Source organism: Lactuca saligna, chromosome 8 (genome assembly GCF_052625555.1).
Source record: "Lactuca saligna cultivar CGN05327 chromosome 8, ASM5262555v1, whole genome shotgun sequence".
In the NCBI taxonomy this organism is placed as follows: domain Eukaryota; kingdom Viridiplantae; phylum Streptophyta; class Magnoliopsida; order Asterales; family Asteraceae; genus Lactuca; species Lactuca saligna.
Genome location: NC_136424.1, coordinates 17,521,149 through 17,593,237, shown reverse-complemented (window position 1 = coordinate 17,593,237; position 72,089 = coordinate 17,521,149). Strand labels below are relative to the sequence as shown.

The window sequence follows — 72,089 nt, the reverse complement described above, 5'->3', positions numbered from 1 at the left end:
ACCCTTTGATCTTTTGAGTAATTGTCCAATTTAGCCCTTATTGAGAAAAGGTGGTAAATAAGTACGTGGGGCATATGCGAGTGTACGCTCAACGTACTCATGTGTGTGCTTTTGACGCGGAAGCCACCTAGTATGCTGGCGTACTAGTCCTAGAGTGAAAGCCCTAATTTAGGGTGAGCCCCTATATAAAGGATATGATGGCCACCATTCTCAGACAACAAACCCTCTTAAACCCTAAACCTTCATCAATAGATCTTGTGAGTGCATTTGAGAGCATTTGAGTGATTTTGTGTGTTCTTAGAGTGAAGAAGAAGCTTTGGAGAAGAAGGAGTGAGAGTCCAGGATCTTGGATCTGAGCATATCTGTGATGGGAGCTTCATATAGAGGTATAAAGCTTCAAGCTTTCTCACTCTATTGATTTGTGCATCATAGTACAATATTTAAGGGTTTTTGTCCCAAAAGTTGGAGACTTTATGAGATATTGAGCTCCAAAGACTATGATCAACCCCTCTGAGTGTATTTAGTGGTGTAGTGTCATAAAATCAAGATTTGGACGTTGGAATTGAGCCATGCATGAGATATGAGCTTTTTGAGATAAAAGAGTGAGTGTTTTGTGTGTTTGAGACCATATCAGCCATGCAAAGGCTTAAAGTCACTAACTTTATGGAGAAAGAGCTATAAGGGAGTCCAGATCTGTGATATGAGCCAAAGTCTTAACTCATTAAGACCAAACAAGTAGAGAGAGTGAAACTAGGATGTATGTTGGGTGTAATCCCAGTACGCACGACGTAGAGGTCGAGCATCCCCAATACCTGAATGGCAGCAGAGTACGCCCAGCGTAGAGAGCTGGTACACGCAACGTACTCTCTGCTGTTGACTTTTAGGGTTTTGTCAATATGTGGACTATTAGGGCCATCGAGGGGTAAAATGGTTGTTGAATCAAGAAGTGACCCTCTTGAACCTCACATCCGAAGTCCTCCTTAGCATTGCGGATTCTATGACCGTAATGAGAATTATTGATGTCATCCGCAACCTACTGCAACTGGAATGAAGACTTACTTTTTATCTTATTTCTTTTCATTGTAATGTCCAGTGTACCTTGCATGGACACTTCTTTTGATAGTCTTTGTTCAGTTCCTATATTGTTCTCGGACCTCTATAAACAATGTTCCGCTTCTTTGAATACAACACATCTCTCTTGAATCTCATATCTTATATCTTATCTCTTTACTCTCAAAGATCATACTGAACTCAAACTCTTATATTAGGATCATAATCTCTCCTTCGGAGCAAGTTATTCTTGACTTAATCACATTAAGTTGATCACACTCTCTAACTTGGTTTGCTTGCAATCCTCGTTATGAATCAGCTTAGTGTTTACTTGATATAATACTTGTCATATATGTTTCATTATATTTCCGCACCTAACTATCTAACTATCTAACTCTTTAACTTATTATTGCTGAGCTTTATGATCATTTGAGTTAAACTTCATTCCGCAATATTACTTGTACTAACGTTTGTTCAAGTGTGTTACTTAAGTTTTTATCTTAACAATTGGTATCAGAGCCAATGTGGTTGCTTTTTGAACAAGAACTCTGATTATAAAAAGCCTTCTATACCACTGAAGCTCATTTAAAAAAACAAATTTTTTTCAAAAACAAGGAAATTTGGCACAAGCATTATCACTCAATGTTTCCAACAGTGTTGGAGGTTCAGATAGAGCTCTAATATTGGTGGCAAATGAGTATCATCACTGATCCCAAAGGATGGAGAGATATATAAGAAGACTTGGACGAGATGTGTGGATATCTGTAGAAGAAGGACCTCAAGTCCCTATTCCTACTCCAGTTCAAGTCAATGGTGCCCAAGCCAGACTTGGAGGAGGTCAAGCTGCCTTGAATCTCCCATAAAGGATGATCTCAACAAAATGGAAAATGACGCAATTGCCTTTTATGAAATATCTTGCGGAGTTGCTCCTGACAACTTCGATATTATCATTAATTGCAAATCTGCAAAAGAGATTTAGGATGTTCTTAAGAACCTGTATGAAGGTTCTGAGCAGGCACAAGATAAGAAGCTCGCTACCACACTCAACGAATTCAATAATTTCAAAGCTCATGTGGGAGAAATCCTTGAGGATTCTTTCAAAAGATTCAACCTCATTGTTACCAAGTTTTCAAATGATGGCACTGTCTGCAGCAACCATGAAACCAATATCCAATTTCTCAATGGTTTAGGGAAACACTGGACTACCGCAAAGACGATAGTCTAAGGTGACTGGAAGATTCACCCACTCTCTATTTTCAAACTATATGGAGAACTCCAAGCACAACAATCTAACAAAAACACTAATCTATTCTAATACAATCTAACAAAAACACTAATCTATTCTGACATAATGGACTTGTTGTTAACAATTATTCTCAAACACTCTAACAGAATACATCTATATAAAATAAATTCTAATAGAATCAACAACAACTCATTCTTAAGTGCTTGAAGTTCATCCTCACTTGAACTAACATCAACGACAAAAACAAACGTCGGTTGAATCGTCAACACACATCTGCATTCGTTGCCAGTCAAGAACACAAGAAACAAACCCCCATGAATTCCCCTGTCAAATACCAAACACCCATCTTCCCTTTTTGAAATACCAACTAAGTAAAGTATTGTAGGATTTGAGTTGCAAAGAGGGTAAGTGTCCATCAAAGCAGCAAAAATGGAGTTTGAATCGATACCCATGTCAGATAATTGTGTAAAAATTGATTTAGCAGAGGCATACATTCTTGCTTTCACTAGTATATGAACAGTTATACAGTAAACATACGTGAGATTCTTGAGTTGTTGAAAAGCAGGTTGCTTGATTACCCAATTAAGAAATTTCAAAGCTAGGTTTCCATGAACTGGCCTGAGGAAAACCCGTTTATAGTTCATTTGAGAAGAAACCAGTAAGAAGAAGGTCGTAAGGAAACCAAACTTGATGATGAAGACAACGAGAGTTCCATCATGGAAGACCACCTGTGGGTGCGCTTGGAAGGAGATATGGCGGAAGTGAAGGGTCTATGGGTTATTACAATCCCAATTCACAGAGATACGTTACAAATGGGTAGGTCAAAATTAGATGCTAAACTTGAAATTGAAATCAAAATTGAAACAAAGATGGATGAAAAGAGGGAAACAGGGGCTTCCATACCGTAGAGGTGCGGGGTGCCGATCGGAGAACGAGAGATGGATACAAAGAGGGAAAAAAGCCCTAGGTCGAAAAATGGTAGTAGTTACTCCTTGAACCGATTGTTTTTTAGAAAAAGCGTGAATTGGATGGTGATTTTATAGGATTGTGCAAACTGATTCCTAATTCAATGGGATATTTTGTGGTGTGCGTCGACTGGAAGAAGAAAGAAGAAATCGAGGTCTTGATCGGTTATGTTGTGGGGTGTCAATCAGAAGATCACCATAGTTGTGGCTCCGATTCTTTGTTCCAAACTTGTTGAATCGATCAAGATGTAATTCCTTGAATATATGACACGATGCAAGAGAGACTAGGTCAAAAATAATGATTTTATTTCCTTAATTGCAGGATTTCAATTAAATGATTCCTTAATTAAAAAGTACAAAATGTCCAATATACCCTTAAATGATTTATTTAATTGTTTATTATTTCCTAAATTCCTATTGGTGCATTCATGCAAACAATAGTTGCTAGAAACATTTGAACCTAACTCTCTCTCTCTCTCTCTCTCTCTCTCTATATATATATATATATATATATATATATGACTCATATTTCATACTCTATATCTCTATCTTTCTCTTTCTCAACATCTTTATCTATGTATCTCTTTTATACATCTACCACTATACAAAAGGCTTCTTTGTATCCAAAAGAACTATAAATATACTTACTTTGTGGATATGCATGTCCAATATATGTCCTTCCCAAAACTAGGTCAAAATGGGGTCAAAACCCCATGCATGACATCAAAACAACTTTTGAGTCCATATCTAAAACATATAATACTCAAGGGACCTCAATGATCAATAAAGTTGCAAACTTTATTATTAAGAACATCTCAAAACTTTTTAACAAGAAGAAACTAGCTCAAAAACATAGATCCAAAGAAAGTAAGCACCAATGTTGAGACCTTATACTTCCCAAAAGTCCATAAAATGATTAGAAGTATAAAAACTAGGTTGGAAAACACTTTCTTGATGCACCAAATGACACTACCTTCATCAAGAACTAAAACACCAAAAATGGATGAACGAATAGTGGAGAAGCTCAAAGTATGAAGGGAGAGGCTAGGGTTGCTTCGAAGGAGCTCTACATGCGATGGAGGCTCATATAATGCCCTAAAATTTAGAACCTTAACTTTAAATACGTTGAAAACCCTAAAATTCATGGGATTAGGCTGCACAATGTGTTGGGTTTTATGCATAAGAAACATTCCTATGTGCTCATACAAACCCTAATGCTTGGATCTAGGTTTCACTATTGAACATGCTTTGATTCCAAGACTTACAAACCCTAATCTAGCATATTGACAACAAAATTAACATAGAGAATCAGATCTAGATGTTTACCTCTTCAAGAGTTGGCTTAGATCTTCTCTTTCTTCTTCTTTTGAGCCTAGAGTCACAAATGCAACTCCTCTAATGGTTCACAAACCCCACAAGCAAGAAGGAAATATGAGAGAGGGAGAGAGAGGCTAGAAATCGGCCTAGGGTACTCTTAGAATCAAGTGGTAGCCGAATTCAAAGCCCTAGGGGTCATATTTATACTTACAGGTTACTAGGGTTTCAATCTAAACCCTAATGGACAGCTTAGCCACCAAGCAGCCCATGGAACCTTCTGGAATAAGGCCCTTGGACAAAATTATGATGGTTACCCATCATAATTTCGTTCCCCCTTAACCCCATTAGGTTTCTTTAACCAAAAACTCAACTATCATACATTTGACAGTTTATACCCCTTTATTCAATTAATCTCTTTTGACCACTAAATTAATTCTTAATTAATTTATGACCAATACTAATTAAATAAATATGGTTTATCCTTTAATATATTACTCTTATAATATATTAATAAATCATAATACTCTCTCTTTCCCCTTAAATTACCTTGTCAAGTTGCTTTGGAGAAGGCAACCCAAAAGGACCATGCACAACCGGGTCAAGTACATACCAAATATAGTTACGGGCTTAGACACTATTCCAACAGTCTCCCACTTGGATAAGTCTAGTAACTATATCTCACATATGACTTCAGAATCCGATTAGCAGTCGTAGCTCTTATACTTCACTGTCAACTCTGATCAACTTGTCCTTTAGATAAGGGATCGTATAATCCTCTGTTCTGGATATCATGCTGACAATGCTTATTGTCCAACAAAAGTTCCTTGATTTCCGATTTGTTTGACATAGAATTTAGTTGAACACATCAACTTCATTCTGACTGGGCCCGGCACATAAGTCAAACCAAATCATCAAGTGGCCAATATATCACTTTTACTCTTATAGAATAAAAGGAACAGATCAACTTCGACTTATATGCATCTATTATTTACTAATGAATCACACACAATAATGTGTTTTATAACATCAAGTTACTGATGCGTTTACACATTATCAATGTATAATCAACCAGCAAACAACAACCATATCTTTAAGTTTTAAGACTATATGATGTTATCGCTTTGCGATCACCTAAGATAAAACACCACCAAGTGATACAGCAAACTCGGGTTTAATCCAATGCTCAACTCATATTCATAAGCACTCATGAACTTTGTAGCAAACCTTTGCTATGTCTAAGACCTTTTAGACAATCTACAACCAATTCATGACAATCTTCATTCATATCTACTTCCAAAATATGACCGACTGTGGACCTTTTGAATAATCATATCATTCAGGAAGTCAAAACATGCAAAATGGAAACAATAGATAAATAACCAACATAAGATAGTAGCTTTACTCATAAATAACACAATTTATTTATTCATCGAATGTCAAGTACAAACTATTTATTACATATTTCCTATATAATCCAAACTTATATCATCCTTCAGCCCAATGCTCCTAGAGTGCTGCAAGTGTTTGACCCTACTTAGTCCCTTCGTAAGGGGATCTGTTGGGTTCTCTTCTGATGATACCCTCTTCACAACGAGGAGTCCCTCTTCTACCCGATGTCTGATGAAATGGTATTTTCTGTCAATATGTCGAGATCTGCCATGATCTCTCGGTTCCTTGGTCAAGGCAACCGCTCCTTCATTATCACATAAAATTTCCATTGGCTCCTTTATGGATGGCACAACTCCAAGGTCTCCAATGAAGTTCTTCATCCATATAGCCTCCTTTGACGCTTCGCTTGCCGCAATATATTCTGATTCTCACGTTGAATCAACTACGGTCTCTTGCTTGGAACTTTTCCAAGTCACTGCTCCTCCATTTAGGGTAAAGACCCAGCCTAACTGCGATCGGAAGTTATCCTGATCCGTCTGAAAACTAGCATCACTGTACCCTTGTACCCTTAAGTCATCACTCCCACCGAGGACTAGAAACCATTCCTTGGTCCTCCGAAGGTACTTAAGAATATTCTTAACTGCAATCCAATGAGCTCTACCATGATTCCCTTGATATCTGCTGACCATGCTCAAAGCGAAGGCCACATCAGGGCGAGTGCAGGTCATAGCATACATGATAGAGCCTACTGCGGAAGCGTAAGGTACTCGGCTCATATCCGCTATCTCTGTCTCTGTACTCGGGCTCTGAGTCTTACTCAGCTTGGTATTGCTTTGGATTGGCAACTCCCCTTTCTTGGAATTTTCCATACTAAAACGCTTTAGTACCTTTTCCAAGTATGTATCCTGACTGAGTCCTATCAGTCTCCTTTCCCTGTTTCTTACTATTCTTATTCCCAGAATATAAGTAGCCTCTCCGAGGTCCTTCATAGCGAAACATTTCCCAAGCCAGGACTTTACCTCCTGCAAGGTTGGGACATCGTTTCCTATGAGTAGTATGTCGTCGACATACAATACGAGGAAGCTTACTATACTCCCACTGGCTTTGACATACACACAAGATTCATCTTCGCTTCGCAGAAAGCCAAACTCTTTAACCTTCTCGTCAAAACAAAGATTCCATCTGCGAGATGCTTGTTTCAATCCATAAATGGATTTCTCAAGCTTGCATACTCTATCTGGATGCTTCACATCGACAAAACCCTCTGGCTGATTCATGTAGACATCCTCAGCCAGCTTTCCATTAAGGAAAGCGGTTTTCACGTCCATCTGCTATATTTCATAATCATGAAACGCAGCTATGGCGAGCATCACCCTAATAGACTTTATCTTCGCAACTGGTGAGAAGGTCTCATCATAGTCAACTCTGGGAGTTTGAGTAAAGCCCTTCGCAACCAATCGCGCTTTATAAGTATGCACTTTCCCATCCATGTTCGTCTTCTTCTTGAAGATCCACTTGCACCCGACTGTCTTACGACCCGGTACATTATCAACCAAATTCCAAACTTGGTTGTCATACATGGACTGAATCTCACTGTCCATAGCCTCTTTCCATTTTGCAGACTCCGGGCCTGCCATGGCTTCTTTATAGCTGCTAGGTTCATCCAAATTTACTAGTGTACTATCACTAATAAATGTATCCCCTTCAGTAGTAATATGAAAACCATAAAACTGGGGTGGAACACTAGCCCTAGTGGAACGTCGAAGAGGTAAGGACTTGTCAACAGGTTCAACAGGAGTTTCCTCCTCAATTTGAGTGTCAGTGTCAGAGGTTCCTTCATTGCTTTGATCTTGAATTTCTTCAAGTTCAATTTGCCTCCCACTGTCTTCTTGGCCTATCAATTCCCTTTCTCGGAAAACTCCTCTTCTAGCAACGAAGACAACATTGTCACTCGGTCTATAGAAAAAGTAGCCAAAAGACTTCTGTGGATAGCCGATGAAATAACACTTCTCACTACGAGGTTCTAGTTTGTCGTGAGTCTCTCGTCTTATGAAAGCCTCGCAACCCCAAACCTTGATATGTGCCAACGAGGGAGCCTTCCCTATCCACATCTCGTGAGGAGTCTTGGAAACCTTCTTGGTGGGAACTAAATTAAGTATGTGGGCGGCAGTCTCTAAGGCATACCCCCAGAAAGATATTGGTAACGAAGTCCGACTTATCATAGAACGAACCATGTCCAACAAGGTTCGATTACGTCTCTCAGCCACACCATTCAATTGTGGCGTCCTCGGAGGCGTTAATTGCGAAACGATTCCGCATTCTTTTAGATAGTCATGAAACTCAAGACTTAGGTACTCTCCTCCTCGGTCTGACCGAAGCATCTTGATTTTCCTGCCCAGCTGATTCTCCACTTCATTCTTAAACTCTTTGAACTGTTCAAAGGTTTCCGACTTTTTCTTGATCAAGTAGATATATCCATATCTGCTATAATCATCTGTAAAAGTTACGTAGAAGCGGAAAGCATCCCTTGTGGTGGATCTGAAGGGCCCACATACATCGGTGTGTATGAGATCCAATAAACCCTCACCCCTTTCACAAGTGCCAGTAAAGGGTGACTTGGTCATCTTCCCAAGTAAACAAGACTCACACGTGTCATTGTCCCTAAGGTTGAATGATTCCAACACTCCATCCTTTTGGAGTTGGGCTATACGTTTCTTGTTGACATGGCCAAGGCGACAATGCCACAAGCATGCTTTGTCTAGACTAGTAGACGAATCAATATTCAAAACATTATTTCCAAAATTATCAACAATCATCACAGATTCATAAAATCCCATTACAAGGTAATGCATTGAAATAAAAGACACCATTCAAATAAACGTTAATAGAACCATTACTATTATCAAAAGAATATTTGAAACCTTGTCTAAATAACCCGTGAAAAAGAAATAATGTTTCCTGCCATATCTGGCGAATAACAACAATTTTCTAAATCTATTCCTAACCCATTACTCAACACTAAAGAATAATCACCGACTTTGGTCACAGGCGACGATCTTCTGTTTCCCATAATCAGGTTCATCTTCCTATGTTCCATCTCCCTACTTCTTTTTAGGCCCTGCATATCAGAATAAATGTGGTAACCACACCCTGTATCAAGAACCCATGAAGTAGCAAACGATGAGTTATTAGATTTAATAGAATACATACCTGCAAATGTGGGCTTGATCTTTCCATCTCTTATGTCCTGCAGATATTGTGGGCAGCTTCGCTTCCAGTGGCCCTTTTGGTGGCAATAGAAGCACTCTGCTTCTTTTGGATCGGAAGAGGGTTTAGCAGGGCCAGCTTTGGTCCCACTTGAGGACGAACCATCACGGGGTTTCCCCTTATGGTGGCTCTTACATGGAGCCTTCCACTTTTTACCCTTTCCTTGACCTATCGCCATCACAAGAGCGGCCACAGTAGGGGACGGTGCAACGAATTTGTCTTTGAGGTTGCTCTCAGCAGTCCTCAAGAGTCCTTGGAGCTTGCTCAAGGAGACCTCCTCTTTGTTCATATGGTAGGTCATCCTAAACTGATTGTAGCAGGAGGGCAAGGAGTGGAGGATTATATCGATAGCCAAATCCTCGTCAAACTTAACATTAAGTTTGAGAAGACGATCAACATACCTCTGCATTTTCTACAAATAAGAGGTTAGGGATTCTCCACTCCCCATCTTAGCGGTGATCATGTTAGTAATGATCTCATAGCGCTCTTGCCTCACGCTCTGGTGATACCTGTCCAGCAAATCCTGATGCATTTCATATGGATACATGTCCTCATAGGACTTTTGGAGTTCGAGGTTCATGGTGGCCAACATGATGTAGTGAACTTTCGTGGCATCACGCTCATGGGCCTTAAAGGCGGCCAATTCCTCGGGAGTAGCAACATCTGGGATGATCTTCTCAAGCTTTTCATCGAGGACATATTCATTGTCCTCGTAGCGTGTGATCATGTGAATATACCTCATCCACTCGTTGAATTTTGAACCATCAAATGTCACTTTCTGACACAAGTTCATCAACGAGAATGACCCAAAAGCGTTGTTGTTGTTGTTGTTTGCAGGCATCTGAAAAAGAAAGGAACAAAGTTTGATTAGAAATGAATCCCTAATTAAACACCCAAATGAGAAATTAGGGCTAGGATCCAACAACATTATTTACAACTTAGAAAGGGATGCCGTACTCTAAAAGTAAATAATTTGAAGGTAAGTGAATGGCGATTCACTAATTCTCACCATAAAAAAACGAAAAGGCAATTTAGGTTTTAAATGTATTGAAAACTCCTAGATCTTTGAGATTCATTGAACTTTTCAATGGCATGTTTAAATCTCGATATGCATTTCAAATTTGCGACTAGGATGCCGAGGATCGCAAACAAATTTGTGAATAACCATGCGAATCAACGTGGTGCACTCAATGTCTTTATCACCCAATCAATGTGTCGGTAAACCACACACGCTCCATTGATCTATAACAAACACCGAGTCACCCTTCGCTACTAATGTCATCCCCAAATTGATGTATCGGTTAACCACACGTGCTCCATCAACGTTTGACAACGGTACGAAGTGTAATTCCATGGATTAACATCATTTTCACATTTCACCCTAAAGTAACTAGGAATGGGAATTTGTAAACATGTAGTTACTTTATAATTGACATTATACTTTTAATGAGGAAAAGGTTGCCCTATCCTACCCGTTCGGCTAACGACCCTCCACCAGTCAAGCAAGCGGTAGGTGTGAGTGTACACCCATTAAGCGCCATTTTATAGGCAGCAACCTTATACCCACCTTATAGACCGGCTTCGTGAATGAGGCCTACTAACGGTAAGACTAGCATTTTAAGTTATACATATATATATATATATATATATATATATATATATATATATATATATATATATATATATATATATTAACTAAACTTGTAATAATATATAATAGTATAGGGTCGAATTTTAAACTTGTAAAACTCTAAGGGTTTGAAATTTAAATTACTCAAAATTAAACTTTTAATCATAAATTCAAATTTCAAAACTTGAGGGCAAGTATTGAACTTTTCAAAACATAAGGGATCAAATAACAAATAATTCAAATTAATCAATTAATTTCATAATTATCTATATTTGACCTAATCTTAATTTTAGTCATTAGATAATTACCAAATAATTTTAAATAATCCATATTTATCACATAAACAACTAATATTAAAAGATTTGAAATTATCTATTAGTTTGGCAAGGATAAACACTTAATTAAGATAAAATTCGGATTTTTAACTTCATAAAACAAATTAAGCATCAAGTCCAAGTCAAAACAGCAACCAAAACCCGAAAATCCCTAATTCTAACGAACTGACTCGCCGAGTCAGACCTGGACTCGCCGAGTAGGGGTCAACTCGCCGAGTCCAGATACTGACTCGCCGAGTTGAGTCGGGCAGGGACCAAAAAATCGATTTTTAGCAAATAAAGCAGTTTAGCATCACATTCAACTGAAACCATTCAAGGCTCTGATACCACTGTTGGGTTTTATGCATAAGAAACATTCCTATGTGCTCATACAAACCCTAATGCTTGGATCTAGGTTTCACTATTGAACATGCTTTGATTCCAAGACTTACAAACCCTAATCTAGCATATTGACAACAAAATTAACATATAGAATCAGATCTAGATGTTTACCTCTTCAAGAGTTGGCTTAGATCTTCTCTTTCTTCTTCTTTTGAGCCTAGAGTCACAAATGCAACTCCTCTAATGGTTCACAAACCCCACAAGCAAGAAGGAAATATGAGAGAGGGAGAGAGAGGCTGGAAATCGGCCTAGGGTACTCTTAGAATCAAGTGGTAGCCGAATTCAAAGCCCTAGGGGTCATATTTATACTTACAGGTTACTAGGGTTTCAATCTAAACCCTAATGGACAGCTTAGCCACCAAGCAGCCCATGGAACCTTCTGGAATAAGGCCCTTGGACAAAATTATGATGGTTACCCATCATAATTTCGTTCCCCCTTAAGCCCATTAGGTTTCTTTAACCAAAAACTCAACTATCATACATTTGACAGTTTATACCCCTTTATTCAATTAATCTCTTTTGACCACTAAATTAATTCTTAATTAATTTATGACCAATACTAATTAAATAAATATGATTTCTCCTTTAATATATTACTCTTATAATATATTAATAAATCATACTACTCTCTCTTTCCCCTTAAATTACCTTGTCAAGTTGCTTTGGAGAAGGCAACCCAAAAGGACCATGCACAACCGGGTCAAGTACATACCAAATATAGTTACGGGCTTAGACACTATTCCAAAACAATGACCACCTTATGATGACCTGCTCACCACCTCATTTTGACACGACCTCGTGGTGACCTACTCACCACCTCATGGTGATGAGTTTTGACCCATTTCATTCAAACTTAAAACAATCATAATTTCTTTGTTTCAACTATGTTTTTAGTGGTCTTTATATGTACGCGAAGATATTAACAAGCCCCTTAAGTATATCTTATTACTATTGACTTATAACATACCGAACTAAATTCATTAATTCATGCAAGAACACCTGGAATATCACCTTTTCTCATTTTACCCCCTTTGCCTCCAAACCACAAATCAAGGGATTAGACCACTTAACCAATATTATTAACATCAAATAAGGACTAAACTTTATTCCATTGAAGCCCAATTCCTTTACATAATCGAATTACGCTCCAAAACCCCAAAATAAAAAACATATTGAAACTGGATGTTACATACAATTTAAGAAATAAGAGAGGGGGGGGGGGGTAGAGAAAGATAGAGGAAAAATAAAGGAAGCTCTTGTGAAGCTTCGCCCTGTTGGGTCGTTGTTCACGCATGAGAAGACTAGCAACATCCTTACGGTTGTTCTGTATGAAGTATACCGAATAACCTTAATGTGGCAAAAGACGAGGGACGTGATCATAAATGCGCCTAAAACCAACTATTTAGCGATCATTAACAAGTCAAGGATAAATTTTAAAGATATTCACAAATATAACCTTTAAGAACGAGGTTATTATACAAAATGCCATAATGTTTGAACTTTTGAAAAATGACAATGATATCAATGGTCCCTATGGTTTGGGGTAATTTACATGTTTGGTACCTAACTTATTTTTTTAACTCGGAAGATCCTTATAGTTTGTTTTTATTGCGCACTTGGTTTCTGTCTTACCTAAAAAGACTATTTTTCCATTGATTTTTTTTAATTATTTAAATAAGATGAGGCAGGTAAGGTAAGATGAGATGAAAATGGGGTTGGGGGTGTGTTTATTAAAATAAATTAAAAAATCAATGGCAAAATATTTTTTTTTAGGTAAGATAGAGACCAAGCGTGCAACTTAAACAAACAACGTTGACCTTCCAAGTTATAAAAATAAGTTAGGAACTAAACATGCAAATTACCCCAAACCATAGGAACCATCCGTGTAATCTACTCTTATTTTTTTTTTCCGACATAAAAAAATAAGTGAGACGTGACATAATAGATGTTGAAATATGACATAATTGACCTTATTGTGTCACATAAAGGCCATATATCTTAATTATTAATGTCAACTAAAACTAACTCTTGACGATTACTCGACACATATCCTCATTGTTAGTGGCAATTAAGACTAGTTATTGACGATTACGACGTATTTTGACCCAAAGTTCAACGAATTATGGACCAGTTATGCGCATTTCAGACACAACCATCTAATTTCGGACAAGTGTTTTTCCGATTATGAATTATTATGATTTTTGCACTATCTAAATCAATAAAATGTAAACAAAATATAAATTTACAGAGCACATACCTACAACATCATAACCTCTTCATGATATAACAAACGATTCAAAATGCTATTTATGAAATCCGATGAAACGTGCAGATAAATACTACATAAATAGAGGGAGCACTAAATCCGGGTGCATGATCCATTTCCAATTTTATCGGGTATGCATTCCTGATAAATTGGTTATAACGATGGTTATGAGTATCATAAAAATATAAGTTATTTTTATATGTAAAGAAATTAGAATAGCGAAGATTAGTCTGACTTTTAAAAATATAAACTCTGGATGGGCTTATTTGTTTTCAAGGTTGAATAGTTGAATATTCGTGTATGGTCTGAGCTCGGCCCATTTGATATTAGTGTATCAATCTGATATAAACCTCAGTATGAACGTCGAAACTCGAAACCCTAGCTACTAGCTGCGTCAACTCTTCCTCATTTCCTTTTGCAGGGTACGTTTTTGGTTTTCTTCTTCCTAATTTAAATCTTCTGAATTAGGGTTTCAGATTACATTAGCAATCCATACGATTGTCGCTATACTATGTATGCTCATAACTTAAGATCTATCCTATATCCGTTTGTTTTTCCTCGTTTCGCAATTTTACATCGTTTTGACTAACCCTGTTTTATTATTTTCAGTGGATTGCAGTAGGTTCGGCTAGCAATGTCGCCCGCTAAAGGTAACACCTCATCGCTTCTATATGCTCTTCCTTTCTCTCGATCTATGTTTATCAATATTATCGAATATTTAAAGCTTATACATATCATAGATTAGAGCTCAATTTTCAGTTCAACCTTTTGTTTCACATCCAGCAAACAAATTTCCTGTTTAGTTAATATGAGATTGTTGAGCTGCAGGAAGCATTTGTAATTTGAAGAGAAGTTAGGTCACAAATATATACTTGTATCAATGCGTATTTGTATGAATGCTTCTGCATCTGTTAAAAACAAGGACTTCTTGCTATTATTACTCATGTTGCCCAATTTACTGTTACAGCTGATGCTACAAAGAAAGGAGATGCAAAGGCGCAGGCTCTAAAGACAGCGAAAGCTGTGAAGACAGGATCAACATTCAAAAAGAAGGCCAAGAAGATCCGAACAAAGGTGACATTTCATCGCCCAAGAACATTGAAGACTGACAGAAACCCAAAGTATCCTCGTATCAGTGCCCCACCAAGAAACAAGCTTGACCACTACCAAATCTTGAAGTACCCTTTGACTACTGAATCTGCAATGAAGAAGATCGAAGACAACAACACCCTGGTTTTCATTGTTGATATCCGAGCTGACAAGAAGAAAATCAAAGCTGCAGTTAAGAAGATGTATGATATCCAGACCAAGAAAGTCAACACTTTGATCAGGTATTATTTTCAATAATTGTCGATATTAGTACACATGTTTGATAAATTTTAGACAAAATGGTGGATTTTTTAAGTTTTGTTGTTTTTTTTTTTAAAAAAATGCAGGCCTGATGGAACAAAGAAGGCTTATGTTAGGTTAACTCCAGACTATGATGCTTTGGATGTAGCAAACAAGATTGGAATAATCTAAGTGAGGTAAGGTGTTTGTTTTGGTTTAAACTTGAAAGGGAAAGTGTATGCTCATTGTGGCAGTTTTGTTAGTTTTAATATCTTGAATATTACAAGTTTAATGTGGTTATTTTTTATTTGGATTCTTCATTTGGTAATGGAAGCGTACTATAGCCTCTGCTTTAAGTTGTTTTGTTATGTTGAAGTTTTTTTTATTTTATTTTTTATCATGGTTTTGTGAATTGATTATTTTGCAAAACATGTATTGATGATATCAAACGCTTGTTTGTGTTGACAAATTATAACCTACCCACATTTTAATTTAGAAATAAAATTCAGTAGTAACACTGTAACAAGGTATCAGATATTGGGTTCATTTTCTAGGTTGATTGGTGTCATTTTTTACACATAATTTAAACATCATTTATGATTAACCTAATACCTCAAATGAATGTGTTTTAAGTCAAGTTAGTAGTTCAATACAAAAATCTCACTCGATTAGCTCAACTAAAGTAAAAAAAATTCGACAATGATAAACCAAACTTTCTAACGTACACCAAATATTTGGACGATTGAGATTTATCAACAGCAACAGCAGACCCATATACAAACAAATATGGGCTCAGAAACCCAACTAGCTAATCTATGTCTACCTAAAAAGGTTGTATTTAATGTATGAGGGTTTTGCCTTGTGGGTCCTGTCTTTGATCTTGTTTTGTCGAAAATGATCTATGACTTTCTCACCTTGTCAATAACCATCCCAGAGTCCTTGATTAGCAATGAAAGTTGTCGAAAAAGTGATTGAAAAATGATAACATGGGTTTAACCTATTTATTTAATAAATTGGGTTGGAGAAAAAAATAAGTTAACCCAATAGCAACCCATTTATCCGGAATGTTATTATGTTGGTTTGAAATTTTAATCCATTTAATCAAATATGTTTTGTTGGATTGAAATGTTTGACCCAATTAATAAGGTTTATTTTAAGTTGTGTTAAATGTCAAACAGAATACTTAAAGGTAAGTTAAGATGTTTAAACGTGTCAAATGTATGATTTGGGAAACTTCAAAGAGATATTGTGCTATTTCAAAAATATGAAAAGATAAAAATAAAATAAAAAAACAAAGTGGTATAGTTGTGAAACATACCAAACAAGGAGAATACTTGCTCACTGTTTATCATGAAATAGCAACAAGCCTACTCTACTAAAGAGAATAAAAATCTACTTCTTGCAGTGAAATCTCGGTTCAAAGGAGAGCAAAGGACATTTTTGCCCTTTCTTTCACCTATTTTGCTGTTTCCTTTCTTTATTTTCTCTCTGTGTTTTTGGTAGCAGCCAAGAAAATAAGCCTTTTCTTCTGCAATCTTCTCACCATGGCAAGATATCCATATCTTGTTGCAGCTTTTAATTTACATTGCATATTTTGGTACTGATACAAGCAACCCAATAATTGTCTTTATCCAAGATAGATTGCAACTCTTATAAGAAACCCATGATTCTCATCATTTTAAATCCTACGATGATATACATTTTTGAAAAAAAAAATAATAATTCAAAGTGCATAGTTTCTTCAGTTTAAAAAAATGTTTAGAAACACAAGTTTCTTCTTTCTGCAACACCACCATTCTCTCTATCCATCGTGCGAATGAAAGAAGATCTGAAGTGAAGAGTCGAGGCATGGTTTCTTAATTTCTAGGGTATTCCGGATCTTCTTTCTTATTTTGTTCCAATTCCAAAAATCCTAATTAATTTGAGGGAACGTAATGAACATCGAATCCATATATCGCGCTTTAATTAATCTGTGTATATGTTTTATGGTGTTGTAGTTTGTTAATGATATGAAATTGGGATCGGATCCATATCTCTGTGGAATCCTACTTTTCATTACATGTAACAAGATGAGATCCCATGGACATTTCTTATCTTGCCTTGATTATTGGAATCGGTGGTCTCGGAAGCAAAATGGATGTGATTTAACATATCCACAAGGTAAAATTCCTTAATTGTAGCTGCATTACAAATCTTTTATATAGACTTTGGAATTATTTATTTATTTATTTGACCTATATATAGAACTAAGTGTGAATATATTTGAGCTTTGTATACTTGATAAACTGAAAACTACAGAATTTGTACACCTATATATAAAACTAATTTTTAAACTGAGCATGATCATTCATCGAGGTCCATAAAAAGAAATAGAATTTCATAAACTTCACTGTAACATCATGGGTTTCTTTGAAGAATAAAACATAAGTCCAAAATTCAGTTCAAGTGGTGGATTTTTGTGGTGTTGTTTTTGTTATCAAAACTAAATAATTTGCTTCTCTCTTTCATCCTTGCATTTAACTTTAAAGATTAAAGTAATTTTTTAAGTTGTAAATGTTAGTCAAAATTATTCTAAAGGTATGTTTATAAGTTTAGATATAAATTATTTTGTTAATATGAAGTAATGTTTTAAGTTGTAGATGTTAGTCAAAATTATAGGTCAAGTGCGCCATAATATGTTTAAGCATAGTTAAAAATTGAATTTTACCTCATGACAAGGTTACCAAATATAAGTTGAGTTGAGTTACCAAATTGTCGAAAATATATTAGAGAATCCTATATATATATATATATATATATATATATATATATATATATATATATATATATATATATATATATATATATATATATATATATATATATATATATATATATATATATATATATATATAGTTTTGGTTCATGTGAGACGGCCTAATTTTTTAAGACCGTGTGAGACGCATTTTTTTATTTTTATTTTATTTTTTTTAGTTAATTCAAGTTCCGAAAATAATATTTAAATTTTTTTTTTGATGTTTCCATTTATTTTGCATTTTAAAGTTATTTTTAGAATATGTATAGTGTAATATTGTATTTAGAATATTTCACGTATTTTAAAAAAAAAATAGAATTTCTTTTTATTTATTTTATTTATTTTTATTTTTTTAGTTAATTCAAGTTCCGAAAATAATATTTAAATTTTTTTTATAGATTTTTCCATTTATTTTGCATTTTAAAATTATTTGTTAGAATATGTCAGTGTAATATTCTATTTATAATATTTCACGTATTTAAAAAAAAAACGGGATTTTTTTTTAATTTTTTAAATTATTTATTTATTATTTTTTTTAGTTAATTCAAGTTTCGAAAATAATATTTAAAAAAAGAATTTTTGGATTTTTCAATTTATTTTGCATTTTAAAATTATTTTTAGATTTGGTCTCACGGTTTCACAAAATTAGAATGGTCTCAAATGAACCTGAACCTTGTTAGGTGCTATTTGCGCACCTTTTAGTCCCATTTTATGCATATATTTAGCACAATTGTTCTTCCTTTTCCTTGCATTTTATCATATTCATTTTAGTCTCTAGAACAACCTTATTTGCACACTTTTATATCTTTTTCAGGTAAACCGGAGGTTGGAACGCGCTTTGGGAAGTGTCGGGAAGCATTGGTAAAGATTTCGGGACGATCGGGCGAAGAACGAAAAAGTTGGAAAAATCAAGTTTGGAATTGGAGTCAGAGAGGTACACGGGGCGTGTTGACTTTACACTGAAAAGTGAGCACGGGGTGTGTTTGACCAAAATAGGAGTTGTTGACCATGCTGAACACGACCCGTGTCAGTTTAATGCAAATCAACACGGGGCGTGTTGCTGAACACGACCCGTGTCATTCTAGCCTATTCGAACACGGGCCGTGTTCAACCCAGAAACCAACTTTTGACAGTTTTTCCTATCTTTCATATTACGGGTTAAAGGTCATTTTGAGGAGGGGAGAACATATTAGAGCACCATTGGAGAGAAGAATTCGAAGCTTTTTGCAAGGGTTTGTCCGTTAATCATTTGGAAATATTAATTCTTGTTTTTGTAAGTTGTAATTACACTTAATTTCATCTTTTAGACTTGTGATCTTGTTCTAGCCATGTGTGGCTAGAACCCTAATTTCTCCAATTTCATGTTTTGACTTCTTGGTAGTGATTTCATTCATATGGCATTATATTTGTTCTTAATTTCTATCTAATGAATTTGATTTTGCTTCAATCGAATGTTTGATTCTAATTATGATTCTTATTGGCCATTTGAATTAGGGTTAGGTCATTTAAGTTATCTCTTTTACAAAATCCGTATTTGTTTTGTGAAATTGAACAAGTAACAAGCATTAAATTGATCTCTATTGAATGAATTTAATGTAAATCTTATTCATACACTTTTACACTCCCGAGCTTATGAGGAGTATTGGGTGTTGTTGGGAATATTCACATAAAGCTTCATGCAATCTTATAATCTAATCCTAAGAGCTTATTTAGATTATATTAATAAGGTCAGGATTAATCAAAGAGCTTGTTTTGGTTAATTAATATGGTGAATGGGAAGTGTTAGAGCTTATTAGCACTTTCAAGTACCAACTTAGATAGAATTGAACGAATATTGTGTCATTTTTGAGTCACATTGCTAAATTGTCATACATGGGGTTGGAGTCCTTACAAATTCTGAATTTAATTCACGCATTTAGTTGATTGCTTATGTTTTTAATTGTTTGTTTAATTATTACATTCTAAACCCCCCATCTCTTTACTATTGGTGACCATAGTACCCTGTGCAAATAGGTATAGACCAATTGTCTTGTGTCTTTGTGGATCGACCCTGCTTGCCTTGTACTACCTTTTAGTGCAATATAGTGGGATTATTTTGGAGTATATCGTACCTCTTTATTCGTTGGGTTTGACACGCCTAGCGAACCTATATATATATATATATATATATATATATATATATATAGAGAGAGAGAGAGAGAGAGAGAGAGAGAGAGATTTGAATTTAATAAAATTTTAAATTAAACAAAAAAATCATTAAAAAAACATCATATGGATAATTTGGTATTTTCAGTTTTCTGAAAGATAAAATAAGCAAGGAAAGATTTTCAAAAGGACCATCAATCCACAACCTTAAGAGTTTGGACGTTTTTCTAAAAAAAATATATATTACAACGACGATTTTTACATTTTTGTCACCTGTTAATATATATATATATATATATATATATATATATATATATATATATATATATATATATATATATTAAGTATTTTTCTAAAATTATGCAATATTACTTATGATTGACATGCACCATAATAACACTACTTTGTTGGATATAAAAAGAATGATCTTAATGACACCTTATTATAATATTTTTCATATTAAGATAGTTGACTCATTAAATTTTGATTTTAATTTGTAAACATGTTTCAAATTATGCCCTTGTTTTATATAAATAATTTTAACTAGATTCCTAACCTCCGCTCCGCGGGAGGCAGAGGGTATCAGAAAGTCATTACAAACATTGATAAGTGTAGAAGGCGATTAATATGCTTATAGGGTAGATAAAGAGAGTAACTTATAAGGAGGAAAAGCTAATATTCATTAAGTGATAAAGGTTGTCGATTACAAAAGAGTCTGAATGACATTCGATTACAAAAAGTTTAGAAAGAGTTTCTTGTTCATGGTGTGTGGTGGTCTTCAATGATTTTGTTGCAGATGTCTGTTGCCGCGCTCATGTTGTTCTGCATGCTTTGGAAAATGTCCAACATCAGCACAGTGTTCTTGTCGAGGTCGTTGATGAGCGATTCCGTGATGACAACATGTATGTACGACATTTCCTCAGGAGCTTCTTTTATCATTTTCTGTCTTAACTGGTTGATGCTGGTGAATGTGTTTTGGACCAAGGCTAACGACTCTTACATTGTTTCCAGCTGGTTCTGCATAATGACTTCCATATTTTGTGTGTTGTGTTTGTTGGTGAAGCCGATGAGTTTGCTGTGGGATTTTATAATGGAGTATTGTGGTTGTTGGATGGTATTAATTAGGGACAATTGATTACTATTCTGGGAAGTAATGGATATAGGGTGGCTGCTGTGACCTTTTTTCCTTTAATTGATAGATGTGATTGTTGGATTTGTGTGTGGTATTCAATTGTTTATTATTGATGTGGAACAAATATAAAATTGATACTATTAGACAATGAAATTAGTAAACTTAAGTTATTTAAATTATATATTTGAAATAGATAGTGGCTGTTTTGTATCTGTAACGGATAGAAAGTGAACAACAATTACTGGTGCTGGGATTTACGATTCACTTCCTTCATTTCTTTTGTTCAGGTTTAAATAGAATAATATTTTGTAACAATTTGTTTTTCTTACTGGGTATATTTGTCTTTTTGTCCAAAGTTGTTTTTAGGTCGGGAATAATTGTGTTGTTGTATATAAGTGAGTTATTAATTAATAGAGGAAGGAAATAAATTTTTTCTTCTAGGACAAGCATGCAAACAGTGTTGACTAATTATAGTTTCCGATAGCAGGATGTTGTGATGGAGTGTTTATACATAGGATACTTGTTTATCACATTTGTTACAAAACGATAATGATATCATTCGAAACAAAACATGGGGTTAAAAGTGCAGCTTTGTGGTATTTACTATTTGCTGCTCCGTTTTTGATTTTTTGCTGGTGGTGGGCCTGTGATAGGTGAATTGGAAAGGTGTTAGCATTCGTTGTGGAAAATATATATATATATATATATATATATATATATATATATATATATATATATATTTATCTTAGATATTGGTAAATTGGGTTATTACATGGTGGATTGAAGGTGAGAGCACGTGCGATGGATTGAGGAGTTCTATCTTCTTCAGTTGATGTGTTATCTTTTCGCATTCTTGTCATCCGTGATAGGGCAGGTGTTGTCGGAACAGGTGGCTCTGGTGTTGGTGTTGTTGTTGAGTCATAGATGTCAATTATTATGAAGCGGATGTTGTCAGGTGCTGATGCCCTCAACATTTGGATAAACATTGTTTTTGTTTGTTTTTGTGATCGGTGATGATTGCAGGCAGTCTGTTTCTGTTTGTGTGGGGGTCGTCGGATATGTATTTGTCAAGTGATGACTTTAACAACTTTCGACATGATGTTTCGGATACAACTGGAGGTATGGTGTCTGTAGTGTCGGTAATGGTTACTGTCAATTTGTACCTATGGATATAGAGCAGTTGTAAATTGTGTAGTTGGTGAAGAGTTGTTTTTTGTTTGATTGAGTATATACTTACGTGTAGTTTGGTTTTTCAGTCAGCCCATGTGCACTGCAGTACCAGTCATAACCTCTTATGAAAATCGGATCTTTGCAGATCGGACATGTTGCTTGGTACCAGGTGTTTTGGAAGTGAAAGTCCTTGATTGAAGCTTGTACCATGAATGTTTTATCCTATAGGCAAAGGTGACCTGGTTGTGGGAGTACAAAATGGTGTGTATTTGTAAAAAGTTGTATTAGTGATATCATCTTACCAGCAGATCAGATCGTGTTTTTAGTTTCATGTCATGTAAGGTTGAGGGGGTTCCAGATGGTGCCGGCACTGGCCTTGAGGGTCTTGTGAATCTGAGGTCGTATACTTGTTGGTATATGATATCGATGATATGAAGGATAATATTGTTCTGTAATGTATGTCACTTACAAATTAATCAATGCCGTTGTCTCTGGTATATCTGGATTCACATAGATATGTGTAGCATGTGATGACCCATATCGTAATGCTCCTGTATGGAAGTTAGTTGGTGATTAAGGGCATCAGAGGATACAGTGTCATAGTCATATTATATATATATATATATATATATATATATATATATATGTATATATGCTAGTATGTAGAAGAGGATACCATTAGATTTTGATGGTTTTATGTTTGTTACTGCAACAACGGTTGGCGTAGCCGCATGATCCAGGGCGGCACAGTTGAATTTATGTGGATTTTTTATGCATTCTCTCCATAGATTGATTATTGCGAGGTCACTACCACTATTGAAATTTTGGTTGTTTTTGGTGCTAAACAGTGATGTTAGAACTTATAAGTGTAGTTTGATGGTTATTATATATATATATATATATATATATATATATATATATATATATATATATATATATATATATATATATACCTTTCATCTGTGAGAATAAGTAAGACAAACGGTTCCTTATTTGTTTTCGTTATTCCCCCTTAATCCAGAGTCTTCATTCCAAGCTTTTCTCTCATGTCCTTGAACATGATTCTTGCCAACGGTTTGGTGAGGATATCAGCCCTCTGTTCATGACTTGCAACATGCCTCACAGCAACATCCCCCCTTTCAATGCATTCTCTGATAAAGTGAAACCGGGTGTCTATGTGCTTGCTTCTCCCATGGAATACGGGATGTTTTACTAGTTCAATAGCTGACTTATTGTCAATGTGGATTGTTACTGGACCTAGCTTTTCCCCTGTTATCTCCTGGATCAAACGACGAAGCCAGACTCCTTGACATGTTGCCATAGTTGCTGCCATAAACTCCGCTTCACACGATGACAGTGCAACACATCTCTGTTTCTGGGAACTCCATGTCACTGGACTTTCATTCAAGTAGAACACCATTCCACTTGTACTTCTTCTGTCAACCAGGTCTCGGGCGTGATTGCTATCTGAGAATGCAATCACTTCATTCTTTCTAGAGCTTTGAGGGTAAAATAGTCCAAGATTGAGAGTTCCCTGTATATATCTTAGAATTCTCTTCACAGCTTGATAGTGAAGTTTAGTAGGCCTTTCAAGGAAACGACTTACAATTCCCACTGAATATGCTATGTCAGGTCTAGTGTGGCATAAGTATCTCAGACCACCAACAATACTTCTATATTCAGTAGCATTTACGGGTTCGCCATCTTCATCCTTTGTCAATTCCAGCTTATGCTCCATGGGTACCTCTACTCCATTGCATTCTTCCATGCCCATCTTTTTCAACAAACTCTTAGCATACCCTGTTTGTTTTAAGTTGATTCCATTCTTTTCTTGAGTCACTTCGATACCCAAGTAGTATGATAACAGCCCCAAATCGCTCATTTCAAATTCCCGGTTCATTTGTTTCTTGAATGTGTTTACTTCATCCTCATTTCCTCCAGTGACAATGAGGTCATCAACATAGACCCCGACTATTAACACGTTTTCTTTCGACTTTCTTATGTACACTGCATACTCATGAACACATCTTCTGAAACCAATCTGCTTCAGGTACTTATCAAGGCGTGCATTCCAAGCCCGAGGGGCTTGTCGAAGACCATACAGTGCCTTGGACAGTTTGTACACCATACCTGTCGAGTTTTTCTTAACGAAACCCTCCGGCTGCGATACATACACTTCCTCCTCCAGCTTCCCGTGTAAGAATGCTGACTTCACATCTAAATGATGGACTCGCCATCCATTTTTGCCTGCGAGAGTTAGAAGTACTCTCACTGTTTCAAGCCGAGCCACTGGAGCGAAGACTTCTTCAAAATCGATCCCTTGTTTCTGAACATACCCCTTCGCTACTAGCCTAGCTTTATGCTTCAAGATGTTTCCTTTTGGGTCTCGTTTCAGTTTAAAGACCCACTTGAGACCAATGGGTTTTCGACCCTGTGGTAGTGTCACCAATTCCCATGTCTTGTTCTTCTCAATGGCACTCAATTCGCTCTTCATGGCTTTTACCCACTCGACACTACTCTTTGCTACTTCAAAAGAGCTTGGTTCCTCGTGATCCAAAGTGAGCAGGAGTTCATCTTCTTGTCTGTAGATATCCGACAACCGGCGGTATCTCTTTGGTGCACCACCACCTGTTGATTCTGAGGTGGTGGTATTTGATCCTGTTGAACTTGTGGGTGTAATAAGGTTAGATGGTGGGGACGAAGGAATGTTTATTGGAGAGTTGTGGGCCTGTTCTGTTGGAATCTGTTCATTTTCGGAGTGGGCTTGTTGACTTATATTGAAGAAGTCCATTGGGGTATCACCTTCACTAAAGCCCCAAGTTTCTGAAGGTGCATCATATTGTACTTGTTCACCATCCTCCTCGTTGAATCCTTCCACAACCAATGGACAACCTACATGTTCTTTAAATCGTTCTGATTTCTCCCATATCCACCCTTTGTCTTCCTCAAAGCATACGTCTTTACTCACACAAATCTTTCCAGTGTTGGGATCAAGCAGTCTGTATGCTTTGCTTCCGATTTCCGTTCCAAGATATACATATTTCTTGCTCCTATCCTCAAGTTTCTTGAGATGGCCTTTCATGACTTTTGCATGAGCGATACAGCCAAACACCCGCAGGTGTTCAACATTTGGTTTTCTTCCGGTCCAACACTCGTATGGGGTTGTGTTTTCTAACGCCTTTGTTGACACCCGGTTAAGCACATACACTGCATGTCTTGCTGCTTCTCCCCATAATGTCTCTGGCACCCTTTTGAACTTCAGAATTGTTCTCACCATCTCTATTACTGTTCTATTCCTTCTCTCCACGACCCCATTTTGTTGGGGGGTGTAGGGTGCCGTGTAGTGTCGATTCAGACCTGTTTCTTCACAATAGTTACTGAAGTCTCTGGACACAAACTCTCCACCCCTGTCTGTTCTAAAAGTCTTGATCTTGTCACCTGTTTCATTTTCTACAAGCGCCCGAAATCTCTTGAACACACCCAAAGTCTCATCTTTCGTGTTCATGAGATGAATCCACATAACACGAGTGAAGTCGTCTACAAGAAGTAAGAAATACCTTTTTCCTGATGGTGTGACTGGTGTGATTGGACCACACAAGTCCCCGTGTACTAACTCGAGTCTTCTTGTTGCTCTGAAGTTGGCTTCTGTTGGATGTGAGGTTCGTGTTTGTTTCCCGACTAAACATCCTTCGCATGGACTCAAGGGGGCTCGAATACACGGCAGCCCACGAACCATGTTAGTCTCTGACATATGTCTAAGTGAAGTGAAGTTCACGTGCCCTAGACGGTTATGCCATAACCAACTTCTTTCATTTTCTTCACTGCTGAGTAAGCATTTCCCTTCAATCTCATTCAGGGCTATCTTGTACAAACGGTTTGCTGATCTTGTGACTTTCATCAGCAGCCTCCCGGTTCTGTCATGAATCCACAAAAATGCTCCATGCATGAGTATCTTGTCACCCCCTTCAGCTAACTGTCCCAAGCTTATTATGTTGCTGCATAAGCTTGGGATATAGTATACCTCCTGAAGTAGTCTTTGTTCACCATTTTTACACAGAAATAATATTGCTCCTTTGCCTTCTATTCGAACTTTAGAGCCATCCCCAAACCTGACATATCCTTTTATGGTCTTATCGATTTCACGAAACTTTTCTTCTTCTCCTGTCATATGATTGCTGGCTCCATTGTCTAAGTACCACACCTTAGATTTGCTTGTTTCATCCCCTTTTGATCTTAGCTTTGGCGTGACTTTTTCTTCATTAAGAAAGACCTCATGGAACACCTTTTCAGAGTTGTATGCAGACAACAACAAAGCTGGTTCATCATCATCTGGTACTTGTGTTAAGTTGGCCTCTAGATTCCTTTCACGGCGTGGATTTTTGCATTGGAAAGCGTAGTGCCCAAAGTCTTGACAGTTGTAGCACTGTATCTTCTCTTTGTCACTATTGTTTGATGATCCACGCCCTCCTCTATTGTGATGAGCGCCACCACCGCGCCGCCCACCATGGCCAGACCATGTACCACTCCTCCCACGACCTCTCCCTCGGCCACGGGAACTGCTATTGGGTCGGTTGTCTCGCTGGGATGACTTCTGATCCTCATCTCTCTTCTTTTTTGCTCTATCAGACCACTCTTGATGAGTCAAGAGAAGTTTTCCTTCTGTGTTTTCTGTGTGCCCATTGTGCCCCTTTACCCGTTCTTCATGAGCTTTCAATCTTCCAATTACTTCTTCAACTGACATGTTGTCTAAATCAGCGAATTGTTCAATAGTAGAGGCTATTTGAACAAACTTGGACGGTACCGCACGGAGTAATTTCTTTACCACATAATCTTCTTCTACAACATCACCCAAAGCTCTTATATTACTTACTACATTGTTCACTTTCACAGCAAACTCGTCAATCGTCTCCGTTTCTTTCATGCTTAACAGTTCGAACTCCGCCTTGAGGGTTTGGACTCTCGCAGTCTTAACCCTATCTGCTCCCATGAACATAGTCTTGAGTGCTGTCCATGCCTCCTTAGCCGTTTGCTTCTCTGCCAACGAGAGTAACAAATCTTCCGGTATGCCTTGATAAATGGCCGCCAAGGCCATCTTATCCTTCTTCACTTCGACAGCCGTATTGGGGTTGCGGGGTTCAACAGCGTCCCAGACGCCTTGAGCCTGCATGAAAACACGCATCTTTATTGCCCACGCAGCATAATTGCTTCTTGAGAGCATGGGGTAGTGCAGCGTGATGGGTCCGTCTTTCTCGTTCCTTTCATTTCTGTCTCCCATGTTGAGTGTACGAGGTTGGTATTTGGGCATATACCAGGTTATGCTCTGATACCAAAATATTGTCTTTTACACAGGAAAGGTAAGAGCTTTATTCACAGGGTAATCACAAAGAACAAGAGGGGCCTGTTCAGGTGGGGGCAAAAACTCACTTTACTGCAGAATTGAAAAGAACAAAGTGGGGCTAATTTTCTGAATTTTCATTCTAATGCTTGACTGGGAAATCGACTACATATTTAAATGGAAAAACAAGGAAAATGCTTCCTAAACTAATGGGGCAACTAACCCACTTCTTGATTACGCCTAAAGAAAAGGAAATATGGCCAACATGGCCTTTTGAAAGTGTCAAGCTACTAAATAAACTTAAATTTCCCAAAATACCCTCTGGATTAAACCAACACTCTTATCTTTGATAGAACACCAATGAAGTATGTTTAGAAGGAAATATAAGTATGTAAAAAGTACTGGTACTATGAACTTGTTTATTGTGAAGAATACCTGGATAATATTAAAAGGCAACTGGTAATGCTTTGGTTGATATGAAGTTTAATTGCATGAAACTTCATGTTCAGAAATTGTTATTGTTGTATTCTTGTAAACAGGTATGGCATGTTGGTTGGTACATATTTCATTTGCTAAAAATTTTTCAATTTTCAACCGATTTTGTTGTCATATGTTTTGGTAGGAACTTACAAATCTGTCAACAACAGCCAGGTACCAGGTTTCATATTGGCGGACATCGTGCTTCCATTTACGTAGGATTCTATCCTGTAAGGGCCCTCCGATACCTTCAGCTTTGAGTTCTGAGATACTCGTCATCATTTGTGTGGTCTCTCTAATATAAGAAAAGATATGGAGGTCAGTAGTATATCCAGATGAATATAAAAAAGTGAATAAACATGTAAAGAGTTTTGGAATAGCAAAGAATGTATGAAAAAAGTAAAAAGTAGTAAGGTTCATGAAAGGTAGGACAGGTAGTGATATTGTAGACCTCGATTAAAGTAACTTTCTGCAGTAGATCTTTCAAGACAACATTTTTTGTTATGTTGGTTTTCATTGTGTCAGTGTTATTTATTAGTATCTTTATGGAATCCGGTGATGTTGCACGGGAAAGGGCAATGTAAAGTTGTCCGTGTGCGATGACAGACTGTGACAAATAGATACCAATTTTACGTAGTGATTGCCCTTGACTCTTGTTGATAGTCATTGCATAACAAACCTTAACTGGAAACTGTTTTCACGAAAAGATGAATGGCAGATCTGATGACTTATGTATGAACTTTATGCGTGGTATATATACTATAAAGCAAATGCTTTGTTGTATATTGTTGATGCTTTACAAGTACAAGATACGATTGGCATATATAGCCAAGATTACAAACTAACTTAGAGATTATCTAGGAGTGTACAGCTAGATCTTTTGACTAGGGTAAATACAGAAATATAATATACATATAATGTACACATAATAATAATATATCACTTAATACGCCCCCGCAAGATGGAGGATCCATCGGATACGCCAATCTTGGACCGTAGTCGTTGAAATGGACCCAATGAGAGAGGTTTCGTTAGAGCATCTGCAAGCTGATCGACAGAGTTGACATGACGAACATGAAGTGAGCCATCTTGTACCTGTTCACGGACGAAGTGATAGTCTAAGGCCACATGTTTCATTCTTGAGTGGTAAACAGGATTCGCACATGAATATGTAGCACCAGTGTTGTCGCAGAAAAGTGTAGGAGACTGAGGCAACAAGATACCAAGTTCACTTAATAAGTTTTTAACCCACATAACTTCGGAGGCAGCATTGGCAAGGGCTTTGTATTCTGCCTCTGTAGACAAACGAGATACGGATTTTTGTCTTGCAGATCTCCAGGAGATAATATTGGAGCCAAGGAATAAAAGATAAGCGGTTGTGGAGCGACCACCACACCCAATACTACCCCAGTCGGAGTCCGAGAAGGCTGAAAGTGAGAGATTGGATTGCTTGTGAAGATATAAACCATGATAAATTGTACCTTTGAGATAGCGAAGAACTCTTTTTAAAGCTTGCCAATGTGTGTCAGTAGGAGCATGCATGAATTGTGATAGTTTGTTGACCGCAAAAGAGATATCCGGACGTGTAAACGCAAGGTACTGTAGTGAGCCCACAAGTTGGCGATACGGTGTCGGATCTGTACTGGGGGAGCCGTCATGCAAGGTGAGATGAGCTGATGAGTTTAACGGAGTAGTGACTTCTTTAGCTCCATCCATGTGAAATTGTTGTAAGAGATCATGGATGTGACGGTGTTGGGAAAGAAAGAGACCAGTAGAGACAGGAATGACTTCAACGCCTAAAAAATGATGAAGGGCACCGAGGTCTTTTATGGAGAACCGATTGGATAATGCGGAGACGAACTTGTCAAGAAAGGAGTTTTTGTTGCCGGTAAGTACAAAATCATCGACGTACACAAGGAGATAACTAATGATGGGACCGGATTTATAAATGAACAAAGATGGATCAGCCTTGGATTTGTGAAAGCCAAACGACACAAGGAAGGAAGTGAGTTCGAGATACCAAGCTCTAGGTGCTTGTTTGAGCCCATAGAGAGATTTACGGAGTTTGCAAACATGAGTAGGATAATCAGGATGAATATAACCAGGAGGTTGAGTCATGAATACTTCTTCATGCAAGGTGCCATGAAGGAAAGCATTATTAACGTCTAGTTGTCGGATGTTCCAGTTAGAGGAGAGGGCAATGGATAGCACTGTGCGTATTGTGACAGGTTTAGTGACCGGACTGAAGGTTTCGAAGTAGTCTTTGCCTTGTTGTTGGAGGAATCCTTTGGCGACTAAGCGGGCCTTGTATTTGGAGATGGAACCATCCGGGTTGCGTTTAATGCGGAAAATCCATTTGCATCCGATTGGAGTGTGGGAGGCTTTGGGTACGAGTTCCCAGGTACCATTTTGTAAGAGAGCGTTGAACTCATGGTCCATGGCAGTGCGCCATTGGGGATCTTTTAGGGCTTGAGTATGGGTGGTTGGTTCGATTGAGCTTGGAATGGGGTGTAAAGTAGTGGAGTTAACAAATGATTGGTTGTAATATTTGGTGTTGGGTTTTCGAGGCCGATGAGCAGGAAGCGTTGAGGCTGTAGGAGGTGGCGGTGCTGTTGGGGATGGTGGATTGAAGGTGCTGGGAGACGGTGGTTGTTGGGTGGGTGTGGCTGGTTCCTCGTCGGGTGGATTAGTTGTGTCGGTGATGGGTTCTGGGTGGAGAGTATCAGCTGTAGTGAATAGAGGAGGGGAAGATGTAGTTGGCGTTGCTGGATTTGAAGAGGTGGGCAGGTTGGTAGTATGTAGAAGATTTTGTTCAGGTGTGAGTGGGTTGAGTAGCGTATCAGGGGTAGGGAGTGTTTCAGGAAGGTTTTCGGTGGTATAAGGGAAGGTTGTGGGGATGAACTCCACATGTCTGGAATGGTATAATTTTTTGTTTTGAGTATCATAGCACTTGTAGGCAGACTTAGATGATGAATACCCGAGAAATAGACAGGGGGCTGATCGTGGTTGTAATTTGGAGGTGGTATAGGGACGGAGCCACGGATAGCATAGGCAACCAAAGGGTTGTAGTTTATGATAGTTCGGTGATTGGTGAAAGAGGCATTCAAAGGGGGATTTATTTTGGAGAAGGGGTGTTGGAAGGCGGTTGATAAGGTACACGACTGTTTGGAATGCATGGGACCAGAAGGTTAATGGCATGTGAGCATGATGGAGGAGTGCTAAACCGGTTTCAACTATGTGCCGGTGACGTCTTTCCGCAATGCCATTTTGTTCAGGAGTGTGGGGTGGAGTTGTGTAGTGAGATATACCATGCTGTTGAAGGTATGAGGTAAGACCTATGTATTCACCTCCATTGTCACTAAATAAGGATACAATGGGTAGCTGGAAGAATTTTTCAACTAACACTTTGAATTGTGGAAAGATGAGAGCAACGTCACTTTTGTGAGTCAAAGGATATAGCCATATATACTTGGTGAAATAATCGACAAAGATGACATAATAAGAGAATTTATCAACAGACTTTTGTACCGGTCCCCATACATCCGAATAAATGAGTTGAAGTGGTTTTGTAGCAACAAAGGAATTTTGACCAAATGGCAATTTATGGCTTTTATTAATTGAACAAGATGAACAATGAACATTAGACTCAGACTGAAATCTAAAACCTAACCTAGAGACTAATTGCTTGAAGACTTGACGCGAAGGATGACCAAGTTTGTGATGAAGAAGAAGTGGTGAGGTCTTGGTGGTGACATGAATGGATCGTGTTTTGGGGAACCGAGTGAGGTAAACGCCATCAGTTCTCTCTCCTCGCATGAGTCGCGCCCCCGTGTCCAGATCCTTCACATAAAAATGAGATGGAAAGAATTCCACCGAAACAAGATTAGTGTCACATAATTCACCAACAGAAACTAAATTCTTATTTAATTTAGGGACATGAAGCACATTAGATAAAAGTAATGGTTTGTGAGATGTGTGAATATATGATTGACCAGTATGTGTAATAGGTAAGCAGGTACCATCACCAAGTACTATCTCATCGGGTCCTCCGTATTCCGATACGTGATGAAGGGATGTAGGATCAGAAGCAACATGATTGGATGCCCCTGTATCAAAAATCCATTTTGGAGAGGCTGGGGAAGATGTGGTGACATTGGCAGTGGGCTGTGGATGGCTGTGGCTGTCAGTTGTGATGTTGTTGTCGCGGAGGAAGCGTGCTAGTTTCCGGCAATCCTTGGTGAGGTGACCGGGAATGTGACAGAATTGACAAAACTGGTTGTTTTTGGTGTTTCGGTTACCACCAGGATTGGTGTTGTTATGCCATTGAGACTGTTGAGTGCCACGAGACTGAAAGGGCGGTGAAGATCGAGTATGGCGAGTGGAAGAGTGGGTATTGGATGACCGATTGTGGAATCCTTGATTGCGGGTAGTGTAATTGACCGTGGTAGGCAGGATATCGAAGGGAGGATGGGCTTCTTTGAGGCTACGTTCAAAGTCAGTAAGCTTGTCAAACAGTTCTGAGTATTCAATTGGAGTGTCTCGTACCTTGAGAGCAGCAGCAATGGTGTGATATTCGTCGCCAAGCTGTGAGAGAATATGGACCATGAGGTCCTCTTCGGTGACGGGGCTCTGGGCAAGGGCTAGGGAATCAGCGATAGCACGCATATCCTGGAGAAATTCTGTGATCGATCGAGAGCCTTTAGGGTTTTTCACAAGCTTAGATTTAAGGGAGATGATGCGTGACCTGGAAGTAGAGGCGTAACTGGAACTGAGTCGATTCCAAGCCTCACGGGCTGTTGTAGCAGATGACACCAGGGGTTGGATTGAATCTGAGCAACTCCCTAAAATTGCACTGAAGATCATTTGATCCTTGCAGTACCATGGCCGATACTCTGGATTTGAGATGATTTTTCCGTCTCTGTCTGTGAGGGTGGTCGCTGGTGGTGCTGAGGTGAGGTGACCATCTAGGTCAAGGCTGATTAAGGTTGATTCAACCTGTTTTCTCCACACCGGGTAATTGTTTGGCGTAAGTTTGATTGTGAGATGAGTGGAGGCAGTGATTTGAGCGGGAGTTTTAGAAGCCATTGTTGACTGATTTTAGGGCAGGAACGATTTGGCTCGTGTGAGCAGGAGTGCTCTGATACCATATAAAGCAAATGCTTTGTTGTATATTGTTGATGCTTTACAAGTACAAGATACGATTGGCATATATAGCCAAGATTACAAACTAACTTAGAGATTATCTAGGAGTGTACAGCTAGATCTTTTGACTAGGGTAAATACAGAAATATAATATACATATAATGTACACATAATAATAATATATCACTTAATATATACACGTTTTCCGATGGATGTACCGGTTATGATTGTGTCTTCGATAACAGTTGGTAACAATTGTGACACAATCATAGGGGGTACCATTACATAAGCCTTTCTTTTTGATTTATGTTTCTTAACAACATTATCGGACAATTGACCTTAAGTAAAAGGTCGTGTAGTGGTATTCATGGAGAGCTTAGTTGGTTTAGGTATTCAATTGGATAGAGCCCCTCCAAATCCGATGTATGTTTTCCATTTGGCTGCATGGAGTCTGTGCTACTGTATACCTTCGCAGCTGTTGTGACCGTTTCTAAAACATGAGTGTTTATCTCATCTGCTGAATCGTTTGTGGGACAAACTATTGCTCTTGCTGAAAGGTCTCCTGCAGTCGGTTGCTTAAGTGTACAATCCCCATAGACAAAATCTATTAAGGTTTGCAAGGAATTGGAGGAAGGTGAAATTAGAAGTGAAGGTGGAATTTGTATCCAACTTGTGTCCTGTGGGTCATCTTTGTTAGGTACACCTATAAATCCATTACCAATAGCCAGCAGCCACGTGGCAAAATCCGATGAGGACATTGTACCGTGAGGTACTGCATCACAGGACTCTAGTCTCATGTTCGTATGTAAGAAGTGAATACTAAAGTATGTCCATAAATACGAACTTGGTAGAGTTAATGCTATGATTTCGGAACGTGTACTCTTTGGTAGAACAAGAAGAGTTTGGCGGAAATCACCACCAAGGAGTATAGATATGCCTCCGAATGGTTTTTCGTCGCAATCCAGGACATCTCTAAGTGAACGGTCCAAAAATTCAAAGCACCTTCTGTCACTCATCGGTGCCTCATCCCAGATAATGAGTGTTGTATGTTGCAGAAGATCTCCAAGGAAGGTGCGTTTTTTTATATCACATGACTTTTTGTCGTTTAAATCGATAGGTATTTTGAACCTTGAGTGTGCAGTCGTGCCAAAGGGTAACAAAAGCGATGCGAATCCAGAAGCAGTAACAACCAAAGCAATCTTGCCACTCGACCTCAAATGTGAAAGAATAGTTGTCCACAAAAATGTTTTACCAGTACCACCGTGTCCATAGACAAATATTAGTGTTTGTTTTTTTGTCTTGTATGGAAGTAACAACTTTGTTGTAGACTGATCGCTGGTCACCGTTTAGCTTTGGTAGGAGATCATTGTGATGTTTCAGTAGTGCTTCCTTGTCGTAGCTCATTTCTTCCAAGAGCAGTTGATTTCGTAGGACAACAATCATATCCATTGACGGAACTGGAAGAGGAAGGTCAAAGTCTGCCATCGATTTTGATGGGACCGCCGAACGGAGTGTATCTTCTAAATCATGAAGCAATTGTTGTTCAACTATCTCTGCAACAGAAGCAACTGTCTTATCAGGTATTTGAGTTGTGAGGCAATGTAAATAATCGTCTTTCATCTGATCACACGCTGTATTCCATAGCAAAAGTGGATTGCTAACCTCACAGAATAACAGTAGATGACAGAAAAACGATTGTAGTTGTGATGCAGTTGCCCAGACTGAAGCCTTTGTGAAACATATCAACCACTCGATATCATCACCTATCAATCCAAGTGCATTACTGGCTGCTCTGAAAGTTGGGTAAACAGTACGAGAAACGGTACGCAAGTCATCAAACGATGTACATCCTTTCTGGTGACATAATAGCATCCGTAAGTAAAATAATTCCCCACATGTCGGATGTACAAATACTAGCCGGCCTACCGCTTTTGATGATTCATAAACCCGCCGACCCCAACTCTTACTTATTTTATCCCATTTGTAACTTTTTGGATAATCAAGATATGTCAATTCATGACCTTTAGGGTCCCTTGAGTTGCTTTCGAACCATCCAAGTAGCGTTGTTATGCTGGCAACTGGATTAGATAAAACCTCGGGTATGGAGCTGTCCCCTTTGAAGATCAATTGTTGCATATTTTCTTCATGAACGGTTAGAATCTGAACAAGTGGATGTGGATGATGTATATTGAAGTCCAAAATCCGCCATGCTGCCTCATGTGGACATATATATCGCCCATCCAAAAAATTTTGGACTTCATTTATAGGACGATTATCTTCATTTGCAGATCTGTGAGAGCTATCAGTAGGCATTGAACTGGATGATCCATGTGAAGATTTTGCCTTTTGGATACAATATCTAACACGATCTGGACCTTTAGAAATATACTTAAATAGGTACTTAATCATCATGCTCCAGCCACAGTACTCAACATTGATATGTGCACGGAATCGTGAACAAAGCCTTTTGTTGTAGGGCACAATATATCCATTGTCAACAATCTGTCCATATTGGTTAGTGTAGTGCGCAGTTGAGCTACGTTTGTACCGTACATATCCATCTGTGTCAAAAAATGTAGCAGGAAGAAATGGCTTAGGGAAGTGTTTACTGCATTTACCATCTTTCATACATGGAGCCTTTTGGTTAAGTGGTCCACATGGACCATGGATCATACAGCTTGTTATAATTCTGCCTCATTAACTGGATCTGGCAGTTCAGCTGTGATATACCTGTCAACATCACTTCCTATTTTTATCCGATCTGATGCTGACACGCACACCAAGGTATGACAATGAGGAAGTCCTCTTTTCTGGAATTCAATACTATAGAGATCTGTGATAATGTAGAGATTAAATCAATTAACACTTGTTAATACATTTGCTATAAAAGACGATATAGGTATAAACAGATATTTTTTTGTAAAGCACGAAATATTTAAATCATAACAGACTGAGAGCAGCAAATTTGTACAAACAACCAACAGTATTAAACTGTGAGAAAGAAAATACTAAAAACGAACACAGAAAATATATACAAACGTAACTCTTAAACAGTTATGAACAAAATATGGAAGAAAAACCGTAAAACAGGAATTGCAAAAGGTAACGTAAAATGGAACAGCTACAATGAACAATCACACATATTACATATAACACATGGACTCAAACTATAAAAAATTTAAGATAATGAATATGAACGTAATCGACGAAGAGGCAACAAAAATGTAAGTTACAGATATAGTAACGGAAGGACAGATAGAAAATAAGAGTAATGAATAGAATCCAAACACTGTTAATATACAGTGGCTGGAAACAACATATAGATAGAATTTGTAGGACGAAATAATAATAATAATAATAATAATAATAATAATAAGAAACAACCGCATACACAGATCATAGTAGTAACATATCCAATGAGGGGTAATTTTGGAAAAGAGACAAAATATAAAAAAATTAAAAATAAGAAACAATTGCATACAGAGGTGATATGAATTCAGCGGTAATTTTGGAAAACCAGAGAAAATATCAGAAATACTTATGTATGAGTAACCTACACTATAGCAAACCGTATATTATATACAAGGGGAATTAAGTTTTGTGTAAACAAATTAAAATATGATAGTTTCTACCATACACAGACACGAGCAACAACTAATCCATAAATAAGTAATTCTGGAACCACACATAGTTTGTAACACAGACAGATAGAAGTTATAGGAATGTAAATAAAAAAAATAACAATAACAAACATTAAAATGCAGAGGTGATATCAACTGAGGGGTAATTTCGGAAAAACAGAGAAAATATTAGAAGTGCATATGTATCAGTAACCTACTCCAGAATAAACAGTATACTATATAAAAAGAGAATCAAATTTTCGTTAAACATATGAAAATACAATACTTTCTACCATACAGGGGCAGCAGCAGCAAGTTATCGATCAAAGACTAATTTTGGAAAGACACATAATCTGTACTACAAACGGAAACAATAGGAAGATAAAAAAGAAAAATAACAACAACTAACAATATTTTTACATTTTGTTTTATTAATATATTTATAATTTTTAAAACGTTATTATTTTTGTATATACACATTCAACAAATCCTATTTATAAATTTACACAATTCGTTTACAATTGAACTTGATTCTCCAACCTTGTTGTCTGGAGTGACATCTTTCTAACATACCTAATACCACGAAAGAGATATTTTTTTATTTTGGAAAAGAAACCTTAGGGGATGCAGCACCAAGATATCAATAGAAGGGTAATTTTGGAAAGACAAAATGTCTGTACCACAAACGGATACAATAGGAACCTAAAAAAATAAGTAACAATAACAAAAAATAAAATGCAGAAGTGATATCAATTTATGGGTAATTTCGGAATAACAGAGAAAATATTTGAAGCACATATATATATATCAGTAACCTACTCCACAATAAATAGTATATTATATAAAAAGGGAATCAAATTTTCGTAAAACAAATGAAAATATAATACTTTCTACCATAGAGGGGCAGCAGCACCAACTTATTGATAGAAGGGTAATTTTGGAAAGACACATAGTCTTTACCACAAACGGATACAATTTATAGGAAGTAAAAAATTTAATTACAATAACAAACAATTGCATAGAGGGCTGGCAGAGTTAACATACCAATTCAGGGTTAATTTCGTAAAAACAGACACAATATTAGAAATACATATGTATAAATAAGCTAGTGAATAAGAAACTGTATATTATATTAAAGTGGAAATAAATATCCTTTAAACAAATGAAAGTATAATACACAACTGATCAGACCAGTGGAAGCAGTAGAAACGTGTAACTGTATGCCAACATATATATATATATATATATATATATATATATATATATATATATATATATATATATATATATATATATATATATATATATATATATATATATATATATATATATATTCTAATCTATCCTAATAAAAGAAAATAAAATTTGCCACATGTCATATTTTAGGCCTCTTGCCACATGTAATTTTTTGGTATTTTTCAATTAAACTAATTCCATGTGTAATTTTCTGGTTTTTTTTTTATTTATATAAAAAAATTATAATTATAATTAATGCATTAAAAGTATTGATCGATTCATTCTATTATTATTTGATACCCTTTCCTTACAAAACGCTTACTATTATAAGAGGTAGACATTTTTTATACGTTTTCGCCTATCCATTCGGTTATCATTCTGTAACTACAATATTATACTGGGGAATATAACTTATCAAGGTAATTAACTTTTCGGTCTGTTCACATCTGGGTAACTATCTTTTTTTTGTACATATGTAGGTAACAAACTTTTTTGAAGTGTTCACATATGACCATTATGACCTGCTATAGCAGGTTAAATCCTAGATGTGAACGATTTCAACAAGTTTGTTACCTAGATGTGTACAAAAAAAATAGTTACCCAAATATGAACAAAACGAAAAGTAAAAATTAAATTACATGAATGGTCCCTGTGGTTTGGGGGAATTTGTAGTTTTGGTCGCTAACTTATTTTTTTAACTTAAATGGTCCCTATTGTTTATTTTTGTTGCGCGTTTGATCCCCGTCTTACCTAAAAATACTATTGTGCCCTTATTAATTTATTTTTTTAATTAATTTTCTTATCTATGTATTTATTTTTTATATATTTATAAAAATTAATAGACCACACATATTTGTATCTCCTCGGATGATCCCTACTATTTATTTTTTAATTAATTTAATTTTTTTTAACACGGATGATCCCTACTATTTAATTTTGTTACGAACTTGGTCTATGTCTTACCTAAAAAGACTATTGTCCCCTTATTAATTTTTTTTAATTAGTTTTCTTGTTTATGTACTTATGCTTTATATGTTTAAGAAAAATTAGTAGACCTCACATATCTGTATCTCCTCACCATCCCATCTTTCATCATTCTCAACTTCTATTTATTTTTCATCTTTAGTGATATCGACGTCTTCATCATCACTTCTTTTTTCGGTCCTTCAACTCCGTCGAATCAACACCACAACCCACTAAAGATGAAGAGACAGTAGGTTATGGTGTTGGTTCGTCAGAGTTGAAGTACCAAAAAAAAAGACGGTGAAGACGTCGATGTTACTAAAGATGGAAAAGAAATAGAAGATTGGGAGGATCAGAGATGAGATGGTGAATGGTAAGACTCAAATTAAATTTCTCAAATGTGGTTTCAGGTTTACGGTGATGAGATACATATATGTGGGGTATATTAATTTTTTTTATAAAAAATAAATACATAAATAAGAAAATTAATTAAAAAAATTAATAAGGGAAAAATACTATTTTTAGATAACACAGACATCAAACGCGTAACAAAAATAACAGTAAGGATCATCCGAGTTAAAAAAAAAATTTAATTAAAAATAAACAGTAGAGATCATCCGAGGAGATACAAATATGTGTGGTCTATTAATTTTTTTAAATATGTAAAAAATAAATACATAGATAATAAAATTAATTTAAAAAATAAATTAATAGGGGCACAATAGTATTTTTAGGTAAGACGGGAACCAAACGCGCAACAAAAATAAACAGTAGGGACCATTTAAGTTAAAAATATATATTAGCGACCAAAACCACAAATTCCCCCAAACCACAGGGACCATTCATGTAATTTAATTTTTAATTTTCGTTTTGTTCATATTTGGGTAACTATTTTTTTTTTTACACATCTAGGTAACAAAAATTGTTGAAAGCGTTCACATCTAGGATTTAACCTGCTATAACAGGTCATAATGGTCATATGTGAACACTTCCAAAAAGTTTGTTACCTAGATATATAGAAAAAAAGATAATTATCCAGATGTAAACATTAGCGAAAAGTTAATTACCTTGATAAGTTATATTCCCTATTATATTGTAATCATTCAATCAAAAACATATCTTTTAAGTTATATTCCCTATTATATTGTAATCATTCAATCAAAAACATATCTTTGTTGACAACATCGCCTCTCTTCTCACGTCGACTCTCCCCTACTCGCCGTCACTCCCCTGTAAAGACAAGATCAAGATACCGGCCAGAGACATTCGATAGCTACATCGCCGTCGCACCCAAACAGGTTCCATTTTTCTTCCTTATTTTTTGATTTCTTTGAAATCACCGATTGATTTTGTTGGTAGACTTCTTTTTTATCGAAAAGGTTTTGTTTTCCTGTGATTTCCTTCTTCACATTATCACATACGATATTTTTGTAGTATGTTTTTTTAATATCAATCGTCAAGTTCAAGTTCTTCCTTGGAATTCTGTTAGGTGATTTCTTACTTTCATTGATAATTGATTTGCTATTGATTCGGTAATTATGTTTGATGTTCAAATGTATGAAATCTTATGTGTTTTTAAATGGAATATGTTTGCAGGCAAGCTGTTTGATTAAATGACTGATAGAGATAGCACTTTCTTATGCATGTTTTCACTTATCAATACTAATATATATATATATATATATATATATATATATATATATATATATATATATATATATATATATATGTTTTAATGTTTAACTTTTGAATTTTAGACATTCATATTTAACTTTTTTTTTAAAAGAATTCGCATTTAAAAACCTAATTATGTAACAATGAAGACTTGAATACTACACAAAGTCTTAACTTTTTCAAGTTGATACCCTCTTGTTCATATTCCTAAAAACAAATAAGAGCACCATGTTACTGAAAACTGCATAATTTCTTAAAACATGCAAACAGCCCTTCAAGTCCCACCTTTTTTAAAGCTTAAAAAGACGTCGAACAAAGTGCTACATAAGCCTCTCCTTAATACTGTTTATCTACACCTGATAAAAAGCTATTTTGCTTAAAAATTAAAACTTTTGTTAAATTAAATATAGTTTTAGGTTGCCGTTACCGGCAAAATACTTATATACCTTAAATGACTTTAGGCCATCAATATCCAAAATGCTTATAGACGTTATGTTCTTATTTTGAAACATAATTTTTCTAGAGGCCATTTTGAAAAAACTTTCATAGAGAGGTGGGTATTTTGTACTACCATTGATTTGTTTTTTAAACCATCATATTTCCATTTGTTTCCTTTAATTTAGCTGCTCATGGAGTAATATGAAGAATATAGCATTTTAGTTAATAATTTTTTGATTTTTAACAATTATTCCTTGAGAAAGTTTACTGTTTGATGTTTGACTGATCTGACCATTAATAAAATTTTGATTTTATCAAATATATTATAAATCTATGATGTTATATTCATGTTTATTTATTCATTTTCTTTTTTTATTAATGTTAAATGTCCACAAAATGTTTAATTGTTTGCAGCTTCTACACAAGGTTGGCCGCCATTTCTTCGATTATACTGGTGGGTATTTTGTACTTTGATTGATTTGCTTTTTAAAACATCATATTTTCAGTTGTTTCCGGTAATTTAGTTATTTCTTCCATTCAGGTTTGAAATTCTTTGAAAAAAATATCTTATTTTGCAATACAACTATAAAAAATCAATGAACTTATAAAGTACATTGTTATATTAGATATGTGTGATCAAACTTGGTTGTTATTTCCTACTTTAATTCAAATTTGGTACTACCATTCTATTTTTGAGTCCCATCTGTTTAAATAGCTCAGCTCATCTTGATTATTTTTATTCAGTTTCCTTTTTTATTAACGTGAAATGTCTACAGACTGAAAATTGTTTCCGGCTTCTACACTCACCTTAAATCCAAACTTTTTATACTTGTGTTCTAACTATGTGTTGTATATATATGCAGAGAATAAGTTTCTTATACCAAAAAACAGCAATGTCCTGACATAAATATTTTTTTTTAATAAACCCGTGTATTATTATTCATACCTAGTAAAAGAACAGGTTTAATCTCATATTGACAACTGTCATGCAATTAGAACCCCTCATTAATGTTATATATCATTTATCATACCATTTGTCAACCTATTAATTATTCATTTCAAATTTCTCATTCTAATTTTACTAAATTAATAACTGATTTTTCATTTTAAATTTCAAAATTTAATATTTCTCCATTTAATTATATTAAATTAATAACATTAGATTAAAAAATAAAATAAAATTAATATAAATTTTAAAATGATATAACTCCACGTATTTATTTAAATCAGCGATTATAATTTTATATAACTAAAAAATATCTCTTAAGTAATAATTTATTTAAAATAATTGATTAATAATTTTGATTTTTTAATACGAAAGTTTGATTAATTTTATAACCGTGGTTATCAGAGGTTATAAACTAGTTATTAGATAAACTAATAATTTTTGTTTAGATCAAAGTAATAGTTATTTTAATATATTATTTCATCTATGTCATTTAATTTTATTTATATTTATGATTTGAAATTTATTAACATTTTATTTGTTATATTATATAATATTCAATATTTCAGATTTTTCCCTACATCGTTATATATTTTCTTCTTATTTGGTTCACACCGCCTCCGAAACACCGGCGCCACAGCAGCCTCCATCTTCAACATCATCCTTCCCTGCAGCCACCGGCGCCGCCCTCCTTCTCACCGAAGCAACCGACACCGCCGACTTCTGCGCAGTCGTTTGATTGGGTACTGAAGATCCTCGCCTCTCTTAAAGTACGTATTATAGCAATCTTCGTTATTGTATGCTTGTCGGATTACAGATTGATTTCATGTGTGTTTAGATCTGATTCGTTAATTGTTTGGTCAAAATTGGCAATACGTAAAGAAATCGCAATTTCAGATATCCCTTACCCTGTCCCCAATATTCTCCTACCGACTCTTTCTTGATATAACTGATTTCTTTACAATATAATGACTTATAATTTCTTTTTCCATGGCTAATTTTTTACAAGTAGTTTCTGAAATTGTATTTTATGTAAGACATTGTTTTGAAAACAGAGGAAATTGCATTCGTATTTGGAGCTATGATTGTATTACTAACCCATCACTGAATTCGATCTAAACTGAAGCATGATCAAGAACAAGAAAATCATAGAACAAGATCAAAGATTTTATGCATAAAAATTTATCTTTCCACATATTATTCACATTACTATCTTGTTCTGATACAATTTCTCATGTAACACATGTTATTTTATGTTAATTTGATCAACAATGCTTGAAGGTCATCCCTAATTTTGAGAACTGTTTTTTTTTTTTTTTCTTTCAGAATCTGCACTTGATGGATCCTAAATACACAGGAGAGATGTTAAAGTAAGTTTTCTTGAAATATATTCTAATCAAAAATGACTAATAACAGTACATAATAATATTATTCTTTAACTTTAATATGTAGACACTTGGAGAAACAGGATGAACTCCTCATGGATGCTTATAGATCAATGTCACATGAATTACATAAACTTCAGGTAACACATCTTTTCTTAATCTTGATTTATATATAAATAAAGTTAAAATATTCTTTAGTTTTTATAATTGACTTCCATTCCATTTTTTATAACACGCAACTAAAGTGTAAAATTGGCATTTTGAAGAAAAAAAACATGGAAAATATCATAGGAATATTAATCATTTAGTCTTTTTGTAGGTTGAGGAAGAAATGTTAATGCGTGCGTTTTATGATCTCATGGCATCTCAAGGTCTGGCTACAAAGGTGATATTAATTTTGTAATTAAAAATGGTTAATTTTATTAGATATATGGAATCATTCTTGAAATTACTTATTAGTCAACGTTTATGGTCAAAGTTAATATGTTTTTTTAATTCGAATTTTGCAGAGACAAGATGGTACAAGTGTTTTGGAAGATATTGAGCCACCACAGTCAAAATCATTGGTCAATGTGGATAGTAATAAAAAACATTAAATAAGTCAAACGTTGTTTTTGAGGTTTAAATTTTGGGTAAATATTTGTTATTGAATAGCATATGTGGCTAACGACTTTTGTTACACAATGTGGATGTGGTCTATGAGAAACGTATTAACTATGTGTACACTAACACTAAATCGAATTTTAAAAAGTAGAGCTATGTTCTTTTACTTAATTTAGTATAATCACTAGTAACTCGTCAAATTACACTAAATTTGTTAATGCATTGCTTTTTAATACCATAATTCGAAGTGTTTCATTTTAAAAAAATTTTGATTAATGAACTTGTTTCCCCACTTTTATCAAATTTTGTTAATTTACCTAGAAGATTAATGTTTAACATAAAAAGTTTTTTAATGCACTTATATATGTTTTGATACCTTTAAAATAATGCTAATATCGATTTAATTTCTGTTTAATATTCATTCAAACCGCTTTTTTTTTTTCTTTTTTTTTTTTTTAAATAATTTTACGGTTAATTATTTATGTCAATAGTTAAAGAGTAAATTCACCAATCTTCCGTTAAATAGTTTTGGATGTGGAAACCATAGCTTCAATTTGCATGAATAAGTTATTTTAAGACATGCATTGATTGCAATGTCCTTTCTCTGTTTTCATAAGATTCGTATGTTTTCCAACAGAAGACAAGTACAATGTTCCAAAAACTTGCGTGTCTTGTGCCCTTAAATTGTGAAGACACTCTTCTCTTTCCAAAAAATATTTAAATTACTATCTTTATTATGCTCATTTGAGTACCTATTTAATCAACAATACTTGAAGATCATCCCTGATTTTGAGAACCTTCGGTTGATGTTTAAGTAAGGTTGGAGGCTAGGATTTCATGGTATCAATAGAGATCGCATAATCTAATGGACCTTAAATATGAAGAGATTTTAAAGTAAGTTTTGCTGAAATAATTATTTTTCTTATATGATTAGTAGCACATAATGTTCTTGTTCTAAATGTAGACACTTGGAGAAACAGAATGAACTCCTCATGGATGCTAGTAGATCATTGTCACATGAATGGCAAAAACTTAAGGTGATTGTTTTTTTGTTTGCATGTATTGTTAAGTGTAATATCCAAAACTTTGCTTGATTTATTATGATTTTAATCTTTTTTTGTAGGCTGAGGAAGATATGTTAATGCATGCTTTTTCTGATTTCATGGAAGCTCAAGGCCGGACGACAAAGGTAATGTTAATATTGTAGTTAAGCACGGTTATCACTCAAGTTTTTATTGGACATGTGAGAAGTGAAGTAGCGTAGGTTTTGGCTACTTTCTTTACCTTTATAAGATTTTTTAATTTACAACTATTTTACTATTAGTTCTATATCTAGTATTTCTATTTTAAATCTCTCCCCTTTTAAACTCGGCATTTGTTGTGGTCTTTTTACAGAAAAAAGATGGTAGGGATGTTCTTGAAGAAATCAATCGACCACACTCAAAAGAAGTTGTTAATGTAGATTTTGTTGGGTGTCCCACATTAAAATAAATTAAAGAATGATATTTGGATAAAATAAATTAAAATAATTGAATAAAATAAAACTGGTGGATTTAAAATTTCAAAGTTTATCACTTAAAAATAATTAAATAAAAAAATAATTAATTAGTTTGATGATAGATTGGGTCAAAATCTTTGATTTTGAAAATTAAAGAATGATATTTGGATAAATTCATTTAATATGAATTTAGAGATAGTAAAAATTCAATCATATAAGGTTGGATTAGAATATAAGAAACTAAAAAAATATTTAGAATGTCATATTGGAGTTAATTCGAGATTTAAATGTTAAAGGGCTAATTCCGCTAAATTTGGAAACTAAGAATATTATTTAGGATGCTATCCATACAACAAACACAAAATGGACTTTGATTCTACACCATGTGTGTTTCTTGGATACAGTACCTCTCACCATGGCTATCACTGCTGGCTATCACTGCTTGGATCGACAAACTAAACGCATTTATATTGTCCCCTATGTTCGATTCAATGAACAATCTTTTCTCTCACTAAGTTTACATCCTCATCCGAAAACTCTTTGTTCCTAGAACCACATTATTCATCCTGTCCCACTCCACCACCTGAAATCGTTGAAGCACCTGTCTCCACTCTTCTTGATCCACATTTCGAACCATCCCCTAACATCACATACACCTCACCACCGCCTACTACTTCCTCACCACCGCTCACCCTACACTACCTAAAATATATGTTCAACACTCACACTTAAACAATAATCCTACTACCATTCCACCTTTGAGCATTACTCTCATCCTCAAACCATTACTACATCCATTATCACTCAAACATTGCCCACCTTTTCCTCATCTTCAAATCCTATTCCACCAAACTCCAACCTCAAAACAACCCACTTACTACAAAGCACAGTTATTGCAAAAGGTTTTCACCAACAACAAGGGGCAGATTATCATGAGACTTTTAGTCCTGATGTGAAATCAACAACAATTCGCCTTATTCTCTCCCTAGTTGTTGCACAAAATTGGCAATTATGATAACTTGATGTTAAGAATGCATTCCTCCATGGTGACCTACAAGAGATGCTATATTTATAGCAACCATAGGGTTTTGTTGATCCACAAAAACCAGATCACGTGGTTATTCAATTTTTTGTTTGTGGTTATTGAATTGCAATTAGTTGTATATGTGAAATTATGTGAAAATTAGATTGTATATTCCGTATTTGTTTGAATATATGTGAATTTGGTATATATATTCCAATGTATGTGTGTTTGATGTATATGTGGTATATTAGTATTTGGTAGAAATTATATGTATTTGTTATAAGTAGAATGTTATTGTGTGTATGTGAATGTATGTATGTTTGTTGTAAATGTGATATATGATTGTGAAACTTTTGTATTTGGTATAAATAGGATGTTATTATGTATGTATGTGAAACTATGTGTATTTGTTTTAAGTAGGATGTTATTTTGTGTGTATTTGTATTCGGTGTATATGTGGTATATGTATGTAAAAGTATGTGACTTTCACCTTCTTATGTATTATGTAAAACTATGTGGTTTTGGTATAAGTAGGATGCTATAATTGAAAAAAAAATACATTATTTTTATAATTTGAAAAAAAAACTATAAAATTGTTTAAAAACTTATATACAAAAACTAGAAAGCTTCTAGTTTTTACCCAAGCTAACTCCAAATTAATTAACCAATAAGTTATATAGTTAACTTATAATTGGAAAAAAACACAAAAAAAATTATAAAATTGTTTAAAAACTTATATATATTTTAATCTCGACGGTAAAAAAACAAAACAACAACATAATATGTATGTAAAAGTATGTGACTTTCACATTCTTATGTATTATGTAAAACTATGTGGTTTTGGTATAAGTAGGATGCTATAATTGAAAAAAAAATACATTATTTTTATAATTTGGAAAAAAAACACAAAAAAAACTATAAAATTGTTTAAAAACTTATATACAAAACTAGAAAGCTTCTAGTTTTTACCCAAGCTAACTCCAAATTACTTAACCAATAAGTTATATAGTTAACTTATAATTGGAAAAAAAAACACAAAAAAAATTATAAAATTTTTTAAAAACTTATATATATTTTAATCTTGACGGTAAAAAAAACAACACAATAACATAATATGTATGTAAAAGTATGTGACTTTCACCTTCTTATGTATTATGTAAAACTTTGTGGTTTTGGTATAAGTAGGATGCTATAATTGAAAAAAAAATACATTATTTTTATAATTTGAAAAAAAAAACACAAAAAAAACTATAAAATTGTTTAAAAACTTATGTACAAAAACTAGAAAGCTTCTAGTTTTTACCCAAGCTAACTCCAAATTACTTAACTAATAAGTTATATAGTTAACTTATAATTGGAAAAAACACAAACAAAATTATAAAATTGTTTAAAAAACTTATATATATTTTAATCTCGACGGTAAAAAAAAACAACACAACAACATAATATGTATGTAAAAGTATGCGAATTTCACATTCTTATGTATTATGTAAAATTATGTGGTTTTCTTATAAGTAGGATGCTATAATTGAAAAAAAAAATACATTATTTTTATAATTTGAAAAAAAAAACACAAAAAAAACTATAAAATTGTTTAAAAACTTATGTACAAAAACTAGAAAGCTTCTACTTTTTACCCAAGCTAACTCCAAATTAATTAGCCAATAAGTTATATAGTTAACTTATAATTGGAAAAAAAAACACAAAAAAAATTATAAAATTGTTTAAAAACTTATATATATTTTAATCTCGACGGTAAAAAAAACAACACAACAACATAATATGTATGTATATAAAAAAAGAAAGTAATTTTAATTAAAATTAATTAAAAAAATGCATAAATAAAAATTTTTAATTTATTTTTTTCATCTCTTTATTACTTAATTTTTGTATTATTTTAGATCTAAAAAAATGTGGATTGGAAAAAAAAAAAAAACAAGGCTAATTCTGTATACTAAACTCTAAACCCAAAATTATGTTTCAGCAACATCATGTCTATTGATAAAAGCTGGACTACTAATCCATATCGAAACCATCCCGAGTTCCAAGCAGGACTCAAAGCTTTTATTGAGAAGTCGAAGTCGCACCTTGATAGTAATGGTAAAATCAGATGTGCGTGTGAAAAATGTGATAACCATTACTTCAAGTACCCGACTGCAGTTGAACGCCATATATTTATATATGGTTTCAGTAAGGCGTACAAAATTTGGATCTATCATGGTGAATCTTTTATTCCTCCAGTCGTCTTGCCAAGTAACGAAATGGCCGATTTAATCGACGATGTGATGTGGGAGTCGAGAGAAAATGATACCAACCTTGATGAAGGAACCTCGAATACAAGGGGTAGCGGTGTGGATGATGATTTTGCACAATTGTTGGAAGAAATGGAAACTCAATTGTATACTGGTTGCATCTTTTCTTCCCTTGAGTTTCTAGCAAAGTTAATGCATATCAAGGTGAACAACAAATGGACTGATAGTTCGTTTGATCAACTCCTTGAGTTCTTGCAATTAACATTTCCCAAAGGCAACAAGGTTCCCTTTTCACATTATCTAGCTAAAAAGAAACTAAAGTCTATTGGCCTGGGGTATGAGTCGATACATGTGTGCAAAAACGATTGTTGTCTCTTTTGGAAAGAACATGATTCAATGCAAGTTTGTCCCGTTTGTAAAGAGACCCGATGGATCGATAAAAACACCAAGGGTAAGAAAGTACCTCATAAGGTGTTACGGTACTTTCCTGTGACCCCTAGACTACGACATTTATATTGTTTGAGGCACACTGCCAAAAATATGATTTGGCATAGTACCAAACGTTCAGAAGATGGTGTGATGATTCATCCTGTTGATGGGGAACATTGGCAAGATTTTGATAAAAAAATACCCCGACTTCTCGAGTGAACCCCGTAACGTACGCCTAGGTCATTCAGCTGACGGTTTCAATCCATTTGGAAACATGTGTAATCCACATAGCACATGGCCGGTCATACTTACCACATACAATCTGCCACCCTGGCTTTGTATGGAAGAGTCATCATTCATGTTGACTTTGTTGATTCCAGGACCGAAAGCTCCAGGTAAGGATATGGATGTTTTCCTTAGACCGTTGGTGGAAGAGCTTAAACATTTGTGGAACTCAGGCGTACGTATTAAAGATGCGGCGACCCACCTTTCCCAGGTGGTAGAGGTCCTGGCCAGCACGAGCAGGACGGTAAGTCTTATCATGAATTTTTATTTACTATTTGGCTTCTCAGATGTTTCTAATAATTTTTAATTACATTTGTAGTTGAGGAACGTGCCCAAAGGAAAGTTCGAGGAAAAGCAAAAAATATAAAGCTTGAAAAAACAATCTTGCGTAACCAGGGGAAACCAATAGGCATGCAATGTGATAGGGATATAACATTTAATCCCGTAGGAGAGGCAGGAGACATGTTTTCCCGAGAAGTTGGGAAAACAATGTGGCAGATGGTCCCTTTCGACAAATGGAGTTGGAAAAGAGTTTCCCCTGATATAAAGGACACTGTATTACAACATTTAGCGGTAATTATTTATTTAAATATATTTTATAGGTTTAACTATAATTGTTTTTTACTTGGTTAACTTTTTTTTTATTGTAGACAAAGTTTGATCTCAATCAAATGTACTAGGATGCACAAGCTACTCTATTGACAGAGAGTTTTCAAGCAGCCTTGTTAAAAGGTTTTCGAGAGCGTAAAGCCGACGCAAAAGAATATTTCAAGATGGTCGGAGGGTATGAAGATATCCCGAGAGCATTGGCAAATCCTCCGGATGGTATGCTTGTTGATAACTGGGAGAAGACAGTTGAGTATTTTCAAACTGACGAACACAAAATTGCTTCAGAAAGGAACAAAAAAATCCGTGAAAAGCAAACAACTATGAATCGTGGGGGTTCGAGCTCGTATAGCAGTACTTGCTATAAGAAGGTACCATACGATACATTTAATTATTTATTTAAAATATAATCTAATTTTTAAACTTAAACAGAACCTTAAGAGAGTGGAAACATTTCGCAAAGGTCATACCGATAAGAATGGTGTATTTGTTACTGCTGAATCGGAACAACAATATGTAAGTATTTAATTATAACTTTATCATATATTTAAATGTTTATTTATACTTAATTGTTACTCACTTTTGGGAGTTACAGAATCGGTTAGTTGAAGAGCTGCTAGAACAAACTTAAGGTGAAAGTGAGTTAACGCCAACTCAAGAAAGAGCTACGTTCGAGAAAGTATTAGGAGAGCGACGTGGCCACATTAGAGGCATTGGCCGCAAACCTTCTGGTCTCCCGACGATTCCACAACCTTCGCAACCATCACAAGCACCATCACAACCATCACAGGTAAAATAGCAATCTACTTTAGCATCGTAAAATGCATGTTGATTTGGTAGTTTTGGTTTTGTGGTGGTTATTTGCTAAAAAGTTTGGTAATTTGGTTTTTGTCCCAAGTGCAAAATATAGCAATGTACTTTGGTTTTCTATCTTACTTTAAAAATAACAATGTATTTTAATAGTTTTTGTTTATGTTTGACGATCTAACTTATAAGTTTATATATATTGTTATTAATTATGTAGTTGGAAAATCTTCGTGCAATGCTTGCCGACCCGGCATGTAGGGATGAGCTTTATTTGTTTTTTCAATCCCAAAATAATCAAGGAAACGATAGGAACGACGATGAGGGTATGTAAGAATGGGTTTTATTTGCATATGTTGTCTCGTTTTGCTACTTGGTAGATTGTACTTTTGTTGTTTTGCTACACGGATATTATGACTTTTGATATTTAGTTGTATTTTGGATGTTTGTTTGTAATTTGCATTGACACTATTATGTTTGATATTTAATAGGATGTTTGTTTTGTAATTAGCGTCGACACTATTGGTTTTGATATTTAATCGAATATTGTTATTACCGGCGACACTTTTACCTGCGATATTATCACCGGCAACGAAAATCATTATTTAAAAAAAAATTGAAAAAACATTACCGGCGACAAAACTCATTACCGGCGACATTTTTGTCGGCGACGCTATCATTATTTAAAAAAAAATTGAAAAAACATTACCGGCGACGCTTTTACCGGCGATAAAACTCATTACCGGCGACACTTTTGCCGGCGACGCTTTTACCGGCGACATACTAATAGCGGCGACTATTATCATTAGCGGCGACAAACTGATCAATAGCGACGAGGCAGTAGCGGCGATTCAGTACCGGCGACGTGTCGCCGCTATTAGTATTACCGGCGACTTTTGGGGCTTTTACCGGTGACTTTTGTCGCCGGTAATGGCCTTTTTCCTTGTAGTGAGTCTACACAAGTGTTGTCTTCACTTCAGTATTTGTGTTTTTCTCTTATTTATTTTGTTAAAATTTGATCATGTTTATTTTGTTAAAATTTATTTTAATGGCAACATTGTTTTCATGCATTCACAAAGAGGAGTTGAAAACAATTTGGGAAGAAGTCTTTAGGATTAACAAATTTCAGTAATTAAGTATTGATCTACACCAAACAAATTAGTTGTTGTAACTAACAAGTTTCCAACTTTTTTATGAGCACCAAGTTCTGTATAAATTATATAATGTGGATTTCTTTAATTGGTGATTAGTCTAAGTTGAATGTGTATTTCTTGAATCGGTGATTAGTCTATGTTGTTGAAGTAAGAAGTTATCCTATTTTTTATATATAAGCACCAACTTGTGTATAAATTATATAATGTGTATCTGTTATCACAATTGTAAATACTAAGTGAGAAATTAAGGATGAGCTGGAATTAGTTAGAAGGACACTTTCCATATGCACCAACTACTCTACAGTCTACACAGGTGTTGTCTTCACTTCAGTATTTATAATGGGACGTTCCATTTTTTTTGCAGATGAATAAGTAGCAAATTAATTACAGAATCCAACAAATAGAGACTTGGGTTATATCAAATCACCGGATAGAATGGACTACGGGCATAGTATTCACGTTACAAATACTTCTCGTTCGATAAATCTACCGCACAGGGATCTACTCGAAGGTAAATTCTTCTACCAAAAAAGAATAATAAACTTTTTTTTTTATTTTTTAATACTATAGCATGTAAAAGAAGAATCGATCAAACAGAAAATAATTGTGCACTAGGTAGCATTGTAGACTCTAGAGTGATCTGTTAATGAAAACCAAGCTACTTACAGTCTGATAATTAATTGTTGAAAGTTGAATCTAGTTTGATCGATAGTATATATAAAAGAAGAAGAATTAAATCACTGCATGCAGTACTGATTCTCAAATGTTTATTTATATATTAAATATTGGAGCTAGATATACAAGAATACAACAAGACCTGTCGTCCACTGATGAAAGCATCATTTATGGGCGACTGGCAAGCTGCCAAGGCCATCATTGATGAACGACAGGAGCTGGTAGTGTTTTCTATCACTGCCAATCAGGAGACACTGCTCCATCTTGCTGCTTCAGCAGAAAACACCAAGCAGACACAAGAGTTTCTGCAAAATCTTGTAAATATGTTGGAAATGAATGACTTGAAACTTGAGGATCTCAGTTCCTGGAACGCCTTTCAGATTGCAGTTGCAAATGGAAGTATGGAAATGGTTGATATAATGCTACAAAAGAACCAAGCCCTGCTAAGTATCCCCAATATGAAGAACGGGTTTACATTAAGCATAAGTGCTTTCTTTGGACATCATGACTTGACAAGGCATCTGTATCAACTTTCCGAGGGGACGATCGACACGTACATGACAACCACTGATCTAAATTCTTTCGTCCACCGCTGCATTAGGAGCGAAATGTTTGGTAAGTAATTTGAATTGCTTTTGCTCTTTAATTAACTTATATTATATTCTTTTAATCTAGTTGGTTTCTGATCATTTTGCAGATATAACATTAAAACTATTGACCAGATTCCCTTACAAGATGACCCATCTAACTTATATGATTATACTCGATGAATTGGCTCGAAGGCCTGATTCACTTAATAGACCAAAACAGAATATGATTCGGAAAATGGTTGATCCATGTAAGCTTATATATATGTCGACTCATTAATAAATTATAAATGTATACGTACATCAGTTTGTCCCCATTAATTAATTCATAGTTAACTTCATTATATATTATGTGCACGTTACTTTCAGTTTTGGTAAAGCTGCATATGAAGAAGGGGCCTTCAGAAAATGATGATCCAGCCTTGAATTTACTAAAAAAAGTTTTGAATATTTGTACCACATTCAAATTGGATGATCAACTTCGCATACTCAAGGGGCCTAGTAATTCTCAAAATAATTATAAACATCCTTCCGGAGTGTTATTTGTTGCTGTAGAAATGGGCAACACTGCTTTTCTGATTGAACTCTTTCAAGTATATCCCCATCTATTAACGGCCAGAAATGTGAATGATGACAGCATATTTCATGTAGCTGTCATGCATCGTCACCTTGGTATCTACAATCTACTGTATGAGATTGGCAAAAGAAGGTTGTTATCAACTACACACACAAACGCACAAGGCAACACTATACTTCATGTTGTTGCCCAGAGTTCAAAGGAAATTCAACCTCAGACCACATCAGGAGCATCTTTACTGATGCAACGAGAATTACTGTGGTTCCAGGTATGTTCTCCACCTGAAACTTTACTTTTTCTATACATCATTGATGCAGTAAAAGAATGGAGTTAGCATAGATCGTAGATTATTTAATAACAGATATACTATAAATGGTTTTATCAAATACTCTGACAAATTAAATCAATGAAAGTTAATTAATTAAATGGCCGGAGCCAGGGTTATCTTTTTTTGTCTATAATTTTGTGTTGTAGGATGTAGAGAAGATGTTGCCACGTGCTCTAAGGGAAAATAAGAACGACAACGGTCAAACAGCCTATCAGATATTCTTCGATGACAATAAAGATCTTATATCCAATGGTCTGAAATGGACGAAGGATTGTATGGTAACTACAACACTTATAGTTACAGTAGCATTCGCGGTTGCTTTTACAGTTCCTGGTGGATATAACCAAGAAACTGGCTTTCCTATCTTCCTTCATGAAACTGGTTTCTTAGTCTTCGTAATAGCAGATGCTATTTCCTTATTCTCTTCCTCAACTTCACTGCTAGTGTTCCTCTCTATCTTGACTTCTCGTTATGGTCAACGAGATTTCTTGCACTCATTACCCCGGAAGCTAATGCTAGGTCTACTAACACTTTTCATCTCTGTAGTGGCCATGATGGTCACTTTTGCAGCCAGCTTCTTTGTCTTGTACAATAACGGGTTGAAATGGGTACCGATTGTTATCAGTATATTAGCTGCCATCCCAGTCATGTTGTTTGCTCTACTTCAGCTTCCAGTGTGGTCTGATATGTTTCGCTCGACGTTTGATTCTCGGTATCTCTTCAATCCCCGAAGAAGACGTATGTTATACAATAAATCAAGGGTGTAGTTCTCCTCTAGAAAAGCCGTTGTTTAAAAGGTGTTTAAAGTCTACTTGAATTATGTATCTTTTTCATCAAGTGTGTGTGTTAGTGTACCATTATGGGTATGTTTGGTGTTTGGGATTGCTGGTATAAAACAACTTTTATTAACTTATCATGTGTTAAATTGAAGTTTTAAAAAAAATGTTTGGATTAGTTTATCCGGTATCATAGCACAATATGTTGATAAGTTATTATTTGTGTTTAGCAAGCTGTTATTTTAAGTGTAATAATGAACAAATTTATTAAAAAGTTCCTTATATAAGTCAATAAGTAAGGAGGAAGTGACTTGTAAGAACTTTTTTATTTTAGTCAATAAATTTTACTAAATCTTTTTATCGAAACACTATAAACTCCTTATTACTGGTGTCAAACCGGAATAAGTCAATAAGCACTTCAAATAAGTAATTCCAAACACCCCCTATATTTATTTTGTAATCAGCCCAATGTGCTTTATACGACCCTCATGTATTTGGCCCTTATCTATTGTAAATTACTCAAAACCCCACGGGTTGCACGGGATATAATTTTATAGTTAAAATATTTTTAAATAGATGTTAGTAAAAATAAGTACAACGTTGTTATTAACTTTAAAGCTATAATTTAATACTAAGTTGATCTATTCAAGTTATTATTTACGGCTATCACATAAGGTATATATCTTTTAAAACCATATAATTTCAACCCCTAAGTTTCGTATGAAAAAAACTATATATAAGTTTTGACTTAGTGTTTTTTTTAACTACTGAATATGATTATTAATTTAAATCAACATGTATTAGAACCATATAATTTTAATGATATCTACATGTGAGTTGTACGTGAATAAAACTAAATATAACATTTAGATCAAAGTCAAAATTGGGATTGTGTCATAGTTGTTTATAGGTATAGTTTGTGCTATTATTGAAGAGTTTATAGGGTTACAAAATGAGTATTATGTGAGAATCTAATGGCAGCATGAGTGGTTGTAAGTCCATTACTGTTGTCATAAGAAAAAAATGTTACATTTGTGAACTTTTAACTGATAAACAAGTTGTAACATCCCGATGATGAGGTTTTTCCGATTTTAACCCTATGTATGAAGAATATTTGCGTTTTAACCCTTGTGTATGGAAAGTGTTGCAAAGTGAGTCATAGTGGCATTTTTTGTAATTATTGGTCGGAGCTCACGTACATTGGGCATACGTGCCAGAAGCTCAAACCCTAATTTCTAGGGTTCGGACCCTATATACACATCATTAACTCTCCAATGCTCGTTTCCCTCACGAGCCTCCTTCCCTCATATCGTCCATTGCAACCCTAATTTATTGTGTGTGTTCCTTTGAGCTTAAAAGTGTGTGTTTGTGGTGTCCTTGAAGCAAAGAGAAGAGAGAAGCACCAACTTGGAAAATCAAGAGCACATAGATCTACAAACACCTCACCTCCAAGCTTCATTTTGAGGTATAAAGCTATGAGCTTGATGGTCATATCTCTAGATCTTGTTTATGTTAGAAGTTTATGCTTTTAGCCCCATATTCTTGGTCCTTGTGGGTATGAGCTACCCTAGACCAAATGAATTGTCCTTTTGGATGTTTTAGCGTAGTTTGAGTGATAAAAATGTGATCTTGGACCTTCTTTTCACTTCATGCAAGTATTAAGGTGTCTTAATGGGTTAAGGAGTTGGAGTTTTAGCTTTTGGGCATTTGCTACCCATGCAACACCATAAAGTTGAAAAATTTATGGTGAAGGACATTAGTTTAGGGTTAGATCTGATAATTAAACGAAAGAGCTTAAAGGAATAAGCTCTTAATAGAAGGATTAATGAAGGGCTTTGTACGATGGATGTAGATTGGTACGTTGAGCGTACTAGGTGAACTTCTCGGTTTTGGTCAAGGGCTGAGTACGCCCCGCATATAGACTGGGTACACCCAACGTACTCAACTGTGTTGACCAATATTGATTTTTTTTTTACTTTAACCATGTTTGGCCTAAGGGTATTTTAGGTATTTTGAGTTGTATTTTAGATTGGTCATTAATTGGTGCGTAGGTGACCAGTTGAGCTGAAATTCAGAGCTATGTTTTGTTCAGAGATCTTTTGAGACTCAGAGATGAGTTTTCCTCACTATACTTTTGGGTCGAAGGCACCAATGCCGGACCACTAGGTTATGTATCTTGGTACGTAGGATGTTGTTATTTTGTAGTGATATGTTAGATATGTATCCTTATATGTAACGACCCAAAAACCCGTACCTAAAATTTCATTTCAATTTAATAAACAAACCACAAATGTCAACCATTTAATAAAAACATATCACGTCAGAGTATCATGACCAAAACATTATTTTATTTTATCAGAGTAAACATCTCAGGCTGAATAAACAATGGTGTTTGCCATACGATCACCCCAAGCTCTTCCCTCCGCTACCGGAAGTACCCAAAACCAAAACTAAAAACCGTAAGCACGAAGCTTAGTGAGGTCCACCAACCTACCACATACCATGCATAATCACATACTGCAAGCATTGGGCCACGCCCGCTAAATCGGGCCCTGCCCGATCCTAGGCCCCGCCTGGTTTCGAGCCCTGCTCGGTATATAGATCTGTTTTACTTTAGGCCCCGCCTGTCTCTGGGCCCCACCCGCAATACGCATGCAAACATATAACCATAGCACATAACACATAAAATGAACATACCCTACTTCATTACTGTCCTAAGGCCTCGCCTGTCTTGGGCCTTGCTCCTGTCCTGCTACTAATGAGCCATGTAACCCCGTCTAAGCTCCTGCTGTTAGTGAGATACGGGCCCCTACCCACACGTACCTTCCTCTTATCTCGGCCTCGCCCCTGCTCTACTACTAATGATATATGGAACCCCGTCCACACTTCGCTAATGGTGGGGTATGGGACCTCACCCACACCTACCTCCCTACCAGGCGCATACAAGTATCACACAGACAACAAGTACAAATTGTCATGCAAACATTCCTCAAGCAGCCGCTAGGCATTGGACCTTAATCCGAAATCATTTACTAGCATACAGTGCCTAGGGATAACCCCCGGGTCTTCCTACTCATAAACTACATAGGTCGGCATTGTGGCCGTAGACCTGTTCACACAATGAGGAGACTTACCTCGCACTGCTGAAACTCTACTAGTACAATTTTGGCTGCTATCTGACAATCCCCGCACTGCTGCTCCTCTAGCTCTCCGAACTATCAATACCATAATAATACTTAGCCAAATATATTAATTCTTCATAGGGTAGAATGACCATTCTACCCCCCTAGTCCGACTTGATACATATTCAAAGTCTAACACTTGGTAAGCTTCCCAAGCCCACTAATGGCCCAATTTGCTACATTGGGCCCAATCCTTTAATGGGCCTTATCCTAAGCCCGATTATGTATATTCCTTGGCCCATATTAACTGACTCTTGATGGCTCACAATGGCCCAAAGGAACAAAATCCAAAACGTAGCCCACATTGAGATCCAATACGCACAAAGCGCAACTGGCAGAGTACGCGGGGCGTACTTTTAGGTATGCTAAGCATACTGCCAGATGGCTTGTATGCCGTACGTACCTCCTTGTACGCCCATTGTACAGTCCTGTTAAGCCACTTTTCCATTAAGTGCTTAATACTCCTATCCAAAGGCTACAAACTTAGATCCAAGTCCTCTTCCATGTCTTAATTCATAAAGTCACTAATTTGGTGACTTGCATTCCACCAAATAAGTCCAAACTCAAAATGTGAGCATAAATAAGTCTTAAAGGTTGGAACTTTACTGTGTATAGGACTCATATGACTCTAAGGGAGGCAACCCTAGACTTAGAAACATGCTTGAATCCCAAAGATCCATTCTTGGGACCAAAAGAGTCCATAAACTTGTACTAAGAGAGATCTAAGAGATTAATCATCAAGTTCAAAACTTTATACCTTAAAAAGGTCCGAAATGAAGCAAATATCCCAAAGCTATATCTCCTCCTTCAGCTCACCACCTTCCGTGTTCTTCACTTGTTGAAAAAATGGCTTTACAACATAGAATACTCTCCAAAGGCCTCCAAAGCTCCAAAAACACTTAAATGATGGTTAGGGTTTCGTAGCAGCACTTTAGGGTGGAATGTAGGCCGGAACTTGAGGGTATAACATTCCCTATATAGTGGCATGCCCTGAAATTAGGGTTCCTTAACACTGAGCGTACGCTAGGCGTACGCCAAAACGCTCTTGCGTCCACCACCTTTCATACGCTGGACATAACCCAGCTTACGTTGGGCGTACCCACGCGCCTCCTACTTTCCATGCATGGCCCTTCTTTGCCAACTTTTCCATTGAGAAGCCATAAATGACAACAACTTCAAAGTGTTATACTCCTTCATCCTTAGTCCGTTTCTAACGAAATTTATATCCACGAAAAGGTGGCGAGAAGCGCTACACTTCTAGAAACACACCCCAAGCCGAAATCTTGTCGACTAAAACTCAAAGCCCATAAATGACCAGAACGCCCCTCCCCTTGGCTTCTGAAATCCCTTAAACAACACCACTATGCTAATGTTTCCGATCTTGATCTCCCCCATAATAACGATAGTAACATCTCACTATTCCATTCTTTCGGTTTGGGAATCTTGAGATTGTTCTAATTTAAGTGATGGAGGAAAGAAAAAGGGAATGTAGAAAATCCATTAGGGTTTATGGTGAAGTAGAATAGATTACCTAATGTGAGTAGAATCTTAATGAGAAGAAGTCTTAGGTGCTGCTTGTTTTTTGAAGCAAAAAATCCATAAAGTCTGCGGACCACCTCTACAACCCTCAGCAGTACAAGAGGTGAACCAAACGGCTGCAGACTGCAATAAGAAGTGTGTTTGTTTTTTTAACATCTGCATGCAGCTACAGATATTGAAAATTTAAAATAAACTGACTTTATAATCCGAAAATAGTTTTTTAATACCAAAAATTTAATAATGTATAACATTTCGGTAAAAATTTATGATATTTCAGCAAAAATAATGACATTTTGACATAAATTAATGATATTAATCAAGAAATTATTAGTATTCAATATAAAAAAGGAAAAAAACGTCAACAAGAATAAAAAAAAGTGAAATAAGATTTCATAAATATAATCAATATTTTACGAAAGAAAAAAGAAGAATAAGAGGTTGGAAGAGGTAGGAAGAGGCCAAACAAGTGTTGCGCCAAGAAGAACAAACACAAGTTTTTTAATCCGAAGACTTCTGAAATACAAACAGCTGCAAGATGAAAAGTGATGCGTGTGTGTTGCGCCGCACAACAATAAGAAGTCTGAAGAGTTTTTTTTTTCAAAAAACAAACAACACCTTAATTTCGTGTTTTTGGTGTATTAATATGGAGGAAGAAGTTGCAGTCTTTACATATGAAGGAAGACAAAGGTCATATGGATTAATAAAAAATATGAAGAAAACAAAACAATAACCTCTTCTAGTTTACTTGATAAGTTGTTCGGTTTGTAAGTGGAAGGTCAAGGATTCGAGTCCTCCCCCCTTGATCTTTTTTCCCCCCAAAAAATTGTTTTTTACTCCCCAAATGAATGGGATGCCACTTCAGACCCCACCTCAACCTAGCAATACAGTTGGCACTCCACATCAGCAGTAACCTGCTGAAAATGTAAAAAGGGGTAAAAACGATTACAATAACCGGTTTCCTATCCTTTTCAATAATGAAATTTAATTTAGGACTAGATCATAAACTGGTCCAAAATTTTAAGACTTTTTTGGAGATTTCCCTTTACTTGAATTATATAATTATATCTCTTTCATGATGTCTGATGTATTTTAATGATTTTGTTGTACCTTGAAAACTCTTTGTTCTTGTTTTTCTTAGTTTTTCCTTCTAAAGTTACTCGGCTTGCGACTGTTTTCGTTGTATATCATCAATCCTATATTTGTTTAATTGAAATACGGTGTGGTCGTCCTCATTCATTAGTATTTCTATTCCATCAAGTAATAAAAAGCGAAACCCCTAAAACCTCCGTGTTTCCGTTTTTCTCATGGTATCAAATGAATCTGAAATGCTAAAAGGGATTCTAATCTAAACACTAATAATAACCTATATTTAGTTGACATTTACATTTATTAATATTAAAATAATTGGACCGATGGTAAATTTTCATTTCACATTTTATTTAAATATTTTCATATTAGACCTTAGGATTTGTATAGATGTTCCATATTATATTTATAGTTTTATATAAATAATTTTAAATTATTTAACCTTTTTGTTTTTGTTATACATATATATCTTTTAAATAGTTTCAAATTACTATCTTATTTGTTTTTTTTTTTTTTACTTTTATTATATAACTATACCATTAGTCTATATAAATATAAACAAACATTCTTTTTATAGTTATCCACACTTTAATCGACAAAAATATAAAAAATGAAAAAAATAGTTATATAAAATGTCTCAAAATAATTCGTTTTTATTATAAAATATCAGATAGATCAAATATTTCAATTTCTTTTTTTGAAAGACAAGATATAATCTACTCCAAAATAGAAAATCAGAAGCGGTAGATTTGATGGAATTATGCATTCAGTCGAACAATATATATGAATTATCATCAAATAGAACATTTTGGTTTGAAATTATGCATTATTCAAACAATATCGAGTTGGCACAAAACCTATTGAGAGAAATAGTTTTTTTTTTTAAAACAAATGTTTGTTGCGGCGGTTTTAGGCATGGAAATTTCATCTAACATGGTGGGGAACCCGGTTTTAGGCATGAAAATTTCATACTCCGACATTGAAGCTTCTTGTGTGTGTGTGTTTGTTTAATTTATTTTTTCACATTTTTTTAATTAAATACTGGTTTAAGATTTTGATGCCTAACAATTATAAAAAGTTTCGAATCATAAAGATATTATGCATTAGACAAACTGCAAAAATGGTCCCTACGATATGTATTCTTTCTAAGGATTGATTCAAACCTTGATTTTTTTTATTGAGGTCCTTTTAAGCTAGTTTTTTCGGTTTTGGTCCCTCATAAAACTAAAAAGATTAAAATGTCCTTTTATTTTGATTTTTACATATTTTTAATACTTTATTAATTAAAAAATAAGAAAAGGCCCACCTCTCTCTCTCTCTCTCTCTCTCTCTCTCTCTCTCTCTCTCTATATATATATATATATATATATATATATATATATATATATATATATATATATATATATATATATATATATATATATATATATATATATATATATATATATCAGATGAACCAGATGAATATATGTTCTTCATTCATCTTCTAGAAACAAAAATTGAAGGCTCAGGTTGAAAAGACACACACAAAACCAATATCTCTCTACTTTCCTATTGATGTTCAAGCTTCTGAAGAACCTAATTTTGAGTTTTAGAACATTGATGAAAAGGTAGATCCCGAACATAAACATGATGAAGATGATCAAAGTTTTTTTTTTTTTTTTTTTTTTTTTTTTTTTTTTTTTTTTTTTAAACATGTAGATGAAAAAAAAAAACTTTTGAATAAACAAATCTTAAGTAAATGGTTGTTCTAAACAAATCGCTACTACACTCCTTGATCTCTGTCGTTCAACACAAGGATTTTGGAACACCACCGACTAAATACCAATAGACCGTTTGACCTCCAGATTTGTTCCGGAGAAGTTGTAATAATCAAAGATCCACTACAAATAAAATGATATTTAGTGGCATACACTTTTAGTGACATATTTTTTGTGCCACTATATTAGGTGTCTAGTGACATATTATTTATATGCCACTAAAAATTAATAAATTTAATGGTACTTAACGTTTTATGTTACTAATAGTCATATTTTATTAGTGGCATAATTATATAAAATGCCACTAAAAATATTAATTTTATATTATACAAATTATTATGTGCCACTAAATGTTTTATAACTTTTGTTTAAAACTTCTCTACACTAGTTGCCCTTCCGTTTCCTCCTAACTTTAACTTAAATGCTTTTTTGCTTTCAAATTCCTCCTATTAACTTAAAATGGTTTTCACCAAATGGCTTGTAGCCCAGCGGTATCAGGTGGTGCCCTCCCTCTTTGAGGTCGAGGGTTCTAGTCCCATCGTGGACATAGGTGGAATAGGTGTTGTTAGCTTAGGAATAGATTAGATTTGCCGGTTCAAAAAAAAAAAAAAAAAAAAAAAAAAAAAAAAAAAAAAAAAAAAAAAACTTAAAATGGTTTTCCCTCTAACCAATATTTTTATTCTTTTGTGTTAAGTGAGAAAAAACATGATATCCTCGTTTTTACTGTTCTAAAAGGAGGTGCACCTAAAGTCTAGGGTTTTAATATCCACCGAGTTCCAGATTTCCAAAACCCAAATTTGATTATTTAGGTGTTTAATCATTGTTGTTTGTTAAGTTCGTTGCAATCATCTCAAAGCAATTTCAGGAATCTCTCTACGATACCTCTCTATCTTCGCAGTCGCTACCACACGTGAGCCACCACATTCTCGCATTTAAACGCCTCCTGTGATATGCCCTCGTGTTTTTCCCGGTCATCGCCTTATAGCAATCATGGACTCCACCGTGTTGTCTTGTTTGGTTCATCGATTATTCCCGTCAAACAAAGGTGCCATTAAATGATTTCATTAAGCAATTCGAAATGCTACTTCATTTGTTTATTATTAAGGAGATGACTAGAAATTTTTAGTTTCTTATGTCGATTAGCTAATCTAATTAGGTAATCAGTCATTGTATTTTATTTTGTTTTTTTACACTTGGTTGATTCAAAGTTGTTTTTTCATCTCTCATCACTAGTTAAAATGTTTTTTTGATAGACTCTTTGTTCAATGTAGGGCCTTCTTGTCGATTCCTCATATTTTTTTCCAACATGTTGAATATAATATATCAAAATGATAGTGTGTGATCATACATTAAAAACTTCATCTAATGTTTGTACTTGTTTTAGCTATCTATTATAAGTATGTTTGATCTGAGATCCTGATGGAGTTTTGTAAAGATGAAAAATTCACCATACCTGGTATCCCTGAGAAGGTAAGAACCTATGGAGTTTTTTCTTGTCTTGTGTCAATAACATGCCAAAAGAGTGTTCTTCTGGAGCATTTTTTTGTTGTATTGTTTTGTCAAAAGACTGTTCTTGATACCGAACTTTAGTTAAGATTGTCCAATATCGTGCTACAACAGGTCAACAGCTTGACGATGTAGCTGGTGAGGTGACTGCATTTTCTGTTAAGTGTCTTGTTGTTTTGGTGAAGAACATTCATGAGGCACAAGCATTGGCTATGACTCATAAGCTATGTAATAACCTATTGAATGGAAATATAAGAATCGTGAATTTGCGATGTTGAAATCATAGCTGTCAAGGCAAAATTTCTAAATTCCTTACATCCTCTGTTGCATAATCAGTTCTTGTTTTAGTCTCCCGAGTTGATAGGAGGAATTACAAACCCTGTGAGTTCCTAAAACATTAAATCTCCAAGCTGTTGGGCAATAAAGTTGGTAAAATGTGAGTTCCTTGATATCGTATGTGACATCTTGTATAAATTTGGAAATCTGGTGACATTAGATCATGGAATGTTGTTAGGGGCAATATTGTCTAAGTTAAGTTCCAATCAAGCTAGATGAAGAAACAAAGCCACCTTCAAGTGCTTCATCAATAACCGGTCAGTTATCAGACAAGCCTCCTGGATCCCCTCCAAGCTTATCGACATCTGGATCTCCAACAAGAAGGGACTCTATTTCTTTTTCAACCACGAGAAGCCAATAAAGCTCCATGACAGGTGTGGACACTGGATCTCAGATCTCTACATAATTAGCTTTATAAACTTCAATTTTGTGAAAAAAATAACTAGAATGTGTCACATATGCTTTATTGTCTGCACTAATTTCACTCAAGAGTACCTTATAACTTTCAAAAATTATGTTTCTGATGTAAATTTAATAGTCGGTCAAATTTTGACCAGTCAAAATGATGTGGTATCCACACGACATCATGTAAAATGCAATTTTTATTTATTTATTTCTACTGAGTTGGCCACATGGACATCATGTCAGCATGGTGCCAATCAAATCAGTCAAAGTTTGACCGAGTGGAGTGACTCAATTAGTCCATGAGACTTATTAAAAAGATTATTGCTATATATATGTTAAAAAGGTTCACTGAATAGTCCCAACTTAATCATTCAAACGCATGTTGATTTTAGTGTTCATAATGACACTAATGTGCACTACTTTGTGCTTGTTGTAGGACGCACTCCAGTGGATGGTATTTTTTCAGACAAGTAAGGTGAAATTACCTATATACCCATCATTTACAATTTTCTCCATTCAACTCGTTCTTATTGCTGCTACTAATCATCTATTACTCTTTTTTCCTTTCATTAGGGGAAGATTATAATAGGAGCAGTTTGGTGCATTTTTAGCAAATATGAAGGAATTAAACTAAAACAAGCAAGCAAAGGAGGTATGCGTAAGCATAAGCTTTATTGTTTCATCATAAGTAAGTTACTTACAAAACAAATATGAATTTCATTTTATAAAAACTTATCATTATTACATATAAGAATGGATTTTTCATAATTAGGTCATTTCAAGTATTAAGAGTCATGATGACAAAGGACTGAAACAATGTTGTTAAACGACCACTCCAAGTAAATTCTCAAAACTTCTAAAAGACCATAATTTTGGTTAGGCTGGACATGTTTGTTGGGATGACTATGATGATAGACCAGAAAAAGACCATAATTCCCATTCCTTCTATGCTTATGAAAGAACCTGGTATAAATGTCATAGCAGGTAATATTACACCAACAACCTTCTTAAAAAAATATAAAATTCCATAAAAATACCCCTTAAAACTTTAATTGCGCCAAACTTGATTATCGTTAATCCAACTTCTACTTTCCCCTTGCCAGCCATAGCCTCAATACTTCATACAAAAACGAGAGAGCCTGTCACAGTTGACAGTAAACAAAAAACGACCAAATTGGCCTTTATTCCTTTTTCTATACCAAATTAAACCACTACAGTTGTCCTTTATTCCATAGAACCTAGTCGCATTCCAGATGCATCTAAAATCAATATTGACACAAATAGGACTAGACTAATTAGTAATTTAGTATGCTAAGTCTTAGAATCATCATATTCCAGAAAAAGACCAAAATACCCGTTTAAATCTTTATTACACTAGAGCTTCAAATAGTTAAACCAGTTATTATATTCTTGTGCCATCCATGATGTCAAATCTTGCCGTTATTTTAAGCATATTGAGACGCTTGCATAACCCCAGAAAAGACCATTTTGCCATTTTTTCCTTATTTTTGCATCATAACATCCAGACTATGTTCTTCAATCCAAAAGGCTAAGCCACATCCAATTACAATCATGGTAATAGTTGCAAAAATTAAAGGATAATAATTAAATTTCTTGATTTAAGATTATAAAGAACATGGTAATAGTGAGGGTCAATCTTGAGAGCATCATAATAATTCAGGATTCCATCTTGTGTGTTGCCAACAAGTTTTAAACTTGTTCCATATTTTGCATTTGTAATCAGATTCCTTTCCCAATATGGACCTCAACATTGGTTTATCTTTCTCTAATATACTTGATGTAGTTTTTTTTTCCAGCTTATCTTTGTGTTGCTTTCGTCTTCGGTTTGTTCTTATCGACAAAGTTGATTTTTTCTTAGTTAATATTTTTTTTTTCTAAACTATGCCTTATGTAACTGTATTTTGAATCGTTTTTGTTTATTTTTGGACAGGAAATTGTCAATATTGATTCTAAAGTATGAGATAACACAATTTATTCAACCTAGCATGGAGTTTGAGGAAGAATTCATCTTCAATTAAGTTTCAAGTTTTATTTTTATTTTTATTTTTACTCTTGTTTGTTATTCTACGTTTATCATGTACTTGGCTCCACATTTAGACATATTTGATTAAAAAATTTAAAAATATTGACAAAAAATGGAGTTTTTATTATTTTCAAAGTGTTACAATTTAATTATTTTTTATTTTATTTTATAGATAAAAAAACATGAAGATATAAGTAGCGTAAATTATAGAATTTTGTGAGCATTTACCGCCTTAAAATGTACCGCAACAAATAAAAATGTGCCACTAAAGTCTTAAAATATGCCACTAAAGTAACATGAATTCTTGAATTGAATGAGTATTTAGTGGCACAAAATATGTGCCACAAAAAACTTTTCTTTTATTGTGATAAATAAAAAAGAGTTACTAAAAGCATAAACAACTACAGCGGCAAACACTAAAAGTGTCACTAAAGGCCTTTAGTGGGAGCGTTTCTAGTGACACTTATTATATGTGCCACGGATTCTCTGAAAAACTTTTAGTGGCATTTTTTTGTGTTTTTAGTGGCACTTTTTGTGTGCCACTAAATGATATTTTTTGTACTGATCTAAGACTTTTTTTTAGAATATTCAAAAATTTGATTCCTCACCAATGCCAACAAGCCGTGAGCCACCCGATTCAGCAGATGTAATCCTTGGACTAGCAGACTTGCGACCGTTACGGAGGAGGATGATTCAACCAATTCTTCATAATTGTGCTCATTTTATAGAGAATTAAATATTAAAACTTCAGTGTTTTCAGAAATTCTTTTTCAAAAAAAAAGTTATCGTAAAAACTTAAATTGGTGGAAGAAAAGAAACTCATTCAAAGAGGGACAAATGTCAAGAAGGGGAGGCGGTTAATAGACAGTCTTTGAACATTAGGAAATATTTTTTCACATTAAATCTTCGCCATCCAATTTTTAAAATAAGTAATTAAGATTTGTCATCGCGGTTGTTACCAAAATTTGGGTTCCTACACGATCATATATATATATATATATATATATATATATATATATATATATATATATATATATATATATATATATATATATATATATATATATATATATAACCGGTCAAGAGAATTAAATATCCTTAATTGCTAAGAAATAGCTAGAAAAAAAAACGTCCATATCGTTATTATAAAATTTTGTTTTTAAATAAAAATATATAATAAAAAAAATTAGATCATGTGCAGCTGTCTATTTTGTCACCTCTATATATATATATATATATATATATATATATATATATATATATATATATATATATATATATATATATATATATATATATATATATATATGACAAAAGTGTAAATTAAATATTTCAAGAATTAGAAGGATTAAACCTGAAAACATAATATTAAATAAAGGACCAACAATGTAATTATTTTTTAAGATGACGTAATGATCATGCCAACTTGACTTTCAATTATTTTGATAGGATTATAGGTGGTTTTCACTCAAACCAAAGTCGTTTTGACTATTACAAGATGTGAATAACAACACCCTATGCCACACCACCAACAGTCGTCATGATAGGCTCCAGCTCTGAGTCGGCAATAAACCCAACCTTAGATCCAAATTCACCCTACTACATACACCCTTGCCAGATGGATGTTGACAACCGCCTCAATGACAACAACTATGGTGATTGGTCAACAGAGATGAAAAAATTTCTTCTTGCCAAAAAACAGGGATGTGTTTATCCATCGAAAAACTAGTCTAAGACTTGCAAGTTTTCAAGGCAGGGCATCTGAGGGATGACATCATAAAAGTATGTCTTACCACTCATATGGCAAAGGATATTCAGTCATCTAATGCAATCTTACATGTTTTGGTTCTTAATTTAGTTGCTTAACCTACGATTTGATCCATCACCAGTCTTAACAATTTAATATCATAAATTAATTAACATATAAATTAATATTATCATATTAAACCTCTAGATTATATAAAAATCGGTTATACGCAATAAAAATTAGAACTTTAATATATAAGGATTTATGATCAAACAAACATAAAAAATAAGAATATAATAAATTCAATCTATCAAATCAAATAATAGATGTAGCACCTGGTTCCCAGTACGTACTCCCTGCTAATTACCTTTTAAAAATAAATAAATGATAATAATGCATCTTGCCTTGGACTCGGCGAGTTGATGGGCCAACTCGCCGAGTAGGAATGGGACAAGGTACGAGAGTTGGACTTTGGACTCGGCGAGTAGGCCCTGATTGTGCAAAAACCCTAATCAGGGTGTTTACACCCTATTTAAACATTCTAACTTGGCCTCCTTTGTCCATAACACTCCCAGAGAGCAGTAGAGCGAGACCCTAGCCCCCCCATATTGTTCTTGAGAGTGTTTTTTGCTTTGTGAAGGAGGTTGGAGCTTAGAAGAAGAAAGAGGGGGTTGAAGAGTGCAAGGAAGGAGTAGATCCGAACTCTACTCAGGGAGAAGCTTCCATTTAGGTAGAAAAGTCTCTACCTTGATCGTTAGATCATTAGTTACCATTTTTGTCCCAAAATGGTGGTTTTCAAGCCCTAAAACACGAAACTCCATGTGTGGTGCTTAATGATCCGAAAGGACTTCAGATCTGGACTTATTGGATCAATTAGTAGCATAAAGTTTTGTGGTTGAACTGATTGAGGTCCCCATTGAGTGTATTACCTCATTAAGAGTTTGGTTTTAGCCTTGTGAGCTTATGGGGCCATGCATGCACGTAAAGTTTGCAACTTTACATGATAAGCATGCTCAAGGAACATGGATCTATGGTTTTGAAGCGTTGCATGTCTCAGATTTGGCCTATATGGGAAATGGGTCATAGGGACTCGGCGAGTCCCAAGGAGGAACTCGGTGAGTTCCATGAAGATGGCCTTAGACTCTGCTAGTTGGATGAACAACTTGGCAAGTCCTATGAAGATTGCCTGGAACTCGACGAGTTGTTCTTCAAACTCGGCGAGTCGGGTCACGAGTCGGTTCAATCATCCCAAGTCATGAGTTAAGGGTGATTCAGTGAGTGGGAAGAAGGACTGGTCGAATAGGACCGGGTTAGTAGGAAAAGGACTCTGCGAGTCCATGCCATGACTCGGCGAGTCAAGTCAAATGGACAGTGACTTTGACCAAGGAGTTGATCTTGGACCAAGGGAGGGTCAATCTTTTGACCTAAGGGTATTTATGGGTGTCTAACCCATGTTTATGGTTTATAGCCGCAGGATTTGCGATCCAGCAGTTAGACGCTCAGCAAGCAGACTTCAGCAGCCACTTTCGAGGTGAGTTACTTTCCAGTAGTGGTGGGTCTAAGGCCACAATGCCGGCCCACCAGTAGGTGATGTATGATAGATGATTGTCTTTGTGATATCATCTAGGTTTGCTATTACATGATATGTTATATGCTAGCATGATATGTTATATGTGATAGTAGTAGAGTTTGGTTGTTAGGACCGAAGGGTAATCAGACATCCCAGATACGTCTGACAGTATGTGATGTTATGTTTATATGCTAGCGTGATCTGTTATATGAGTTAAAGGTAGTAGGAGGGGAGTAGTCCTCGAGTTCGGTTGTTAGGACCGAAGGGTAATTCAGACACCCAGATAGGTCTGATAATCTGTTACGTTATAATATGTGATAGTAGTAGTAGTTGTTGGAATAGTGTCTAAGGCTATAACTATATTCGGTGGTGCATGGTCCTTTTGGGTTGCCTTCACCATAGCAACTTGAAGGATGATTTGTTAAGAGAGAGTAAATGTTATAAGGAATAATATTTAGCTATTTGATTAATATAAGTCATAAATTAATTGGTATTAATTTGGTGACTTAAAGAGATTAATTAAATAAGAAGGTATAAACTGTCAATTGTTTGATAGTTAGACTTTGGACTATAAATCCATTAGGATGGACTTTGGACGGTTTCTAAGAGCTTTAGGATAGCTCAAAATAGTCCATAAGGATATCTATGAATGGATTTGGATAGCCTTAAGTGAAGATTATCCAATTAGGGTTTAGGGTGAAACCCTTAAGGAGTCTAAAGGTATAAATAGGCCCTTGGGGTGTGGAATTCGTGTACAACCTTTCAGAACCTAAAGCAAGGAACCTCTGGCCGAATTCCATCCCCTCTCCTCTCTCCTAAATCATCTTGCTTGCTATTGGTGTTTGTAAGCCATTAGAGGAGTGACAATTGTGACTCTAGAAGCTCCAAGACAAGAAGATCAACAAGGAACTCAAAGGTATGATTCTAGATCTGTATTAACGTTGTTGTTTAACCTAATTAGTCATTAGAAGTCTTGGATTCAAAAGCATGTTTATTAGAAAGCCTAGATCCAAGCAATAGGGTTTTGCATGCGCACATAGGAAAGTTCTTATGGCTAAAACCCAACAGTGGTATCAGAGCCTAGATTGGTTTTCTACAAATTGTTGCTTGTATAACTGAAACAAACCTGCAAAATTCGATTTTTTAGGTTATGAGTCACTGACTCGTCGAGTTCCATGGTGGACTCGTCGAGTAGGCCTGACTCGTCGAGTCCCCTTGTGCACTCGGCGAGTCCAAGCGTCAGGAAGGGCCAGATTCGGGATTTCTTTGTGTTTATCTTATCCAAACTTTCCATAAACTAATTAGATCAATATGAATCCGATTTCTTGATAAATATAAGTGTTATCTTGATCTAGTTAAAGGTAATTATCAACTAATAAAATATTTAATTTACTTATATGATAATAATTAATTGTTTTTGGTAATTATCCTCAAAGAAATCAAAGATAAATCAAATAAAGATAATTAAGATATTAATTGTTAATTGAAATTATTTGTTATTTGATCCTCCATGTTTTTAAATGTTTAAAACCTACCCTATAGTTTTGAAATTTAAATTTGTGATTAAAAGCTTTAATTTAGACAACTTAAATTTCAAACCCTAGATTTTGAAAAGTTTAAAATACAACCCTATACTTATATGATATTATTAGAATAATATATATATATGTATAACTAAATGCTA

General features: G+C 35.1%; 4 protein-coding genes and 3 long non-coding RNA genes across 15 annotated transcripts; 5 read left to right on the top strand and 2 right to left on the bottom strand.

The window, feature by feature from the left end:
• The first annotated feature begins 14,150 nt into the window (after positions 1-14,150).
• Positions 14,151-15,531, top strand: LOC145012334 (large ribosomal subunit protein uL23). Of its 2 annotated transcripts, none has more exons than XM_078971128.1 (4): positions 14,151-14,268; positions 14,456-14,496; positions 14,814-15,177; positions 15,283-15,531. In XM_078971128.1, exons 2-4 carry the CDS (start codon positions 14,481-14,483, stop codon positions 15,365-15,367), a joined length of 465 nt encoding a protein of 154 aa, XP_078827254.1. In that variant the 5' UTR covers positions 14,151-14,268; positions 14,456-14,480; the 3' UTR covers positions 15,368-15,531. The 2 variants fall into 2 exon arrangements, with proteins under 2 accessions (XP_078827254.1, XP_078827255.1); XM_078971129.1 differs by having other exon boundaries at positions 14,262-14,359.
• Positions 15,532-16,636: 1,105 nt separating this feature from the next.
• On the top strand, positions 16,637-19,385 carry LOC145011721 (uncharacterized). Its single transcript, XR_013664240.1, has 3 exons — positions 16,637-17,043; positions 17,173-17,335; positions 18,784-19,385. It is a non-coding gene; the product is annotated as an uncharacterized LOC145011721 (long non-coding RNA).
• A 14,350-nt stretch (positions 19,386-33,735) lies between these two features.
• Positions 33,736-34,128, bottom strand: LOC145009440 (uncharacterized). Its single transcript, XM_078968135.1, has one exon. It carries the CDS (start codon positions 34,126-34,128, stop codon positions 33,736-33,738), a length of 393 nt encoding a protein of 130 aa, XP_078824261.1.
• A 490-nt stretch (positions 34,129-34,618) lies between these two features.
• LOC145009439 (uncharacterized) lies at positions 34,619-35,998 on the bottom strand. The gene has a single exon (XM_078968134.1). The coding sequence runs from the start codon at positions 35,996-35,998 to the stop codon at positions 34,619-34,621; it is 1,380 nt and encodes a 459-aa protein (XP_078824260.1).
• Positions 35,999-40,388: 4,390 nt separating this feature from the next.
• Positions 40,389-44,406, top strand: LOC145011935 (uncharacterized). Of its 2 annotated transcripts, none has more exons than XR_013664331.1 (7): positions 40,389-40,487; positions 41,716-41,755; positions 42,817-42,990; positions 43,574-43,617; positions 43,700-43,772; positions 43,952-44,017; positions 44,142-44,406. It is a non-coding gene; the product is annotated as an uncharacterized LOC145011935 (long non-coding RNA). The 2 variants fall into 2 exon arrangements; XR_013664330.1 differs by having other exon boundaries at positions 40,395-40,487; positions 42,817-43,017.
• Positions 44,407-54,106: 9,700 nt separating this feature from the next.
• On the top strand, positions 54,107-55,221 carry LOC145009438 (ankyrin repeat-containing protein NPR4-like). Its single transcript, XM_078968133.1, has 2 exons — positions 54,107-54,394; positions 54,601-55,221. Exons 1-2 carry the CDS (start codon positions 54,107-54,109, stop codon positions 55,219-55,221), a joined length of 909 nt encoding a protein of 302 aa, XP_078824259.1.
• An 8,290-nt stretch (positions 55,222-63,511) lies between these two features.
• On the top strand, positions 63,512-67,215 carry LOC145012578 (uncharacterized). Of its 7 annotated transcripts, XR_013664579.1 has the most exons (7): positions 63,514-63,842; positions 64,182-64,267; positions 64,418-64,739; positions 64,818-65,013; positions 65,481-65,519; positions 65,618-65,732; positions 65,817-66,987. It is a non-coding gene; the product is annotated as an uncharacterized LOC145012578 (long non-coding RNA). The 7 variants fall into 7 exon arrangements; XR_013664578.1 differs by having other exon boundaries at positions 63,512-63,842; positions 64,182-64,739; XR_013664580.1 differs by lacking the exon at positions 64,182-64,267.
• The last annotated feature ends 4,874 nt before the right edge of the window (positions 67,216-72,089 follow it).

Coding starts and splice junctions, on each gene's coding strand:
- LOC145009438 (XM_078968133.1), top strand. CDS start 54,107: ATGGGCAACACTGCTTTTCTGATTGAACTCTTTCAAGTATATCCCCAT. Junction 54,395..54,600: donor GAGAATTACTGTGGTTCCAG/GTATGTTCTCCA, acceptor TTTGTGTTGTAG/GATGTAGAGAAGATGTTGCC.
- LOC145009439 (XM_078968134.1), bottom strand. CDS start 35,998: ATGAAAGATGGTAAATGCAGTAAACACTTCCCTAAGCCATTTCTTCCT.
- LOC145012334 (XM_078971128.1), top strand. Junction 15,178..15,282: donor AAAGTCAACACTTTGATCAG/GTATTATTTTCA, acceptor AAAAAAATGCAG/GCCTGATGGAACAAAGAAGG.
- LOC145009440 (XM_078968135.1), bottom strand. CDS start 34,128: ATGTCCTCATCGGATTTTGCCACGTGGCTGCTGGCTATTGGTAATGGA.